The 72,089-nt window shown below is 34.9% G+C and overlaps 1 protein-coding gene across 5 annotated transcripts; it reads right to left on the bottom strand.

Annotated features, from left to right (window-relative positions):
* Positions 1 to 44,275: 44,275 nt before the first annotated feature.
* LOC126977183 (uncharacterized) lies at positions 44,276 to 71,319 on the bottom strand. 5 transcript variants are annotated; one of them, XM_050825899.1, is made up of 13 exons: positions 71,223 to 71,319; positions 69,274 to 69,322; positions 67,663 to 67,722; positions 65,639 to 65,761; positions 59,348 to 59,386; positions 58,106 to 58,117; positions 56,785 to 56,847; positions 54,438 to 54,545; positions 51,425 to 51,466; positions 50,484 to 50,495; positions 49,758 to 49,811; positions 47,213 to 47,245; positions 44,276 to 44,376 (listed from the first exon to the last, which is right to left on the bottom strand). In XM_050825899.1, the coding sequence occupies exons 1-13, from the start codon at positions 71,247 to 71,249 to the stop codon at positions 44,327 to 44,329; spliced, it is 672 nt and encodes a 223-aa protein (XP_050681856.1). In that variant the 5' UTR covers positions 71,250 to 71,319; the 3' UTR covers positions 44,276 to 44,326. The 5 variants fall into 5 exon arrangements, with proteins under 5 accessions (XP_050681856.1, XP_050681858.1, XP_050681857.1 ...); XM_050825901.1 differs by lacking the exon at positions 51,425 to 51,466; XM_050825900.1 differs by lacking the exon at positions 58,106 to 58,117.
* Between the last annotated feature and the right edge of the window lie 770 nt (positions 71,320 to 72,089).

Below are 72,089 nucleotides of genomic sequence, written 5' to 3'. Positions count from 1 at the left end.
TATTCACTATTAATCTGAATAAATGAACCTACACAAAAAAGTACAACCTATAAGTATAATTTTTCTGAGAGAAGTACCAAAAAACTGCGTCACGCCATGCCAAAAAACTTGTTTAACTTCAAAGAAAAGTGGTAGTTCAAAAAGGCTCGGCAGTGTTAACTATAACCAACAGCAAGCATGAGCAACCTACAAATAAGACTTAAAGATATGTGTAACAGGATTAAGTAGTGTTCATAGCTCGAAATGCTATACTTTCACCACAAAACTTGTCTAAAAACATCATGTTTGCGTGTTTTCTGCTTACTCTTCGCCTTAAGTGTTCGTAACTATTCTAAACTATTATGTTGCTATCCGTAAGGACCTTTGATTGGCTTTTTGTCACTATTCAATTTTATTAAAAACTATTGTACGCTGTTGGTCCTATATGAAATAAATAAATTATTTAATTAAAAGTGTAAATTTGCTGATATTAGAGTTGATCAGGGTATCTTCTGTAAAGTAGACCCTGTAGAAAGTTTAACAAACGATGTACATATAGAATGGTTGGCTAGCGGCCGTTCCCAATATACTATCTACATATAGAGATAAATTACTACCTTCTACTGTCAGTAATTAGCTGTCAACGATCTGAAGCTGTCCCAATATACCCGATAAGTCATTCTTATCCCCTTATATTGGGACGCGTGAATTGCAATTTTCATACAAACTACTATCTATAAGGTGAGTTACCGTCGATAAGTTTATTGGGACAGAAAAGTCAACGATAGTTACGATTTTTATCTCAAGTAGGCCACAACCAGAGATAGACTGAATATTGGGAACGGCCGTTAGATTAAATATAAAAAAACTTACAATGCAGTATTTAGCGTTCGGTGGGCAAAGGTCTAGCTTAGTCGCGCTCCTGTTGTTACACGGGGTAATCGAACCCACACCGTCGCTGTACTGGCCGCATTGCCAACATCTGAGCCCACTGGCTACCATAACCACCGTCGAAAGTACCACCAACTTTACCAGAGAAGACATCTGAAATGAGATAGAATCAGTTAATGTAATTACTTATAGTCCAGATATAAAACTATGTACTTTTAAATACTCTTGATGGTATAAGATTCTGTTTTTATTTTTCAGTAGGTAATTTTATGTTTTTTGAAGTTATACTAATTCTTTAGGCGCGCTATGAAAAAATTATGAGAGTGAAATTTTAAGATGCGCGTAACACAAAAGAAAAAGGGTGAAGCTGGTTTCTAAAATTTTCTCACGCTTGCGATATTTTTTTTTTACTTAATTTATAGAGTTATATTTTTTTTTTGTTACTTCGTTCAGTATTAGGATAGGCAAAGGGTTCAAGCCCATACAGCCGTATTCGTTATTTAATAATTAATTGTCAAAGTCATCGTTGCAAGATTTTTACAATATTGTTCTTTCTACAAACATAGAATAGCACGAGGAATAAACTATTTTAAGGATTTTTGTTTTGTTCGATTAAAGAAGTATAAATTCTTGCGTGCATACATAAGTACAAACATACTTTTTGTTTTTTATGTTACACCGAAAATTCGCAAGTCATAAAATTGGATAATTATCAGTGTAAGGGATTCTGGACTATATGTCTTATTCACTAGGTCGAGTACCTTAAACTAATAGATAAAATCCTCGTGTCGCGGTGTTTGTAGTTAAACTCCTCCGAAACAGGTTGATCGATTCTCATGAAATTTTGTGTGCATATTGGGTAGGTTTGAGAATCGAACAACATTTATTTTTCATCCCCCTAAATGTTAAACCCTTAACTACTACCCAGTCCACCCCATTTTTTTTTACATATTTTCTTTAATTTTATTTTATTATGATTCAGCATTTAAAAAAAGATACAACTTCAAATTTTTGCTCTTCTACGATCTACAGCTATTTTTGTATCGCGATTTTTATATTATTCTGTTCCATCCACAAATCCGCTATAGGGTTGCAAGATGGCAAATTTTTCGTACTACAATAATATTGTAGTACGATAAATTTGGTAGGTTTGAGAACTTTTTATATCCCAAAATTTTATTAATGACTTTATATGGCAATACAACGTTTGCTGGGTCACCTAGTATAATATATATTTCTTTAATGCGTCTGTTGTAACTGAACTCGTCTTAAACGGCTGGACCGATTTTAATGAAACCTTCTGTGTGTCTTCAGGTGGATTCGAGAATGGTTTACATTCACAATTGAACTACCTCGTAAACGGTTGGACCGATTTTGATGATTTTTTGTGTGTTCCAGTGAATTTGAGATTGGTTTAGATTCTCAATTCCGTCCATATAATATAATTCTCCTGCTCATGTGTATGTTAGTGAACTACTCCTAAAGGCTAGATCTATTTTTCAAATTTAAGACGTGGACAACGTCTGTCAGGTCAACTAGTTATTATATAAAAGTTTTGTTGACAACTAGCGGCTACTTGTTTCTTGTTGGTTGCTTACTATTATTAGAACTTTTCGACATCATTCGAGAATAATCCTTATGGGTTATATAGAGGCATGCTGATTCATTAGTAACTGAGCGATTTAATGAACGTTCAGTGCGATCTAAAAAGCGGTACAATTTCTAGTGTAATCTTATTTAGATAATCTGCAGTTGGTAAGATTTAGTGCAGAACAATTTTTAGGGTTCCGTAGCCACTTTTTTCCGAAACTATAAGAACTATACTGTTGAAACTTGGTAAGTAGATGTATTCTGTGAGCCGCATTAAGATTTTCACATAAAAATAGACAAAAATAATAAATTTTGGGGTTCCCCATACTTAGAACTGAAACTCAAAAGCTTTTTTTCATAAAACCCATACTACCCATATCTATGGATAGGTCTTCAAAATGATATTGAGGTCTCTAATATAATTTTTTTCCACACTGAATAGTTTGCACGAGAGATACTTTCAAAGTGGTAAAATGTGTAACTTCTGAAATAAGGGAATGATAGAACTAAAAAAAATATAAGATGTACATTACCATGCAAACTTACACCGACAAAAGTATTTTTTTGTTAAAAAAAATACACTATTATTAAAACATCTATCAAAATTACAACGAACTACAAGAACTTTTATATTATGTTACTTGCTGCTACGGAACCCTTCATGGGCAAGTCCGACTCGCACTTGGCCGCTTTTTTTAATTGTACGTTTTAATTTATTTAGAGACAAAGGCTGAATATATGATGGGAATTTAGTATGAAAGTGTATGCAATTGCAAATATTTGAGGAAATCAGACGACCCGGCATACAATGTGTCATTATTTACACTTTCGCAATATCAGCTGGCTTAGCTTTTGCACTTTATGAAATATAGACGGAGTCCGCTGATACTCTTAAGTAAACTAATTTATTAAATACCTATTCTAAACTATACACTTTCAAATGAATACTAAAAATAATTCTCAAAATCAGTTTATATTTTAAATCTTCCTCATCTTTGAATTCAGTTGAAATTTTTGAAATGAAAATTTCTTTAGCATCGATGCGATTTGAAAGCCGGTGAAACGAAAAAGCGAGGCAAATAAGACAGATACCTAAATTCGTAAGTTTAACATGGGAAAAAATGAAAAGGAACCATTATTCAGTGTTTTGGTACCAGGCGATCATAGTTAAAGAAGAGATTGTCTTATGTATGACGCGAGTATACCTTAATACATTCAGACGTCATGTGCATGACGTATTACTTTATAGATGCCAGGAGGACATAAATATAGTAGCGGTGATAGAAATGTTTTTCATAGGGGTTGAAATCATGTGTTATCCTAGCAAACAAGTACAGACAAAACCTGTATGAAACAGAGACAGAGTCCGCCAACAGACTAAACTAAACTAATTCATTAAATACCTATTTCAAAGTAAACACTTTCAAATGAATAAAAAAAAATCTAAATCAGTTTATATTTGAAAAATTCCTCCTCTTTCAATTCAGTTGAAATTTTTGAAGTGATAACTTCTTTTACATCGATGTGATTTGAAAGTCGATGAAACGAAAAAGCGAGGCAAATAAGACAGACACCTAAATTCGTGAGATTTAACGTGGGAATAAATAAGAAAGGAAGCATTATTCAGTGATTTGGTACCAGGCGATCATAGTTGAAGAAGAGACGCGAGTATACCTTAGTACTTACTATATAGACACCAGGAGAACATAAAAAGCGGTGATAGTAAGGTTTTTCATACCGGTTGAAATCATGTGTCATCCTAGCAAAATGTACAGGCAAAACCTGTATGAAACAGAGACAGAGTCGACAGACTAAACTAAACTATATAAGAATTCACAAAAATCTAAGAATTAAAGAACACCCCGAATTCTGCACACCATTGTGTCCCGGAGAAAAACAAACACAACACTGTGCTATTGTTTATGACACTCGTAGAAAAACAACGACACACGAAGGTTCTAGAATAACGGCGAAGATTGAAAGCGACAGTTGCTTTGTCATACTCGAAACTGAGCTATTGCGGGAAATGTGAAAACGTTGTTTATGCGTTTGATACTAGAATTTATTAATAAAATAAGTTAGCTAGAGTTTAGGGCTCCTTGATACTTAATTTTACAATAAAATATCAGACAGTATACTACGACTCACTGATAATAAATTCAAGAAATATATTTTAGGCGCCTATTTCTGCCGTGAATTGAATATGTGAGCATTATTTCGGTCTGAAGGGCGCCGTACCTAGTGAAATTGCTGGGCAAATAAGACTTAAGGCGACACTAAATGCCAGCGACCTTGAAGCGATATGAGTTGACGCCAAGCGTATAGTTTCAAAATTCTTGCGTGGAAAACGTAAAATTTTAACAAGCGCAAGCTGTTATATGCTTACAATTCTCATTATTGATTACTAAACTGAATAAATGTACCTACACAAAAAAAAGTACAAGCTATAAGAATAACTTGTCTGAGAGTAGTACAAAACAAATGGGTCATGCCGAGAAAAAACTTGTTTAACTCTATTGAAAAGTGGTAGTTCAAAATAGCTCTGGAGTATTAACTATAACCAACAGCAAACATTAGCAGCCTACAAATAAGACTTAAGGGTATGTGTAACATGATAAAGTAGTGTTCATAGCTCCAAATGCTATATTTTCACCACTAAAGTTGTCTAAAACCACCTTGTTTGCGTGTTTTATGCTTACCCTTCGCCTTAACATCTTATGTCTCAAGGTGACGAGCGCATTTGTAGAGCCCCTGATATTTTTGGATTTTTCAAGAATCCTGAGTGGCACTGCATTGTAATGGGCAGGGAGTTACAACTACCACCAGGTGAACTTCCTGCTCGTCTTGTCCCTTATTGTCATAAAAATAAATATTAATGCTTCTATGACAAAGAAGGCTTACTATAGTAGATTATATAGAGGATAATAATGCTTAGTTTGTGTCTGGTTCTGTGCAGGACCCTTATGATTCAGCATTAAAAATATATACAACTTCATATTTCACCCGTCTTCGATCTACAGCTATTTTATTAGCTTTTTGTATCACGATTTTATCATTATTCTATTCCATCCACAGATACGCAATAGAGTTGCAAGATGGCAATCGAATATAATGATTATTGTAGTACGAAATATTTTATCTACACTTCTATACTAATATTATAAAGAGGAAATATTTGATTATTTGTTTGCATTGAATAGGTAAACAACCTACACACAGAGTTTACACGCCAGAGCTATTGAACTGATATTGATGAAATTTGGTACAGCAATAGACTAGAGCTTGGGAAGGCATATAGGCTTTTTGACATTTTATCCCGAAAAAGCCATGGTTCCCCCTGAAATTCACGGCGACGAGCTCAAACTATACCAATAGTAGGTTTAGTTTGCTATAGCACTCTTTCTCGAAATAAGATTCATATAATATGTTGGGGACGGAAGCGAAAACGGGAACCGGAACTGGAATAAGACATGAGATAATCATCAATCCCAAACTTGCTTATTATTTTTAAAACCCTTTATCTACGCGGACGAAGTCGCGGGCATCAGCTAGTGTACGATATACTTGGTAGGTCTGAGAATCGGTCGTTATCAATTTTTTATGCCTCCAAAAATTTGTATTATTGAATTTTTTTTATTTTACTTTATATGGCAATACAACGTTTGCTGGGTCAGCTAGTAAAATATAGATAAGATGAAGCACCGAACAACATTTTTTATTACGTGATAAAATGAATCAATAACTATTTATAATATAAGCCTTCATTCAGATAGTAGATTTCACGTATATATTTACATACAGTCGCGTAGCATCGCTTCGACGTATATGACGAGAGCTCAGCGGAAAAGTGTTTACTTTACACGCTGTAGACCCGGGTTCGATACACCTACCAGTGTATGTCGTTAATGGAAATTTCTAGTAAGTTCAGGATCAAATCGAACAAAAAAAAGGGATGGAAAATGTGTAAGCAGGATAAATATAGTTAGAATTTTCTAGTCCAATTTAAATTCAAAGATGGAATGGGAGAATCATTTTGAAAATAGAACAGATCCGGGAATATATAAGCCGTAGTAAGCGTGGCCTACGGCAGTTCTAGTTCTGACTCGAAAGTCTAAGGAAGAAGAAGAAGAAAAGAAGAAGTAGTGAAAAGTGGAAGTGTTCCATGAAGACGAAGATAAAAGAGACTTAGTGTTCGGTGCGGTGTGACGCGTTAAAGGTGCCGCCGCCAACAAGAGGAACAGCGGCAGACCGACGAAGTGCATGTTCAGAAAAGTGATCTATATTTCTATTGACAAAGTCCTCTTCCAATTTCTTCTACTCTTTTCTATCTTTAGCTATCTTAGACCACGTCTTGCCTGCTATCGTCCTTAGTTCGTCTGACCATTTCCCGTATTTTCTCCCCGTTTCCTTTTTCGGATCCTGGGATAATAGTCTGTGATATATTTGCACCATTTGTCTATACCCCGAAGGATGTGTCCCGTCTAGCGACATTTAAGTTTTCTTATTTATATAATATTTAAGTTTTCTGTCTAAAATCAACGTTTAGAACTTTTTGTATTTTATTAATATTCAACATGCTCATCTCCATGGCTCTTTGACAAGTCTCTATTTTTTAATCTGTTTTTGCGTAGGCGACCAAGTCTGATAACCGTATGTCAATACACCAAGCACACAAGTATTATAAAGTTTTCTTATGTTTATTTTAATATCCTTGCTTTTCATTACTTATTTGAGTACCCAGTAAGTATTAAGGTAATTTCTTGTTTTCTGAAGATCTCCCACAATACAGTACAAGTCTACAAATTTAGTGCTGGGACGTATCCCGAGAGGTGCGGGTTCAAATCCCGTATAGTCCATAAATTTTGTTACATTTTTAATTTGCATATCAAAGATATTTATCTGTGCTATACATTATAATTGAATCTCATTCTTTTTACTTTAATATATCCCTAATATTACCACGGATCTGATTCCACCATCTATTTCAATTCATTGTTATTTACCTGTGTGGTCTTCCCCGTGTTTCGTTCTTCAAATAAAAGTTTCCATCACAAAAGCGTTTAAACCAAAATCGCACGGTGCGTTCATTAGCAGTCCCCTCTCCAAACGCAACAATGATATTGCGAGCTGTTTCTGCCGCGTTAGTTCCGCGTCGGAACTCGTATTCAAAAATCACTCGAATTTCCGAAGTATCCATCTTTCTTGTCTAAGCTGAATAAAATAAACAACTGAAAGTCCAGAATCGAATGTTGCATATTTTTTAAAAGAAGAAGAACATTGGTACCATGTGAAAAAAGTTTCACTCAAAAATCTCAAACCATAAAGGTTCTATGTCCATTCGAAATACCTCTTACAATAAAACGGCAATTTTATACTTTAACCCCAACTATTATCTTAATAACGTGAATATTATTGGATATCAGATGACATTTTCAAATTACCGGTAAAATAGTTGAAAACCTTGAACAATCTCAAGGTTTAGGTAAACTTTTTCAAATGCTTTAGCAACCCACAGTTCAAGCGAATCAAATGGAACTTGCAATCGATAGCATAAGAGGTTCTCAATCAAAGTTGGTCATCTGAAATTCGTTTTATTTTTGTCGCAATGCCAATTTTGACTGTTTGACTATTGGAACTAACAAAGTACTAAAATAGTAGAATGGAGCAAGAGGAAATACCTGATGGTGAATATTTTAGTACCGCGGCATGTGGCGCGGCATGTGAATCGCAATCGCGAATTGCGCGATTTTGACTCACTTTAAACGGCCAGATTTTGTTGAAACTTCGTAGATTTATCGACGACCGATGACAATACATTAATATTATGATAAAATTATTCCTTTTTTCAAATTGCAAAATAAGTTTTTTTTATATAATTTTCATATTTAAGGCAGGAATTGATGTTAATTTTTAATTTCAATATAAATTTTCTATTTTTGAAGTTCTTTAAGCGCGTTATGAAAAAATGATGAGAGTGAAATTTTAATTTTCTGACGTTTGCGACATTCGTTATTGTTTTTTTTGGTTTCTTCGTCCATTATTAGGACAGGCAAAGGTTTCAAGCCCATACAGCCGTATAATAGCAGGTGGAATAAATAATTTTAATTATTTTTGCTTTGTTACACCAAAGAAGTATACCTATGTACTTGCGTGCATACATAAGTAGACACACTTTTTTTAGTTCGGTATTCTACAAAACGTGTGTTTTTCAGTTCGTCTTAACTAATCTTTATTTATTTCTTCTTCAATATATAAAAAAATCTAAAACGACGTAGTTTTTACTAACATAAAATTCTGTACATTCTGGTTTATTTTCTCAAAACATTTGAGTTTGAATAATGATTGGATATGATTGATTATTCAGTTTGTAACAATCTTTTGTGATTCACAAAAATAGGTTGAGAATTCTCGTAACTATGGCGTCTAGTGGGACCATTTATATGTCATTATGGCAGTATACAATTCATGAAACGAATAGTTGGTATAAAAGACATTAAGGGACAATGCGAAGTAGTTGCCAAGATGCATTTAGAATTTTAGAATTTGATTGAGTTTAGAAAATTCAAATTCAAATATTTTTATGCAAAAATCTATCTATATATATAAAAATGAATTGCTGTTCGTTAGTCTCGCTAAAACTCGAGAACGGCTGGACCGATTTGGCTAATTTGATGGTGGGTAAGGCGAATAAAAATGAAGTGCTCGAAATGAAATAAAAACAACAATTTTGTTTTTCCTTTGATTTTACCCCCGTCGTTGAGAAATTAAATTGAAAGAATAGTTTAAAATGAATAACTAATTAGAATTTTTATGTCTTTCTTATTTTCTCAGGAAGTAAGAAATAAACTTAATTTTAGCTAATTATAGTTGTAGTTGGTAGAATTAACCACTGTTGCTAACTATCTATCAGATTATTTTTATGTAGATTGATAAATATTAAGTTTTCTCACAAAATAAATTTCTGAACCTAACCATAATTCCTACGTCGATCGATACCTTAGAGCGCATCCTTCTATCTTTGTGAATTTTTTTTTATAAGAGGGGGCAAACGGGCAAGAGGCTCACGGGATGGGGAGAGGTGAGGCAACCGCCCATGGACATCCGCAACAACAGTTGTGAGTATGCTTTTTTCTTGAAGGTCTCCAAGTCGTATCTGTTCGGGAAAACCGCAGCCGGTAATTGATTCTACAAAGCGGCTGTGCGAGGCAAGAAATTTCTAACGAAACGCGCGGTTGTGGAATGCCGGACGTCTACGTGGTGCGGGTGGTACTTTGCACGTAATGTCCGGTGGTGGAATTCGGCCGCTGGAATCAACCTGAACAGCTCCTCTGAGCACTCCCCGTGATAAATGCGGTAGAAGATGCAGAGAGAACCCACATCTCTACGCAATGCCAAAGAATCAAGCCGATCGGATATGGCTTGATCGTCGATGATTCGAACCGCTCTTCGTTGTATGCGATCAAATGGAAGAAGCTGGTACTGGGGAGAACCCGCCCAGAGGTGAGAACAGTACTCCATGTGAGGCCGAATTTGCGCCTTATAAAGTTGCAGGCGGTGGCTTTTAGTGAAGTACTGTCTCGCCTTACTGAGTACACTAAGATTTTTAGAGGCCAGTTTGGCCTTCTCTTCCAAGTGACCACGGAACTGAACGAAAGTCATTTATGTTATCAAGCGTATTATGTTAGTAAGCGTTTTTAACAATTATTTTGTAATTCGTAATAAATTTGTTGTACATACATATTCCTATACTAATTATTGTCTTAGCTGACAAATTCATTAACACCACCCATATGGTTTTTGTCTGCTAGACACGAAATGGTTTTAGGATTTTAGAATTTGATTAAGCTTAATGGAAAAATAATTCTCTACTAATTCTCTTAAACCGCATAAAAGGTGAATCGATGAGATTGGTTCGAAAAAGGAAGGAATCGAAGTGAATAGAGATGGCCTTTACCCCACTGGTATCCATTTGAAAATAAGAAAAATATTAATTAAACTAACATAGTTTATACGGAAAATTATTACAACTCAAATAGAAAATTATTGTAACATATACATAAAAACCGTTACCAGTGGGAGCCTCATTTGCACCGGATTGCGGCTAGATTATGGGTACCACAACGGCCCCTATTTCCGGCGTAAAGCAGTAATGTGTAAAGCATTACTGTGTTTTGGTCTGAAGGGCGCCGTAGCTAGTGAAATTACTGGGCAAAGGAAACTTGACATATTATGTCTCAAGGTGACGAGCGTAGTTGTCGTGCCAATCAAATTTTTTGAGTTTTGCAATAATCCTGAGCGGCTCTGCATTGTAATGTTTCTTCTATACATAATTACTGCTTTACGGCAGAAATAGGCACCGTTGTGGTACGCTGTGGTGATAATCTAGCCGGCATAATGTGCAAAGGAGCCAACCACTGGTGCTTAAAGTGACATCAAAAAGAATTGTTAAGGAATCAATTTTTAAGAAAATACATGCCTTTTATGCCTTCAACTATTTATTATATTATCAAATCGGTTCATGAACAATGAAGATATCTTGATAACAGATTTAGTTAAGTGGGTTAAAAACGCATTTCCATACAGTCTCTGAATTTTTCATTGTATTCAGTTCATGTATATTTTCGTACGGTTCGTCAATGTCGGTTTTCTGATACATCCATCACGGAAGCGCCAAACGATCTCTCACGACAGAATATTCGCGACACAACTGACAAATATTTACCGTGAAAATTGAACAAACATGACCCGAAATAGAGCTATTGACACAATTTTAGCGGAAATTATTATGAAAGCGACACTTATTTCGATGGGATTTTCATTTAAGGTGCTTACAGCGTCAAAATGAGGAGTTATATCTATGTTCACAAATTATTCTTTTTGAAGATGTTATCTTTTGTGAATTTTTTGTGCCCACGACCTGCCCGTACGAGGAAATGAGTCAAGATAGTATTTGACAGACATAGTTGTCATTATTAAGTTTAGCGCCATTTATTGCCTCGCATTAATCGCTTAAAAAGTGTTTCATTCAAATCTTATATTAAACCCTGGCGTTGTGCGCATGAACGTAACTTTTTTTTATGGAATAGGTGGAGAAACGAGCGTACGTGTCACCTGGTGTTAAGTAATCACCGCCGCCCACATTATCTTGCAACACCAGAGGAATCACACAAGCGTTGCTCGCCTTTCAGGAAGGTGTACGCGCTTTTTTTTGAAGGTACCCATGTCGTATCGTCCCGGAAACACCGCACATGGAAGCTCATTCCACAACAATGTAGTACGTGGAAGAAAGCTCCTTGAAAACCGCACTGTGGAGGACCGCCACACATCTGGTGGGGATGATATCCTAACTTGTGGCGGGTCGTGCAAAGGTGGAATTCGGCGGCAGGAATCAGGTTAAACAGCTCTTCGGAACACTCCCCGTGATAAATGCGGTAGAAGACACACAATGAAGCCATGGCTCTACGGAACGCCAAGTAATCAGCCTTCACAGAGCTCTGACAATTCGAGCTGCTCTGCGTTGCAGGCGGTCAAGTTGATCGAGATTCGAACTGCTATAACTATACCAATAGTAGATTTAGTTTGCCATAGCAATCTTCTTCGAAATAAGATTCATATAATATGTTGGGAACGGGAGCGAAAACGGGAACCAGAACTGGAATAGGATATGAGATAATCTTAGTTCTTGAGAGAATTTATACTTCTTTTTGCGCGGTGGAGAAAAATGATGAGAGTGAATTTTTACGATGCACGCGCACACCGACACCTGAATTCTATATCGTGAAGTTAGTTCTAGGTGGCATGAAAGTCGATAACTATGTTCAAGTTGTATATTCTAGTATTTTTATATTTGGAACACGTGTTTTGTAACACTAACATTAAACAGTGTGAATAAATAAATATTATTATGGTGTTTTTATTAAATCAATTTCATATACGACGGTGATAGTATTTTCAAATAATTTATTAGTATATCTATATATATTGAATATTAGTGATAAAACTGATTTGAATAAACTGTTTTGAGTGCATGTATAGATTTGAGGTTAATTGTCGGTATGTATAATTTATTTACATCGTTAATTAATAATTTATTTCAGGTATATTGACAAATTTTATGTATAAATAAAAAAAAATCTATACTTGTTTATATTAACCTTAAAAGCTGAGTGTTTATACTATCTTTGATCTTCACTGTTTGTTAAAATTTGATTTATTTTTCCATACGCCAAAGAAGTATAACTTCTAACGCGTGTACATAAGTACACACACTCTTTTTTATTTTATAAAACCCCTTTTTTACGAACGAAGTCGCGGGCATCAGCTAGTAATATATTAAAGATACGACAAGAATATCTCCAATATTGCATCCACGTTTCACCATCAGACGAAAGCCTTTATGAAGTTTGGCAACCCATTAAATTTTGCTACCCTATCGCTTGCGTTCAATTTGGCCCATTGCCAAATCCTTTGTGACGAAATTGTCGTCTCTACTTGAATTGTTTTAAGAGCGATTTTAGTTTCTTAAAACTAAGAATGATTGGTTGAAGTGACTGTCCTTTGTCGTTACTGAAATAGAAGTAGTTAAGCTCTTTAGATTATCTGTTCGCAGTTTTTATTAGACTAGCTGGATATATAATGAAAAGTGCAGTACAAATGCAACTAACTGACCAGCCTAGCGAAACTCTCTAAGAAATAAGTAATAGTTTAAAAAAAACTAAAAAAATACGCTTTAATAGAAAATCCCACTAAAAAATAGAAAATAAATCTTAACAAATTTGAATTTTTTTACAATAAAATTTTTTTACATTTTTTCTTACACTATTTTTAGGTTTTTTTTATATTGAATTGTAATCGGTCCTTAATAAGTATGCCAAATTTCGTGTTAATCCGACGTTATGAAGGGGGTCAAAATCATGTTCAAAGATTACAGACTAACATACGTATGAAGATAATAAAAACGTATTAAAAAGTGATTCACTCGATTGCATGAATCGTGCTGTCATTGATAGATATATATATATATATATATATATATATATATATATATATATATATATATATATATATAATATCTATATAATATCTATATAATATCTATATATATATATATATATATATATATATATATATATATATATATATATATATATATATATATATATATATATATATAGATATTGATAGCTATAATCTTATAATAAACAAAGATAGCCGAAATCCACTACGTTTTAAGCAACTGTTTGCTTTCAAACTTAGCCGGATTATACTTCGTCGCCCAATTGAAAGTACTATTTCAATGTTATGTCGAATCTCACTGTACGTTTCATACAAAACTAAATTTAAATTTTTACTTAGACAGCCCGCCTCTTATTAGGTAGTATTTACACCCTCTTTGAAAAAGACCCGAAAGTATGGACTTCGTTAGTAGTGTATCTCGTAAGTTAGAGAATCAAAGACCAAAACGAAATAGGCGCCAAGTGGACAGATTGATGTACTATTAGTGTCAAGTGTCAATGTGTCAAGAGTTTGTCGCCGCCTCCGCAGTTCCGCCGTGACCACGATCCATGCAATTGGATCGTAGTATGGACATCAAAGTAATAAAAATGTGTCGTGAATAACCGCCATAATAACTAAGTAACTAAGATAAAAAAAATACAGGTTGCACTCGGTGAGTGACGGCGGAGGTGAAAACTTAAACATTAACGTTGTGCATTTTTGAATATTGTGAAATAGTTTGGGAATAATTTCGCACGAATTGCTTTATTTATCAATATAAAAGTACTAGCATTTATGTGGTTAAATACAATATTCATTTATTGCGCTATCGCGATCGTACACAGAAATGACAATTTATTTTTGTATTAAATAAAAAATTTAACACTTCAGATTTATTACAATTATTTTACATTAAAAGTTTGTCTCTCAGAATGATCAACCTTCATCCATAATAAACTATAAACATATTTCACGGCTGAGATTCGATCCCTAGACCTCGCGGTGTTTCGGCTTCGCAATCACAATGATTCAACCACTGATCCAATGACCGTATGATCATAAATTGAAAGAGCCGAACTATAATTAGTTAGAAGTATAAATCTTTCATCCATAATTTTAACAACTGTCTTACGAATTTTCGAACCAGGCTTAGGAACTACCCCACTTAAGCCCCCTGAGGATTCTGCGCCTGTTAAAGGTATAGGTCTATGCAAGGAAAACTTCAATATCTAAATTAACGCCGGAGCTTCTGAACCGATTTTGATGACATTTGGTACAGCGATAGACAAGAGCTTTGGAAAGGACATAGGCTACATTTTATCCCGGAAAAAAATTGATTCCCGCGGGATTTGTGAAAAACTGAAATTCACGTCGATGAGCTATAACTACCAATAGTAGGTTTAGTTTGCTATAGCATACTTCCTCGATATAAGATTCATGTAATATGTTGGGAACCGGAACTGGAATAGGACATGAGATAATCTTCAATTCCAAACTTGCTTTTTATTTTTAAGAACCCTTTATCTACGAGGACGAACTCGCGGGCATCAGCTAGTATTTTATGTAAGCTTAAAGCTAGCCTTGTGAAACTCACGTACGAGTGTCTAAGTCAATAACCCTAATAAGACATGAACGTTCTACAAAGTTTGAGAAAACTTTTGGAAAGTTTCTCAGAAAGAGTTGTATTGAATAAATTATTACTTTGAGTTTGTTCTTGATGTACTATTTTTTCAAATAATTGATAGTTATTATTTTTTTCATCGAATTTGTCCTGCAATTTATCAATTACTTTATTACAATATTTATCAGTATAAAAGTACTAACATTTATGTGGTTAAATATTCATTTATCATACACAAAAATAACAATTTATATTACATAAAAAATTTAACACTTCAGAACTATTACAGTTATTTTACATTATAAAGTTTATCTCTCAGAAAAATCAACTTTCCTCCATAATTCCACTGTATTACGAATTTTTGATCAGGCCACGTGTCCTGACGCGAGTTTAACATTCTATACACATTCCAGGAAAAGTGCTCAACGCCGCTAAAGAAGTTTTCACTTCAAAAACAGTTAATAAAGAATAGTATAACTACGTGAAAAATTCTTTTTCACATTCAATTTTTTTTCCCCAAGGATCTAAGGACGAGGAATATTTCGCGATACAGTCGGTTTAATGACTATATTGTCTTTAGTTAAATTGTTTAAGAAAATGTATGACAGTTGTTTTCTTATTTCAATAAAGACAATTATTATTTAAAATAAAGTGTGCGTGTACAGACTTATGTATGCACGCAGGAAGTTATACTTGTTTGGCCTAACGAAGTGAAAATCATTAAAATGATTTATTCCTCGTGCTATTCCTTTGCATCCTACGTTTTTAGAATGAAAAATTTTGTAAAAATCTTGCAAAGATGGCTTTGACAATTAGTTATTAACTAATTACTAATAACTAATGAATACGGCTGTATTGGCTTGAACCCTTTGCCTGTCCTAATAATGGACGAAGAAACCAAAAAAAAATAACGCATTACTCAAACGTCAAAAAATTTTAGGAACCAAATTCAATCTGTTATGTGATGGGCGCGCATCTTAAAAATTTCGCTCTCATCATTGTTTCATAACGCGTCTAAAGAAGTATAACTTCAAAAAAATTAATTACCCCCGAGAATTGACAAGATTCTGCGCAAACGAATCCGGGAAACATTTCTGCAAATGTGCTAGATTAATTCAGAGAAATTTCAATTTACTACAACATGTTAAATTTTGGCTCTAAATTGGCCCGCTGTGTGCCCCCATACAACTTGTGTTCGCTGCGGTTTTAATTAAGCGTATTCCTCAATTGAATACGTTTAACTACGTAACGAGGGAATTGCAATTAAATATCGTACGTAGATCTTTAATCGCTAACAGCATGTATATAATCTGCGATTCTCTTGTTGGTTGACAGATACGCTTAATATTGCAACAATTCGAAACAACAGTAACGGATAAGTATAAAAACAAGTATAATAATTCTTTTTTTTTACAGCTGGTGCTTTCCGTGTGATCCCATTGTAATTTGGTCAAGATCTGACAGTGGCATCCATGAGAAAGCCATAAAAGTCTCATCCAATTTGCTATACATACGTCTAGCAAAGTGGATGATAAATTTACGAGTAACTCAATATCGCGCCAACCGATTTCGATGATTCTTTTTTTATTGGAAAGGATATACTTCAAAGATAGTTTGGTGAGAGTTTGGTTAGGTTCTGGTTACGGAATCCATGATAAAGTAACGGAACTCTTCAATTCTTAGGAGCAAATTATGGATACCCGGCCGAATCTTTTTTATAGTGTTTAAGTCATCTACCATTACATAGTTATGTCCAAGTAATTGTCGTAGTCGAATATGATGATCAATGGGACTCCTTAACCACTTACAGAAAGGGTGCGATCTGTGGCAGAATTTCTTACTGTCTGTAATTCAATTGCAAAGCGCTTACGTTCATTGCTGTATTGATAAATTTAGTATATATACACATATTTAGCCAAATTAATAGTTAGTGTACTTCAGATTCACTAAATAAAAAAAATTAACAAAAAACCTAAAATTAACTTTAAATTAACTAAGTTTAACTAAATAATCGTAACTAGAATTAAATTAAATAATTAGATTGTATAAAAATACGCAATTATTTTTATAATTTTTAGTGCACATTATATCTATTGTTTTGGAATAGTGTTTTATAAGTCAGTTGTTTTATTGTTAAAAATTTTTTTATTGCTCAACAAAAAAAACAAAAGAAGATATAAATGTATAAATAATAAATTAAACATATTTATTGAAAAAACAGAGAAACTACTTATTAACCGACTTCAGAAAGAAGGAAGCTCTCAATTTGATTGGTAATTTTTTAATTAACGCTCAGATGTATGATCCGATTTACGTGATTCTTCTTTAGTTTGATGTGGAATAGTTGCCATTGGGTCCCATAAAATTTTCACATAGTTTGTTTCACACACCCAAACTCATTCATTCACACTGGGCCAAATTCATTCATTTTATGAAAAATTTTCTGAACATTCATGTTTACGTGGACGATGGTAATTTTATTTTATGTATCTACAGCTTTTTTAGGAGTTTTCATTTAGGTTGATGATATAATATTACCCGTAAACGTTACACGGTGTGTCATTCATAGCTAACAAACGTTCTCACAAGAACGTGAAATAGACTTTCGAACAGCATTTTTTCGGAGTCGATTTATTTTTGCGTTCCCGTTTATTGGAATCTTTATTGTTAAAGGCACGTGGCACCTTTCATAGGCCTTCCTATACCAACTTAAAAATTACTATTTAGTGTAACATGACAAAATAAAGCAAAAAATTATAATCGTTTACCTGATGTAATAGAGAAAAAACCCACTGCAGTTTACATAACAACCTATTACATACACTAAAAACTAAAAAAAAACCTACGTTTAAAAAAACCGACTTCAAAAACTAAAAAGTATCAAATATTAATAGAATAAAATTATTGGAATGTGCCACATATTGATAAGTTTGAAGTCGTGTAAAAAAAATTCATCTTGTAAGAATTTCTAAGGCAGCAGGGCAGCGTTGGAAAGTGTGAATATATCGTCATCATAATCAACATCATCAGTCGGAAGACGTCCATTGCTGGACAAAGGCCTCATCCAAAGATTTCCACGACGATCGGTCCTGCGCTGCCCTCATCCAATATATTCTGGCGATCTTGACCAGATCGTCGGTCCATTTTGTGGAGGGCCTACCACCACTACGTCTTCCGGTACGTGGTCGCCATTCGAGGACTTTACTTCCCCAACGGCCAACTGTCCGTCGAACTATGTGCCCTGCCCACTGCCATTTCAGTTTGCAATCATTTGGACTATGTCGGTAACTTTGGTTCTCCTACGGAACTCCTCGTTTCTGATTCGATCTCGCAGGGAATCTCCGAGCATAGCCCTCTCCATTGCCCTTTGATTGACCATGAGCTTTCTCATAAGGCCCATAGTTAGCGACCACGTCTTCGTTTGTGGTAGCCACACCCGGGAATTCTTAGCACCCACTGTCCCGTCGCTTATGTGGCTGCGACCGTGGCCACCACGAGCGGGGCCGCCGTAGACTGGGAGCCGGGGCCTTATGTTGTCTGTCATGTTTTAGGGGGGTTTTCTATAGAAAAAACATCTAAATCTATCAAGGAAACTGGATGTATGTCTATACATTCAAAAAACTGTAATTCCAAAGTAACGCTCTTAAGGAATCTTAAAATTAGTAGCAAGAAAATTTTGTGCATTAGCTCCGAGATAAAATTTTAAAACAAAGGAAATACATTCATTAATATTAATTTCTAGAAGTACTTTTAAAACTCCATTAACGTCATCATTATGCAATTCATTATTAAGAAACTCTTAATGATACAGCCTTTATTCAAAGTAGCGCTGACACAGCCTTATCTTGTCAATCTTAATAATTCATCTATTGTAGGTTAAAATTCTCTTTGGGAGTACATTTAGGATTTTATTAATAACTAGCCGTTCCCGCCTGCTTCTCTGGGCGAATTTTAAAAGGAAGGAACGTTGGAATTCAAAAAATAAGTACCTAAAACCATCTAGTATAAATTTCGCATCGAATAGTGGTAGTTTCATGTCGATCCGATCAGTGGTTTAGGCTTGAAAGAGCCTCAAACAAAGACAATCTTCATTATATATATATATTATATAGACAAGCAATGCCCCGCGGTTTCACTCGCATAGATACCCATCTTGTTGTAGTGGAAAGTCCACCAAGTCGGACTATAGATTTATTTTTGTTAAAATATTTATCTCACTTTGTTGTAATTGCATTATTTTCTTTAGATTAACATTTTTTAATTCGTTTTATCTTTAGAATGGAATGTCTGATTTTAACAGATATTGAATCTTTCATAAAATTTCAGATTTTAAAAAAACAGATTCATTTATGACTAAATTTTTCACAACTTGAGTTAAATGATTGAATTTTTATTAGGGATACCTATTTTTTTTTAAATGAAATGTAGCCTATGTCACTCAGTAAAGATGCAGCTTTCTATTGGTGAAAGAATTTATGAAATCGGACCAGTAGTATTTGTGTGAAAACATTACAAACATACATACAAAACACAAATGTTTCCTCTTTATAATATTAGTTCAGACTAACGGTGCTGTTAAGCTAAGCACACCATTTGTTGTTTTCATAGTAAAGTCGTTATTTTACATTTTAATGCTCTATTTTGACTTACGTACATCAGAGTTACGTAAAGTGTGTACGGTTTCGGCACAAATTGGCCGAAATCCAAGAATATTTTAACATATATTAAAGCCTAAAGTTAAGTCGTGAAGCACGGATCACTCGTTCTGGATTTCGCTTGGATTTACTAATGCACAAAGTTGGAGTTAAATTTGACTACTTCTTGGAGGCCTTGAAGTAATAGACAAATTTCAAAACAACTTATACATATTTCGTAGGTTCTGTTGAGATTTCTTGAAGTTTTACTACTTAGAGCACTTTATGAAAAAATGAGAGTGAAATTTTAAGATGCGCGCGCATCACTGTAAGACAAAATGAACAGGGTGAAGTTGGTTCCTAAAATTTTCTGACGTTTGCAACATTTTCTGACGTTTTTTTTTGGTTTCTTCGTCCATTAGGATAGGCAAAGGGTTCAAGCCCGTACAGCCGTATTCGTTGTTTAATAATTGATTGTCAAAGCCATCGTTTCGAGATTTTTACAATATTGTTCTTTCTCCAAACGTAGAATAGCACGAGGAATAAATAATTTTAAGGATTTTTGCTTTGTTAGGCCAAAGAAGTATGACTTCTCACGTGCATACATAAGTACACACACACTTTTTTTACAAAGCCATCATTCTACATGATTTATAAGGCTTTGGGGTTACGCTGCCACCACTTCGTAGAGCTGCCTATTTTGGGTAAAACAAGATTAAGAATTGATTTCTTAAAATATTAGTAAACATCGGGAACTGTAACGGTTTGAAAATTCGTCCATCTCACCGTGTTTGACTGTCAATGGACTTTTATAGCCGATTTCAAAAAAGGAGGAGATTCTCAATTCATCGGTTTTTATTCCAAAACAATAGATATAATGTGCACTAAAAAGTTTTAAAATAATTGCGTATTTTTATACAATCTAATTAATAAATCTAATTCTAGCTACGATTAGTTATAGGTGAGATGTGCTTAAGTCGTGAAGAGGCGAGAGAGATTCCAAAAATTACAATAATCGTAACTAGAATTAGATTTATTAATTAGATTGTATAAAAATACGCAATTATTTTAATATTTCTAGTGCACATTATATTATCTATTGTTTTGGAATATTGTTTTTGAAGTCGGTTGTTTTTTTCTTATTGTATGATTGCAGTACCGCTTAGGATTTTTTAAAAACGCAAAAATTCCGAGCGGCACTACAATTGCGCTCGTCACTTTTAGACATAAGATGCTAAGTCTTATTTGCCCAGTACTTTCACGAGCTACGGCGTCCTTCCAGCCCGAAACACAATAATGCTCTCACATTTCTCCTTCACGGCAGAAATAGGTGCCGTTGTGGTACCCATAATCTAGCCGGCATCCTTTGCAAAGGAGCTTCCCACTGTACCTTGCTAACTACAATAGTTAGACAACAGGGATGTTTTTAGAAACTATATTACTATTACCGATGTTAAAGCCAATAGTATAAAGTAATTTAAAACTAACATTACGGGGAAGTTTACCTAGAATACTGGCAGCATTTCCGCGTTGAATGAAGGCTGATCCGTTGACCGAAATAGCTGCAAGCGCTTGGGTTTCCAGTAGCCCTATTGAGGTGTATAGACAATTCTTTGTACATTCTTTGCGCATTTGGGCCCCACGGTATCAAGTGTTTCGACACCAAACAGGATTATCCAAATGATTTGAATTTTAGACTGCAGTCTCGTGCCAGATTTTGGCGAGACAACACGTCCTGAGGATGCGTCGTGTAGAGGCGAAACACGTGTCGAATTGTTTAATGACAAATATTGGCGGAATTATGACTAAAGAAAACTCAAATCATTTGGATAATTATGGATTTCGGCAAAATAACACCTTCAATAAATTTACCAAACAGGATATAATAGGATGAAAAAAAATCCCTACTAATATTATTAATGTGAATGTAAGTTTGTTTGTTAGGTTTTTACGCCCGAGCTACTAAACCCATTTTTATGAAATTACTGGGCAAATGAGACTTAACATCTTATCTCTCAAGGTGACGAGCGCAATTAATGGGTTGGGAGTATCAATTACCATCAGCTGTACGTACTGCTCGTCTCGTCCCGTATTTTCATAAAAAAAACGGTACAGCGATAGTATAGAACTTGGGAAGAAACTATTTACAAAAAAAAATGCAAATAGCCAGGTTTTCACAGTTTCCTGGATCCCCCCCCCCCCCCCCACAAACCAAAAATGTATTAGTTTTTAAGCATAATAAAGTTTTATCCCTCAATACGTAGATAGGGTTGTAGAAATAAGTTTTCTGATACCTACATATATAAGGCTTCATTGTAAATTGCTTTAATAAGTAGATTTAAGTAATTTTGTATATATACTTTAAGATCAAATATAGAAATTTGGAATTTGATTGTTTTTTTTTACAAAAAAAATTGTGTAGGTACTTTATGACGTTGATTCTTGAAGCATAAATAACACGGAAAACGACAGAAATTAATTGCAAAATGCAAAAATACTTGCTAATATAATAATAATACGTTTCTTCGCAGCCATTTGTATTATACGTCAAAATTAGTTCTCCGGACGCTCGCGAATGGCGCTTCAAATAGGCTCAAAAAATTTGCTGTCAAACATATGGAACAGCTTGTCCAGTGAAATTTATACAGGTCAGTGGTCGCAGGTATATTGTCAAGGCCAATTTTATAATTAACCGATAGATTGTCAATCGACTTCATTTCTTACAATTTAGTCGGCCTGGTTTTAGTGACATTGTAATGTCACGGGTACACTATAGTGATATTGTAATAAATCAAGATATATTACAAATGAAGTTAGCAGTGTCAGATGTCGAGGGTTCTGATTGGCCAAAGTTTTTTCATACGCAATTTGCAACACAATAATAGTAATCATTGGAGCGTCTATACAATTAAGGCATTTTCTCAAAATTGATTCCTAGTATAATTCTTTTAGATGTCATTTCTTACTCTACTACCGCTTCAAAAAACAAACATTCTGAGAGAGAGAAGAAAATTCTAGGTGTCTATGTGGAAAAAAATCAATCTAAATTTAATTTAATGGTTAATACTATGGGGAAACTCCACTAATATTTCAATTGTTTTTCGGGCAAAAAAAAATGTATAAGAGCTTTATGCAATGTCAGTCCTGTTGACCGTGTAGACCATTATTCAAAAAGCACCGTCTGTTAACGCTTACTGGTCTATATATATTAGAAATTTTTATGTTCATTAAAAAACATGGTGAACTTTTTAAACCAGCAAAGGACTATTACATATTAGGATTAAGAGATCCAACTCGCCTTCTGATGCCATACTGTAGAACAGCGCTTCATCAAAATAACGCAAATGTTATGAGTATTAGGGTCTTTAGCCACCTTCCAAAGAATATTAGAGAGATGCCTAAAACACTAATGCATAAAAAATTAAAATTATGGCTAATAGATAAATGCTTTTATAGTTTAAAAGAATTCTTTAGCCAAAAATAATAGTATTAAATGTAATTTTTTGAGAGGTACCTACAAACTAATGTTTATTCAATGTTATATTATAATTAAAACTATGTAATGTTTATTAGTGACGTATTAATATAAAAATTCCAATATTGACAATCAAATATTTGTATGCCGATATATTGGCGAATTGTGGTGTACACCAATGAATTGTTAACAACTATGTTACCACGATTCATACAAATAAATAATTTCATTTCTAAAATCACGCATTAAATAGGTTTTATTTTATTTAAAATTTAATTAATTAATTTATACTTACACTTTAATTCTGGTCTAACCCCTTCTATCGTTATTTTGACAAGCTCTATACTAAAACTGTACAAAAATATTCGCAAATTGTTGGCTTTACAGACCACAAAGAGTGAACCTTTTGATGTGATGCCGATGCGTACAAACTTTTACCTATCCCTTCTGAAATATGTGAAACAGGCTTTTGTTATGAAATTCATTTAAATTTTATTAAATCACTAGTATCTGGCTGTGACTTCGCTCGTAACACGTTTGATTTTGATTGATACGAGCTCAAGGACCTCAATTTTCCGTTAGAGTTGTGCCGTTTTTTTCTTCTATAGCTTCACCGTGATTGATATTAGATCTGGTGTACTTACTGCACACGATAGTGTACCGTAAAGACGAGGCAAAGGAAGCAGGGTACAGGGTAGGGGGTGTACTATATTCCTTTTCTGAAAGAGTTTTATCGTATTTCCGAATCGGGTTCCCGCTGGATCTGGGCTATGATATTCGAAGCAGGGTAGGTGCCTTCTATCGAATTTAACCCGGGGAGTGTTCTGAAGAGATCTTTTACCTGATCCTATCGTCGAATTCCACCTTCGCACGACACGCCACAAATAAGAATATCATCCCCACCATCTGGATGTGTGGCGGTCATCCACAGTGTTGTTTTTAAGGAGCTTTCTTCCACGTAATACAAAGCTGTGGAATGAGCTTCCTTGTGCGGTATTTCCGGGACGATACGACATGGGTACCTTCAAAAGTGCGTACACCTTCATTAAAGGCCGGCAACACTCCCGTGATTTATATGGTGATGCAAGATGGGACGGCGGTGATCAATTAACACCAGGTGACCCGTACGTTCATTTGTTCTCATTTTAGCATATAGGATCTTAGGCTATTAATGTATATGCCGAAAATACGTATACCGGGTCAGCATATTATATGCATAAAATCAATATTATAATGATTTGAGTTTTTTATAGTGTTAATTCCGCCAATATTTGTCTTTAATCAATTCGACACGTATTTCGCCTCTACACGAGGCATCCGCAGGACGTGTTGTCTCGCCAAAATCTGGCACGAGACTGTCTCGAAACACGTGTCGAATTGTTTAAAGACAAATATTGGCGGTATTAACACTAAAGAAATCTCAAATCATTTTAATAATTATGGATTTCCGCAAAGTAACGCCTATTTCAATAAATTTTCATAAAATCAATTCAAATCAACATATCGTCTAAAGGTGTTTTAATGATAATTTACTGAAGCTCTTCGAGTAAAGAAAGGCATTCAAGTATTTTGCTCTGGCAGCCAACTATTCAATATTGTAGTTCAGCGAATTAGGTAGAACAGTGGAACACTTTGCCAAAATTCCGTAATAAATTTAAGCGGACAATACCGTTAAGTTTTGGCAAGTCATTTCTGAAATAGCCCCTAATTATGATAACAGCTAATGCAGTGTTGGATAGATTCATGGAAAGCAAACATATTTGTTCTTATAATTGAAATTAAAACATCGTTAGTCGTGCTAGCTTGTTGTATCGTGGTTATTGAATGACACTGAGCCGTCACGTTTTAGCTCAGTAACATAATAATTATTGAGTTCGACTTAATGAAACTTTCACTTTGGTCGGGTGGTTTTAAGCATACATGTTTTTTTAAGGTTCGGTACCTCAAAAGAAAATAACAAAACCTTAATAGTATCTCTTTGGTATCTGCATGTCTACACCCTTTCCTCTCTCTCGCATAACCCGCACAAGTATCGAGTTGAAATTATAACGATATACTCAGTATATATACTCGATATACTCGGCTTACAGTCTCTTGAAGCTGTGTCCAACTTCCAAATTCACGCAAAAAAAGAGATGGCCATTTATGCAGCACAAATGTATATCTCAACACTCAAGAAAATCAAAATTTATGAAGTCCATTGAACTAAAACTATAAACTTTTGACAAGTAATACCATCTTATACTACAATCAAAGGGAATATTTTGAAATGAATTTTTGAATTATTATTAAATAAAGTGGAAGGCTCCTTCGCACAGGATGCCAGCTAGATTATGGATACCTTACTGGGCAAATGAGACTTAACATCTTATGCAGCTTGTTAAACTTAAAAGAAATTGTGTGAATAAGTTTGCATCTTACACAATATTAAAATCAAAAAAAAAATAACAAAAAAAAACCGACTTCAAAAACACTATTCCAAAACAATAGATATAATATGCACTAAAAAGTATACAAATAGTTGGGTATTTTTATACAATCTAATTAATTAATCTAATTCTATTTACGCTTATTGTTATTTTTGAAATCGGTGTCCTTCCGCCGCGACCTGCTCTCGCCTCTCACTTCCTCACGACTCAAGCACATCTCACCTATAACTATGTATGTAGTAACAAATCTATCTTGGATGACAACGACTCCAAAAATTACAATAATCGTAACTAGAATTAGATTAATTAATTAGATAGTATAAAAATACGCAATTTTTATACTTTTAGTGCATATTATATCTATCGTTTTGGAATAGTGTTTTTGAAGGCTGTATTTTTTTGTTTATTTTATTTTTAGTGAATTTGAAGTACACTAACCAACAATTTGTCTAAATATGTGTAGATACACTACATTTTTCTATGCAGCAATAAAAAATCTAAAAATAAATGTAAATTTATCATCCACATACGTATAGAAAATAAAAGACTTTTATGGTTTTCTCGTGGATGCCACTATCAAATTTGGACAAATTACAATGGGACCACACGGGAAGCACAAGCTTTCAAATAAAAAAGAATTAACAAAAAAAATACCGACGAATTGAGAACCTCCTCCTTTTTTGAAGTCGGTTAGTTAAATTCTACATAAACATTTATCAAAATTTTTTAATTCAAGGTAAAAGTCCGACAAAAGCCGGACATGACGGATGGCGTTGGAAATTTATTCCTCAATAACCACCAGAAGTAGAGACCCCCATAACATCCTCACGTATATAACGGTTAGAAAGGCCTTGATGAGAAAAGCTCAGAATTGTTAACATTTCCCAAAGAGTTACTATTGAAAATCAGGGTTGTTCGCTAGAACTCAAAATATTGGCTACAGGAAATCGTTAATCTGCGTAGTTATCACCTACCATGGTGTGACACTTATATTATATGCTCTTTTGCACTCTTCATATCATATAAAAAAATAAGGTTACACTTCGGCAGTGCCGGCAGAAATTTTCAACTTGAGCATTAACGTTGTGCATTTTTGAATATTTTGGAATGGTTAAGAAATAAAATCGCACGAATTGCTTTATTTATCTGCGTAAAAGTATTAGCATTTGTGTGGTTAAATACAATATTCATTTATCGTACACAAAAATGACAATTTATATTACAAAATAATTTAACATTTCAATTATTATTTTACATTAAAAAGTTTACCTCTCAGAAAAATCAACTTCATCCATAACCAACTGTAAAAATATTTCACAGCTGAGAATTAGATTCCTCGACCTCGCGGTGGAAACACCGAAGCCGAAAGGCTTCGTCATCACAATGATTCAACCACTGGTCCAATAACCGTATGATCATTAAGTTGAAATAGCCGAACTATAATTAGAAATATAAATTTTTCATCCATTATTTCAACGACTGTCTTACGAATTTTCGATCAGGCCACGTGTCCTGACGCGAGTTTAACATTTTATACCCATCCCAAGAAAAGTGAAAAACTTAATTCATCTCTTTTTAATATGTCGCATGCATAAATTTATGAGATTATTACAGCAGGTTTTACGCCATACCGAATGGCGTAATAACCACAAATTATGGCTCGTGAAATAAATCATATTTATTGTTTTAATTAATTTAGAAGGTCTTTTTTATGTCAGCCGTTAAAGTACGTTCATAACTTCATTGGTAGTTGTTCTGTGTATGTTTGTATGTTGGTTTAGATATGTTTTTTGTTCAATTCCAAAACGGACTGACCAATTTTGATGATCTATTTATTGCTTTTTGGCAAGCTGAATAATAAAATAATAATAAATCTTTTATTTCAGGTATTTCACCCATAAAACTACAAACATTCTATTACTTAAAATACACCACATAATTGAGTTTACATTTATTTTAATGAAATCACAGATAATTTTTTTTATGACAGTAAGAGACGAGACGGGCAGTACGTTCAGCTGAAGGTAATGGATACGCCCTGCCCATAGCAATGCAGTACCGCTCAGGGATCTTGAAAAATCCAAAAATTCTGAGCAGCACTGTTTCTATTTGGTAAGTATGTTTTTTTTATATTTTTAAGTCGTTTTATTTAATTAAATACGTATATAAAGTAACTGTTTATAATCTGTTAAACAAGATGGCCAACATATTTTTTTAAAGTTGATATTTCTATGAGAAGATTTTTCTTTTGACTGATTACAATTAAAAGAGTGATATTTTTCTTAATAAAAGAATTTCTTTATTCAGGAAATACCTTAAGGTGCCCGTCTTACCCCACCATCCCCTACATAATTATAGTAGTGTGAATATTTTTTTGTTAATATTTAACACGGCTTCTAACGATTCAATTAAAATATGTATGAAAGTTAAAAGATAGATGACTTAGATATGGGCGAGGGATCGAAACGTTTCCTGGAAATGCTCTTTCCTTGACTATAAATGCAAATATCTTTAAAAGGCGTTTTCCTTATGTTTGACCCGGCATAATAAAATCATACAAAATTATACAAAATGTCCGAACAAATTCGCTTGTAAAATCACAATAGTTATTGCATTAATACAGTCACAAAAGCAAACAGCGCAATGTAATTAAACAATTTAAATTATCATAACATGAATTCCATTATTTAAATTAGGAAAACATTAATTTTATATGCACTAACCACAAATTTACATTTATGTTCAAACTATTGGTTTTCATTATTAATTACTTATTTAAACAAAACACATACTTTTTCTTACGGTGTTTACTTACTGATGCTTTTGTCCACCTGTACTTGTGATGGAAACATAATTTGACTATTTACAGTTAAAACTTTTGTGAGTTTACGTACATGAACATAATAAAAAATTGTGCAATTCAAGTAGAAGTGAAACCTTAAACAATTTTGGCTTCAAGATAATGCAACGAATGTAAAATTTCGGGAATAGAATTATTGTAGGTTTTAGTATTGATCATAGTGACACAATGTTTGATAATTATTTTACATTTTATTCGTATATTACATCTTCGATGAATGATACAAGAGGCCTATGGTAACTAAAAAATAAAACTCAGTCGATAAAATCGCTGTGTGAAAAAACATTATAAAGGCGTTCAAAATTTGAAGTTAATTAATTATAACTAAAAAGGTAATTAATAAATTATAATCAACAAGATAATTATTAAAAATTAATAAGTTCTGTCGATATTTATGGCCAGATTAGTAACTGATGTAATTAAATACAGTTTTATTTTGGTATTTTTAAATTGTGTATGTTATATCTTCGTCTTAAAGATTATATTAGCCTCTATTTAGACTACATTTGATGGAAGACAGACTATTTATATATATGTTATGTATTAAGTAAGTATATATTTTGTTAACTCTTTTCAAAGTACTCTCCATCAGCCTCTGTTGAAAGTCTCATGCGTCTAAACCAGTTAACGAAACACTTTTTCCAGTCTGCCGCAGACACCTCTTCTACAGCCTTCTCGAACGCTATGCACATCTTCCGGAGACAAAGACTGGATCCCTTTTACTTGATTTTTACACGCTTTTTATTAGCTTCACCTGTATGTATGTTTTTTAAACGGCCAGATTTCGTTAAAACTTCGTAGATTTATCGAGGACCGATGACAATAAATTAATTTGATAAAATTATTCCTATTTCAATTGCAAAATAAAATTTTTGTTAATTTTTTTATCTTTCGTCGATAAGGCAGGAATTGAGGTTCGTTTTAAATTTCAATCATTATCTATTCAACCAAAGCGTGTTTTTAGTGTTTTTAAACTATTTTTATTTATAAAAAAAAAAGTCACACTACATCGTGACTTTGACCGGCACGGTTGTCGTGGTGAAGCAATAGCCCTCGACACACTATACACGATAAGTCATACTACCTCCAAAAAAACGGACGGATCTTTGAAATTCGAACAGTGATATTTTTACTGGTAAATAATCATATATTCCTAAATAGTTATAACCAACCATAGCTTCATACATTAAAGATACGATATGCTAATATCATTTATACGCCTAGATAGAGTCTCTTGCTGTTAGACAATCGATTAAAATAATCCAGGTTTAATACTTTAGTGTGCGTGACAAGCTACGTCTTACACTCGCCATTTGTATGATACTTTGTGTTAGTGTGCGTGCATTGCTCAAAATTGACGTTAATTCAGAACTCAATTTTTTTGGCATTTTCATAGATGTCATAGTGTATCTAGACATATAAATAATAAAAACTATATTTCGCATAAAATTCTGAATGGCCTGGTATTTATCAGAATCTTAGAAGGTGATTACAAAACCTTCGAATAACTTGAAAATTTGCTCAATATATAGACCAATGTCAGTACAATAATATTAAATTGATTACTTAATACTTTGCATATGTATAAGTGGAAAAACAAATATTTAAAAATTTAACAAGAAATATTATATTAAAAAAACGCTTCAAAACGTATAAAATAATTTGAAATTAAGAGTTCGTTCTATAGCATATTAAATCTCTCTCACATAGTTAATTATAATTATTAAAAAAATCTCAATGGACTTAATAACATCGCTAAAGAACAACTAATCTTATTACGTACGTATTTCTATTGGGTCCGGGTAAATTTTATTTAATTGTGCTGTCACCTTTAAATAAAACTTTATTATAATATAACTTAAATGGATTAAAGTATGATACAAATATACACAAAATAACACTCACCATGAAAAATATTCTTCACGCCTTAAATATTTTTCAAGCACGAATAAAAACGAAACTTAACAAAGTTACGTAAAAGATACCGATGCAAAACTTCCGTCTGCTCGCGACAAACACCAAAACGCTACTGAAGTGTGGTTTCAGAAAGTGCTGAAACAGCAAACTACGGCATATGTGTTGCAGCTAAACATTGTTTCTGGTTAGAACTCGATTCGCCCAGTCAGAACCGGGTCTAACTTGTTTAAGTAGAACCAGTCAAAGCTTATTAGTATTTCGTAGGCTAATCATATTTTACTTAAAATATGTCACATTTTTATAATACAGCTCATTCGGAAGGCAGATTTCCTTAGAGACAAACGAGCAAAAAACTCTGAGGTCGCTCTTTTCAAAACATATTATTAAAAGTTTTTATTCAACTATAATTACATTTATCAATCTGAGACAGACATATTGTAACAGCCAAGCAACTCAGTCTCAAGAGTTGTTTAGATCTAAATATTCAGATATTTTGTATAATTCAATTCGTAACTTTCAAATCACTCACTCACTTATTCACTTACATTACTCTTATAGTAATGTGTGATCTTGATTCAACCTTAATAGTCGATGGCCTTTGGGAACAGCACGCATTGAGCGGAAGTTCCTTAGTCTGTCATTGATTTAAATATATGTATGTAAAAAAATAAGACTAAATTATTATTATTACAGTAATAACGCGTCATTAATCCAATCACTCTACTGATACAATTCAAGTTTTTTATATATATTAATAAACGTACTAGCTTCCTGGCTCAATCAATAAAAAGGCTTGCAAATGAAAGAACAAAAAAATATTAACAATTCTTGGTGTTTCTTTCTTGATGTATGGATTTCGTTAGAAAAAAAAATATTTACAATAAGGAGGGACAATAACATAATATGCCTAAGACCAAGTTTGCATGCTATTGGTAATGGCTAAATAGGAGGTACTTTAAGCTATTGTAAGACCAAATTTATACCACCCTATTTAATAGCAAATAAATAAAAATGAATGAATGAGTACATTGCACAACACTTGGTAAACTACAATCTACATCAGTTGGTAAAGGGGCTTTGACATGGGGAGAAAAGTAAGGGCATTCTACGGTTTATTCCACTTTTTTTTTAATTTAAGTATTAGTCCACCGTTTGGTTGATGTTTCAACTATTGCCGCATGGCAAGCACAAATAGGGAATCATAACTTTCCTGCTAAAAACCTACCAAATGTCTCGTCGTTCCATTTACACAAAATATGCAAGAGTTATTCCAAAAACTTCTTAAAATATGTATCGTAAATAGCCATTTACGATACAGTTGAAAGTAATATTCGTGTACGTGGTACGCTTTACGAGTACAAATCTTTTTTTTTTATGCAATAGGAGGACAAACGAGCGTACGGGTCACCTGGTGCTAAGTGCTTTTTTTGAAGGTTATGTCGTATCGTCCCGGAAACATCGCACAAGGAAGCTCATTCCACAGCTTAGTAGTACGAGGAAGAAAGCTCCTTGAAAACCGCACTGTGGAGGACCGCCACACATCCAGATGGTGGGGATGATATCCTAATTTGTGGCGTGTCGTGCGAAGGTGGAATTCGGCGGCAGTAATAAGGTTAAACAGCTCTTCAGAACACTCCCCGTGATAAATGCGGTAGAAGACACACAATGAAGCAACGTCTCTACGCAACGCCAAGTGACCCAGCCGTTCACAGAGCACTGGGTCCCCGACAATTCGAGCTGCTCTGCGTTGCACGCAGTCAAATGGATCGAGCAGATACTGGGGTGCGCCAGACTAGAGATGACAGCAATACTCCATGTGTGGCCGGACCTGCGCTTTGTAGAGTCCTTGAATGTAGGCCGGCTTGAAGTATTGCCGTGCTCTATTAATGACCCCCAGCTTCTTCGAAGCCAATTTGGCTTTGCCCTCCAGATGGCCACGAAATTGGCAATCGCTCGAGATTTCGAGACCCAGTATTCTGATACTAGGCGAGGCTTCAATGGAATAAGCCGGCACAACAGCAAACGACACCGTTGCACTGTCTTGCAGTAAGGCACTATTTGAATTTATAACACATGCCTACTAATGGTAAAAAAAAAACAACCAAAATTATAAAAATTTATTATTACAGAGGAAACCACCTGTTTTTTTTCTCCTCTAGGGAACATAATAATAAAATTATTATAGTGTTGCCCTACTTATATTAAAATCTTGTCTCAACTTAGGCTTATAAGTGCTTAAACTGCTAGATTAAAACAAGAATGTGTCCATTAACACTTTTCTTAATGTCTCTATTAAGGGGAAGTCACTTTATTCTTGTGTCTTTTATAAAAGTAAATGAATAAAATTGAACACGAATGGAAAGCTACAGTAAGCAAGCTGAATATTTTGTGTTTTTAAAATTATTTGAATTCCATTAATGTTGTTTTTAAAGTTACATTTCAAGTTAGTTAGTCAACATTTCAATAGCTGTTTATTATTTTGTAACGAGACTTTCTCATTGAAAAAGATGGTACAGTGGTCGAGACTTTTAACACCTCACTAATTAATTTAATTTAAACAGCAAACGAAAATGTTTATATGATTTAGATTTAGTTCTTAATTTACTCTAATAATTATAATATATTTGAGCCTGAAGCACTTATTATTAAGATCATGAATCCAAGACAGTCTTCTTTTTTATAAAATAAGGGACGAGACGAGCAGGACGTTCAGCTGATGGTAATTTATTTATTTATTTATAAAGGCTTACCAACTAAATACAATTTATTAACTTATGCACTAAGAATTGAACAATTATAATAAAATAGTTTAAATGTACTTAAATTTTAGGTAGGCACAACATTTCTATACGAAATACATGTGATATTTTAAAATCTAAAATCTATAAATTTTGGAGAGCAATATAAATTTGTTTTTTAAAATTAAGAAAGTTTGAAAAGAAGATATCAGTGTTTTCATCTAAATTAAAAATACAATTATATAATTGTAACATTAGCTGTAGAGGAGAGTTTAAGCCATAATTACTGTGGTGGAATTGAATGTGCATTGGGGAAAAAGTACTAAGCCGACAATTGAAGGCAGGCACATGCAAACCGATTTGTGATAAAAGCGAAGGACAGTCCATATTACATATACATAATTTAAACGCCTTGCCCATTACAATGCGAATAAACCAAGAATATGAATAATGTTAACAAATAGATATTTAGCTTATGATTGGTTTATTCGGACGTATAATGTTTTCTATATTTATTTGCACGGCTGTTTGACATTTGGAAAACTTTAAAATTATCATTATTATTAATATTATATTAACAATGTTGTTAGCGATATAGTCAACATTTTGCATATTCTCTGTAAGGTATAAATTAATAGCATGTTTATTTTTGTAAGGACGTGAGTGTTTAAACTAGGTTTGTCGCGTTTTGACCACATGCCAATATGACTGTAACATATGGATTGAGCCCCAATTAGTATAAGGCCAATATTCGTTGTTCCTACCTATATACCAATTTTCTTTTAGAAGCTATATTTAATAATATTTGGACTGGAAGAACTGTTTATTCATGTCGGTTTGAATTGCATTGAATTTATGGCTTTATATTTTTATCGAATAGAATTACTGCACTAAGGCAGTATTTCTTTAAGTAAGCAAAATCTGTTTTAAAATATGTTTTTTCATCGAGAAAATTTTAATCGTGAATGTGTGAATAAATTTTACATGTTCACTTATCCGCGAATAATGTCGAACTCTATATAATATTATGTTAAGTACCTGGTCGACCGTGCCTTGGTTGGATTTTTAAGAAGGTACAAAACTTGAACAAAAAATATCCAATAGGACATCTGGATTCAAACCAGGGTCTTCAGCTTTCTGGATCACCCAATGACCAATCTGAGCAATTATAGTGTTGTATCTATATACATGGCGAAATTTACCTTTGTATTCTTATGTTATTGTAGCAGTTTCTCATTAAAACAAGGATAAAACTACATTTTTTAAAATTGAATCGATTTTTTGCCCTTGAAACTACCTGTATACTAAATTTCATTAAAATCGTTGGAGCCAGTGCCGAGATTTAGATTATATATTATTTAATTAAGAAATAAGATCAGAAAGGGTTTTTTTTTATATAAAGTGACAAATTTTAATACCACCTACTAAAATTAACTTTTAAATGAAATAGATCATTTTGTTTAAGCTTCTAAGAATAAATTTCAAACAACACAATGAATAATATTATAGACGTCTTCACCCTGTCCACCTGTCACTGTCAACACAATTTAAATAATTACTCACTAAAAACAATCAATACGAAAACGGGCAGAAATTCGGTGAGATGTTCACAGTCCGACGACAAACGAAGTAATGGTCACCACACACGTGATGTCATCCCCCACGCGCCCGAAGGGCGCGTGGGGGATGATGATCGAGGCGATAGCCTCCTGCATCAGGTATCAGCGCTGGACATGACTATGTCCAGGTCATTGGGGCGGGGTTCTTACGTCCCCCATGACGTTTTTCCTTCCGTTTTTCATCTTTACTTCCTTCATTTGGCTTCTTGGTTGGAGCCCCCGCTTGTCCCGAGCGATCGAGCCCCGTAGGAAGAATACACGGGGCGATCAGCTGGTCGGCGAGGATTTTCGGCTTCAAGACTTCCGGGACTAAGTGTTCTAGTTGGAATGTTTTTATGAAGGAGCCCAACATTCCAAATACCTCGTAGACTCGGCAGCTTGTGTTGCTTGCCGGGTGGGGTCCACCGCCAGCTAGATTATGGATGCCACAACGGCATCTTTTTCTGACGAGATGAAGTAATGTGTAAAAATTATTGTGTTTCGGTCTGAAGGGCGCCGCACCTAGTGAAATAACTGGGCAAACGAGACTTAACATCTTATGTTATCTCATTATTATAACACTAGAAATAAGGAATTGCTGGTAACTAATTCTAGTAGGCTTCATAAGATGCATAATAGCTTTAATGGTAAATTTATACACTTCTATAATAAAGTCCCAGCCACTGTTCAGGCATTATATATAAATAAATTTAAATGTTTTATAAAAAAAATGGCTCTGGCGTAAATCCTTTTACTCCACTGCTGAATATCTAAATGATCGGACAGCCTGGGACTAGATTGTGATTATTTTATAGCGATAGAAATGACAGTACAATATTGTATATTTTTATTGAAAAGAGCGCAAAAAAAGAATGCTGGGAGAGTTTCTTGCGCCGCTTCTTCTCTCTCAGAGCGCCATTTGTTTTCGAAGCGGTAGTAATATCTAGTAGTTATGAAATTACATCAAAAAGAATTCTAAAGGAATCAATTTTGAGAAAATAATTGCCTTTTATGCCTTTTATGTCTCAAGGTGACGAGCGCAATTATAGTGCCGCTCAGAACTTTTGTGTTTTACAGGAATCCTGAGCGGCACTGCATTGCAATAGGCAGGGCGCATCAAATTCCATCAGCTGATCGTCCTGCTCGTCTCGTCTCTTACTGCCATGGAATATGACATTGTCATAAATATATAATTAAAAGAGATCAATGGATATAAAAATATAATACAAGTGATTTTCAAATCCAAATCTGTGCAAGTGGTAATTACTCCCTAATTCGATTTTATCATTACTGAACTGATAAAATCTTCACATAAAAGAAATCCCGTCTCTCCTGCGTGTCTTATCATAAATTTCCCAAATGAGATCCAACACTGTTTTTCTAATAGAAATGTTAACGAACGGAGACCCGAACTTTATCCTCCTTAAATTGAAATATCCCTCAACCTTAGTAATTGGGATGTAAAAAGATAATAAATTATGGCCAAGACAAATTTAAAGCCTTTGTATTTTTTTTAACATTAACATTTTTATATATAAATTACGTGACACGTTGTTTGTTCGTGGAGGTGGTCAACTTCATAGAGTGCAGTTTAGTCCAACTTGAGAGATAGGATAGTTTTTATTTCGATTTAGCACCTATAATTATTTTTATTTTCAATATTAATTGTTTTGTATGCACATATTTTCTCTGAGAAAATTTATTGACGCACGGTTTGACAGTTCCGCTGTGAAACAATTTCATTATAACAACAGGGAGATTATTTTACGAAATAATTCTTGATGTTATGAAAAACGGTTTAATATTTATTACTAGCTGACCCAGCAAACGTTGTATTGCCATATAAAGTAAAAAGAAAAAAATCAAGAATTAAAAATTTTGGGATATAAAAAAAAGATGACGACCGATTCTCAGACCTAACAAATATTAAATCGTACATAAAATCTACCAACTATAAGTAGCTAAAATTAAGTTTGTTTTCCTGAGAAAGACAGAAAGATATAAAGATTCTAATTAGTTATTCATTTTAAACTATTCTTTCAATTTTATTTCTAAACGACGTTTTTATTTGATTCCGAGCATTTTCATATTATTATTCACCTTTTAAACTTTCTCTGGACTTCCAACAAATCATTCAAGACTAAAATTAGCCAAATCGGTCCCGCCGTTCTCGAGTTTTAGCGAGACTAACGAACAGCAATTCATTATAAGGAGCCTCCCACTGGCTCTTTTAAATTATTGAATTCACCATGTTTGTAAAAGTTGAGCTCGTGATCATACAAGAAACTCAACGGCCACTCTTTTCAATCGAATTGTGTATTTTACAATGGCTGTAATTTCACTATAAAATCAAGAAAATGTTCCACTACCATAATGAACTTCCTTGTGCGGTGTTTCCGGGACGATACGACATGGGTACCTTCAAAAAAAGTGCGTACACCTTCCTTTAAGGCCGGCAACGCTCCTGTGATTCCTCTGGTGTTGCAAGAGATTGTGGGCGGCGGTGACCACTTAACAACAGGTGACCCGTATGCTCGTTTGTCCTCCTATTCCATAAAAAAAAATCTGCTTTGTTAAGATAACATTAACAAGCCACAATTGAAAGTTGCCGGCCCCGAAGTAATAGTATTCTGTGGTCAGAGAAGTAAATTTCAGTAACAAATGTCATTTTAATAGTTATAGACAAAAATTAGAATGAACGAAGAATGAACGAAATCGGTGTTGCAACGTTAGAATACCATTTATTCTTCATTCATCCTTGTTAAACGGCAACATCGGTTTGTCTACGCAAGGCCAAGTCTTCGACGAGAATTTTGTCACTCGTAGTGTGCATTTTAGGGTAAACGAGAAATTAACCGATGTCGACAACTTTTGTCTCTCGCGTCGCGACATATGTCGCGTTGTGCATCTTAGCCCGGCTGGGATTTATTATACAATTTTAACTTGTACCAAAATACATGGACAATGCGGGACTTGCACCCGCAAACCGTTACGTAAGACGTAACAATAGAACAAGCGGGTTTTCGGAGTGCAAAGTGACAGCACCTCTTCTTCGCAGTGGTCGGACGCGGACTCTCGACTCGTCTCTGTGTCGCTCGCACAAGTCGGTGGGCGTTGACAGCTGTCACTTCGACAAGATGAGGGTACTTGGAAAATATAACTTTGGCGGTCATTTCCATCCACCACCGTCATTTGCACATTGATCGAACACTGTTATTATTAATACTGCTATTATACTAACCATAACACTTATTTATTTTAGAAATAGGTAATATTATTAAATAGATATGACCGTATATCGTGTACTGGTTTAGCGCCAATAACTTATTGTGAAATAGTCATAAAACCAAATATATTAAATTTACCGCTCCAAATGTCAAAAATGTAGATGCGAATATTTTATTAAATGGAGAGGTGGTAAGACCAGTGGAATCTGCTGTATTTCTTGGCATTACTCTTGATTCCAAATTGCAGTGGAGCCCCCATATTGAAGGATTGGCGAATAGACTTAGTTCTGCAGCATATGCGGTTAAGCAAATCAGACGGTTAACTGACATAGATACGGCGAGATTAGTATACTTTAGTTATTTTCATAGTATTATGTCCTATGGTATATTGTTATGGGGCAGTGCGGCCGATATTAATACCATCTCTGTGCTGCAGAAGAGGGCTATTCGCGCGTTTGATAACCTAGGACCTAAAAATCATTAAGAGAAAAATTTAATGAAATAAACATTTTGACTGTTGCTTCGCAATACATTTTTGATAAAGTTCTGTATGTTCATAAGCACATTGAAGAATTTTCTAGAAACTGTGACATTCATAATGTTAACACGAGGAACAAACATAAACTTGTTATGCCTACTACTCGGTTGGGTCGAGTTAGTAAGTCTTTTGTTGGGCGATGTATATGCTTCTGCAATATGATTCCAGAAAATGTACAAAACAAATGTGGTACAAAATTTATAAGATTTTTTTAAAAACATTTGTGTGGGAAAGGTTACTATAGCATAAACGATTTTCTTAATGACACCACGGACTGAGAATAAAGCGAACACCCTAAGGCTCTTTAATTATAAATGTTTATTGTACGATATCACATTGTAATCAATATTTTACATTTAAAAAAAAGCCCGCTGAGTTTCTTGCGCCCATTCTTCTCAGGTCTGAGGCAGTCTCTTTTGAATGGGTGGTAGTTTTTGAGGTTCAATAAGTGATTTTAAATCCTATTTTCAATAAAAATATTTGAATTTAACTTCAGCTTCTTCTATAATGGTTTTTGTGTAAGAGACAGAAATAAAGTAGTTTCACCTGCTATATACTCAAAACTAAAGTAGTTAGGCCTGGATACTATATTATATATGGTAGGGTTAGCAACTCTATTAAAGTGTATCGCTGATCTCCTCAATTATGATTCGAGAGAGACTCCAAGCCAACTGCAACTGCCCGTTGAGTAACCTTGACCTTTCTAATGTGAAACTTATTCTAATATCGCATGCACGTCTTCGTTCAGAAGTGCCATTTAAATTTTAAAATTATACTTCTTTAGGCAATTACGCTTTATGAAAAAATGAAAGAAATGAGATGAAATTTTAAGATGCGCGCATCACTGTAAAACAAAAATAACAGGTTGTAGATGATTCCTAAAATTTTCTGACGTTTGCGTCTTTCGTTATTTGTTTTGGTTTATTCGTCCATTATTAGGACAGGCAAAGGGTTCAAGCCCATACAGCCGTATTCATTATTTAATAATTAACTGTCAAAGCCAGCTTTGCAAGATTTTTACAAAATTGTTCTTTCTAAAAACGTAGAATAGCACGAGTAATGAATCATTTCAATGATTTTTGCTTCATTAGTCCAAAGAAATATAACTTCTTGCGTACACATAAACTTTTTTAAGATGCTTCAATTTCTATAATTCAACGAAAAAGAATAATTTGTATCAGAAATTAAGATAATGGAAACAATGCATAATTATGATCAATGGCGTGGTAGTGTCATTACTACGTGAGCATGGTTTATGGTTGTGAAATGAAATGATTTATTTGTATGAATCGTGTTAACATAGTTTTTAACAATTGATAGGTGTACAGCACAATTCGCCAATATATCGACATACAAATATTTGATTGTGAATATTGGAATTTTTATATTTATACGTCATTAATACAAATTACTTCGCTTTAATTCACTAATATAATATAAAATAAACATTAGTTTGTAGGTAACTCTCAAAATAACATTTAAATACTATTAATTTTGGCTAAAGAATTCTTTTAAACGATAAAAGCATTTATCTATTAGCCATAATTTTAATTTTTTGTGCAATGTTGTTTTAGTCATCTCTCTAATATTCTTTGGAAGGTGGTTAAAGACCCTAATACACATAACATTTGCGTTATTTTGATGAAGCGCTGTTCTACAGTATGGCATCAGAAGGCGGGTTGGATCTCTTAATCCTAATATGGAATAGTCCTTTGCTGGTTTAAAAAGTTCACCATGTTTTTTAATGAACATACAAATTTCTAATATATATAGACCAGTTAGCGTTAACAGACGGTGCTTTTTGAATAATGGTCTACACGATTCTAGAGGACTGCTCTAGGCTTCTTTTCTTCAAAACAAACGTAGTATGGCTTTACTACCCTGATTGACAGTGTACTTTTAAAATTAAAAGTATAATTTATTTGTCTCATTATTATCTAGCCTGAGGATAGGATGGAGGATGAGAGGATGAAGATAAAAAATGTGTAAAGCATTCAGGGAGAATGAAAACAGTATTTTATCACAAATCACTATAATACAGATTTTTTAAAATAAAACTTTTAACTTTCAATTATATACTGTCGTAAATAATTTAACAACACTAACACTACAGAATAATTAATTTAATCTCTAGCAAGACATTATATACCCTTCGCCGCCCCTCACCTTTCCTCACCCCGGCTCCTTTCCTCTTCTCGCCCCCTCCTCGTCTCGCCCCCTCCTCGTCTCACCCCCTCCTCTACTCGCCTCATACTTCACACCGCCACACTAGCGCCACCTCTCAGACACTCGCTGCTCACTTCGCTTGACTCGTTACAAATGTGTTGAAAGTTATAGGCGTCGAAACTTCCATATTTCAAAAGTAATTTTAACGAAACTTTGGCCGTGAATAAACAACTTATGGAGTTCGAAAATGGCGAAATTGCCACCATACAGGGATAGATAAGTTACTTAAAAATTGAAATAATTTTATTTTGAACAGGTACAATCATAAGTTTTTTTTAAATATACATACGACCAATGGCCTGTTTAGAATATTTTACGTGCTCGTTTTCATTATAAATTATCGTCACTCAATCATTAATTATACCAGGGTGTATGTGCCTGCGCGTACAAGCTTCTTTCTGCTCTTTACAGCGTGTATCATTTTCCTATATTTTTTTTATGAAAATAAGGGACAAGACGAGCAGGACGTTCAGCTGATGGTAATTGGTACGCCCTACCCACTACAATGCAGTGTCGCTCAGAATTATTGAAAAATCCCAAGAATTCTGAATGGCATCACAACTGCGCTCGTCACCTTGAGACGTAAGATGTTAAGTCTTATTTGCCCAGTAATTTCACTAGCTACGGCGCCCTTCAGACTGAAACACAGTAATGCTAACACATTAAGCCTTCACGGTAGAAATAGGCGCCGTTGTGGTACCCATAATTTAGCCGGCATCCTAAGGAGCAAAGGAGCCTGGTAATATATGTTGTATGAGGAAAGCATGCATTTTAGCAACACCAAATAACGAGTTAATAAATTCCGTAGCTCATCATTGGTCGAAAGCGTTTATCGGATGCAAACGACTTTATTCATTTATTTTTGCAAGTCGTACTGCAGAATTTAATGAAAGTTAATTCATACTATGTTTAACAAAAGCATTACTTGGTGGAGAAGACAAGGTTCCGGTTGGGGGTCGAAAAGTTGACGCGTCACGCAGTAGACTTCAACTCTTTTGTTTTTCGCGTCCCGACAGAACATATACCTTACCTACCTTCCTGGACGTGCAGCTGTGGCCGAAGGGGGTCGTGTTCCGCAAGTATCGCGGACGTCGCCACCGCCGGAAGCTACCGAACCCGCGCCTCAAATCGCCGCGAAAAAGTGACGTAGATTTAATTTATATATGATATGTATGTTAGACTATAAGGTATTTATTTTATGCCCCATGTAGCCTGAAATAAAGGAATTATTATTATTATTAATCACATCCGCATCTTTTTCTGCTATCAGTCCAAACTTCTTAGCGACACTAACGCAGCGATAGAGCGACAGTATTATACAGTAACTAGTGAACCCGACAGACTTTGTCCTGTACACACGTCTTAAATTTGAAAAATCGGTCCAGCCGTTAGGAGGAGTTCACTAACATACACATGAGCAGGAGAATTATATTACATGGATGGAATTGAGAATCTAAACCACTCTCAAATTCACTGGAACACACAAAAAAATCATCAAAATCGGTCCAGCCAAAACTTATAAAATTTTGTACTGAGATAAGCTGGAGCTTGAAAAAGGGACATCGGCTACCTTTTATTTTTGAAGTTTGTATGGAAATTCGTCACAATCGAAAATAAAACCATGAAAAAAGTTTCAAAAATGTATACAAAGGTATGTAGGCACTTGGTAAGAAATAATTTATAAATACTTGTTCGAGCGTTTATGAAACTTTGACCTACATGAGGATCAAATAGTTGATTAAAGTTCACAGGAAAATACTAATGATACTGTCAACAACGGCAAGGGATAAAAGGCATAAAAGGGCAAAAAGGCATTTATTTTCCCAAAATTGATTCCTTTAGAATTATTTTTGATGTCATTTCTAATAACTACTAGATACTACTACCGCTTCGGAAACAAATGGCGCTCTGAGAGAAGAAGCGGCGCAAGAAACTTTCCCAGCATTCTTTTTTTTGCGCTCTTTTCAATAAAAATATACAATATTGTACAGTCGCTATAAAATAATCACAATCTAGTCCCAGGCTGTCCGATCATTTAGATATTCAGCAGTGGAGTAATAGGATTTACGACAGAGCCATTTTTAATAAAACATTTAAATTTATTTATAGATAATGCCTGAAAAGTGGCTGGGACTTTATTATAGAAGTGTATACATTTACCCTTAAAGCTATTATGTATCTTATGAAGCCTACTAAAATTAGTTACAAGCAATCCCTTATTTCTAGTGTCATAATAATTAAAAAACTATTATGAGCAAAAAGGTGACGATTTTTGTTAACGTATATTATATTTTCATAAATGTACTGAGAATGATCAGTCATAATATTTATGTCTTTAAATTTTTCTTTGAGAGACTGTGTATAACCATGCTGATATATAGGACGGACAGCTCTCTTTTGCAGAGCAAATACTATATCAATGTCAGCAGCATGACCCCATTGTAAAATACCGTACGTCATGATGCTGTGAAAATAACTGAGGTACACTAATCTAGCGGTCGCAACATTCGTGTACTCTCTAATCTTTCTAACTGCATATGCCGCAGAGCTGAGTCTATCTGCTAGATGGGCAATATGTGGACCCCACTGAAGCTTTTTATCTAACGTGATACCCATGAAGACCGTTGTGTCCACAAGTTCCAATCCCTGGTCATTTATAAGTAAGTTGGTTTGTACCTCCGCTGTGTTTGGTACACCAAACCTTACAATGAACCGTAAACACTTTGTTTTTTACTGTTTAAGTGCACATTATTCGTCTCAAACCAACGCACTATCTTTGAGAGTGCACTGTTTACTTCGTCATCAATATCTGCACCTCGCTTCACTTTAAAAATAAGTGAAATATCATCAGTAAACAATACAATCTCATGGCTATCATCTACCACAAACGGTAGATCGGTAATATATATAAGAAACAAGAAAGGACCGAGAATAGAACCCTGTGGAACACCTATTCCAACAGGCAATTAAAGCCGTGTTATTAATAATTTATTGAATTATTAATATCACACATATCAATATAATTTTGTTATTGAATATTAACGAATATGGCTCTATGGGCTCGTACCTTTTGTCTGTCCGATGGACGAAGAAAAATTAACGAATGTCGCAAACGTCAGACTGAGAACTTTTATTTATTTTTTATTACAAAGTAGTCATAAATGAACAAGTACACTTGGAGATTTTCAGAAAATAGTACTGAGCAATTTGAAACAATTTTTTAAACCCAAAATTATAATGGTTAAAAATTGTTGACTTCAAAATATTCTGAGTTACCCCCAAGTCACGCCTAAAAAAGTTTTACTTCAATATCGAACATATTTAAAGCGTTACTCTGACAAAATCTACATCAGCAATCATCTATTCAAATAAGCTCGATCGACGCTTTCACGAATTCTTTCTTACACAAAAATAGCGCCATTTTATCTAAATGGCTCAAATACTTCAGTTTATTCTCGAAGGTGAAAGTAACTGCAATGGAAGCAATCATATGGTTTATGGGTCGTTGTATATCATACAAAGGAAAGCCATTGTTCAAGTTATCGCCGAGAAGTAAAATATTTTTTAAAATATTTATATTTCACATGTAATATTGCTGTTTCTACTGTTTAGGAACTGTTTGAACCGGATTTGTCTTCGTCGGAGCTGTATGTTGGCCCTGCAAAATTAATTAAAGAGTTAATCAATTCAATACCTATAAACACTGGCATTTCGGAGTAGGTATATATGTCGTACGCACAGACTAATAAAAAATAAGGACTCCGTGTCACCTTACATACCAGTGTAGCACCAAAACAAGCCGATTATCGTGTAAATACAAAAACCCACGCAAACATTTACACTACTACAGGCGGATAGGCGGCCATTATGAGAATGGTCATCGTCTGTGACGGATTAGTTTGCGTCTCAATAAAATATTTTAAAAATGCCGTCCTGCGTTATGAAAAAGTGTAAAAACGATACTATATAAGTATTTGTGGCCATATATAATTATTTAAGGGAGAAAAAATTGTGTAACTAGTATCCCCCGTCACGGCGCGGAGGCCTTCTTTTTTTACTCGTCCGTGGTCGCTGGTATATTATCAAAGCCGTGATATTACAATTTCACTAGTGTTATTATAATTTACCGGTTGATTTTCAATCGACTTCATTTCTTACAATTTAACGGCCTGGTTTTAGTGACATTGTAATGTCACGGGTGCACTTAGTATAGACGTTAGTATATACCGAGATAGACGAACCCTGCGTGAAAGCGAGATAACTATCCTTACATAAAAACCTAGGTGTGAGTAAAGGACGGTATAGATGGAACCGTGTTGAAACAATTTAGTCTCCATTAGTCTCCTGTCAAATTGGAACTATTATGTAAAAATTTAAAATATTATGTCGCGTTCTGCATTAGATTGTGTTGTTACATAAACTTTATATATATTCATTTACATTAACTTTTTTGACTTACTCGTGTAAGGCATTACTTTTAAGTATTTGACGATTGAGTAGTTTGTTGCGTCACTTTACATATTATATTGCAATTCAAATGAGTAGTTTTTGATTTGATTTACTAAAAGATGTAACGGGAGGAAGTGGTAATTTTTACGAATGGCAACACCATTACATTCTGAGGAAAGAATGCGCCTCATGACAATTCTAATAAGCCTATGTCTGGGACATAGTTCTATAAAACAGTTCCAATGCGTTTCAAGTCCGATAGATAGATATCTACGAGGATATTACCATTGGTTAAAATTACTTTGTGAAAAGGGGTGCACTTAGGGGTTGATATCTATATTGGTTTTATGGTCAAAGTATTTATTTACTTAAGATACTAAATTAATCTATGACACTTGCTAAATAACTATAATTATTGGTTCTACTTGTGAGTACGCGGATCTCTACTATTAATTGGTTAAAATTGTTTTAACCAGTCCTGTAATGGTTATAGACAAATGGTTAATGGTAACTAGGCCCGGACCGATCAATGGTTACTCGCGTACTGCCTTACTCTTTAACACATGGTTATAAGTAATTAATAATATTATCTATTAAGCAATATTTGTAATATAATTCTGTTCGATGGATTTACTTCGAACACTTGGTTATTAGCTTAACTATTTTGTCGCCACATATAATATAATTATCTTCAAAAAGTTCAAACTGCCATAGAAATAGTTCTACGACTACTTTGGACCGTGTTTTCACGGGTACGAATCGGATTTGGATCTAAGAGCAAGACGGAAAGAAATCGGATGACGAAAGCCGGATCTAGGGCGTAAACTACCATAGAAATAGTTCTACGACTACTTCAGACCGTCTTTTCACGGGTACGGATCGGATTCGGATCGGACGTAGTGCGAGAGTCAACACGCAAACATGGTGTTTTTAGACAAGTTTCGTGGTGAAAGTATAGCATTTCGAGCTATGAACACTACTTAATCCTGTTACACATATCCTTAAGTCTTATTTGTAGGTTGCTAATGCTTGCTGTTGGTTGTAGTTAACACTGCCGAGCCTTTTTGAACTACCACTTTTCTTTGAAGTTAAACAAGTTTTTTGGCATAGCGTGACGCATTTTTTTGAAAAGTTATTCTTATAGCTTGTACTTTTTTGTGTAGGTTGATTTATTCAGATAAGTAGTGAATGACGAGGATTGTAAGCATATAAAATGTTTTCCACCCAAGAATTTCGAAAATATTGGCTTTGTTACATAGATGGCGGGCCGGCAGCCGTGAACTCATATCGCTCAAGGTCGCTGGCATTTAGTGTCGCCTTAAGTAAACTTTGCATGCTAATTTAAACTAGAGGAAGAGAAGGAACTACCATTAATGTAAGATCTAGAATTTATACCTTATTCGAAGTAATCAATAATATTCATTTCGTTACGATCGAGCCAAGAGAATGATTTAGCGACCAATAGGTCGCGAAAATAAAATTAGGGCGCGTGCACGCTATTAACAAATCTTAGTCTTATTTGTCCCTTGTGCGATATGGACGTGCTTTCCGTTTTCTCAACCTATATTTTACATGTTTGATCTAAACGAACCCGCCTTTTTTTACTGCAGCACATCAATTAATGCTACAGATTGAGAATGCTTTGGTTTGAAGTAAACACAGTTAATCAATTTGTAATGTTTTAAAGTGATAACCCTCACTTCTGGGATAAATGAACAAAGCACATAAGAATTTATCAACGATCCGTCACTCGAACGGTTGGCTCAATTAGTAAGAGCGCTCGCACGGACTGCGAGAGGTCGCGGGTTCGAGCCCCGTATCTTTCATAAAATTTTGTTTGAAGACATTTCATATTTTTTTCGATTTTTTATAAAAAATTATTAGTGGTTCAAATTAAAGTACTTAATGGCTTTTAATGATGATGATAGATACAATAATTATACAAAACAGATTAACTGAACACATACTAGGAGACAGAAGACGTGGAATAAAGATTGTCGTTTAGCATAAATTTATATTATTATTATTATTAAAAATTTACTTACTTTTTGTTTTATGGTGTCTACTTTTCGATTTCACTGGAAAATAATTTGATTGGTAAATTATTGAATAAAAGACAAGTCGACCAGTGAACGAGTGCTGCTTGTGGCGGGTGGACCTGTTATCCCTACTAATATTATAAATGTTAATGTAATGTTTGTTTGTTACGCTTTTACGCCGCAGCTACTATACAAATTTTGATGAAATTAATTGGTACAGTGATAGACGAGAGCTTGGGAAAGGACATACTACTTTTATCCCGAAAAACTCCATGGATCCCGTGGGATTTGTGAAAAACTGAAATTCACGTCGAGGAGCTGTAGCTATAGCAATAGTATGTTTAGTTTGCCATAGCAATCTTCCTCGAAATAAGATTCATATAATATGTTGGAAACGGGAGCGAAAACGGGAACCAGAACTGGAATAGGACATGAGATAATCCAAATAATTCCAAACTTACTTATTATTTTTAAAAACCCTTTATCTTCGCGGACGAAGTCGCGGGCATCAGCTAGCAGTTTATAAATATAAATACGCTTCTAAAATATTTTGATAAACATTCGCTTTTACAATTTAATTATATAAATTTTGAAATTGATCCCCAAAAAATTCAATTATTTTTTTACACATTGCCCATAGATTTATTTTAACGTATTTTAGAAAAAAATACTCATTAAAATCAAGTATATTTTGAGTTCATTGCAACTTTGTATTTATACACACAAACTTTCCCAAAATACCACATTTCAGACTGTGTGCCAATGCAGTCCATTCCATTCCAGTCAGACCATTGGTTGACTCTTACCAACATGTTTTATATGAAAGTATCGCGCAAATATTGCACTCATGTGTCCAGTATTTAAATTTTAAATACAGTTCGTAGTTTCGGCGTGAACATTCCAAAATAGCAGCGACAGGAATACAAAATGTGAGCAGTGGGAGTCATTGCTTGAATATTTTATTATATTTAAACCGCGCAGTAAATAGTGAATTAAGTAATTTTGTTTATCTACACCAATACTTTAAATCCTCTATTAAAGATTCTAAAACAGTTAGCTTGCCCTAATATCCAAACGGATGATGTAATGTTGTACTGAATTTCATAACAACCATCCTTTGTTTTTTTTTTCGATCCCTTCATGCGCAAAGAGTTTCAACAGACAGCCACATTCTTATTGCTCGAAGCGTGGTATCTGCATGAACATTTTCGTTTACGCGCGTTCCACACTACAACGTCGCGCGCCGTAAAAAAAGTAGGTTATTCGAATCCCCGCCATTTTTCTTCGATATTTTTATTTTTTACAAAAAATTTGTGATTCAAGTTTCGACAGCATACCGCCAGATATTGCAGTAATAATTGCACTATACAAAATGTAAATTACTACTAAAATAAATTATTCTGTCATTAATACTTAGTTTATTTGTATATAATCAGTAATGGATGATATTAGGTTACTACTAGGACTGGCTGTTTTAATGTTAGCAGTAAGCTTACTGTTTCAGAATCTTTTATAGAGGATTCATAATATTATGGGTGTACATAAAGTCTTGTATGCAACTCTTGATAATTAAGTATTAAAACACTCATGTGATACTATTATCAACCTCCATTCGTTTTTTAATACCCCTTATTACACAACAGTTGCATAAATAACTATAACTAACTAAATCACTAAAAATTTCGATTGGTTGTATTTACAAAACGTAAGAAAAGCATTGCCCATGCTTTCGTCTCACTCCCACACAAGCACTTAACGCCGTTTTACGACTGATATTTTCGACAAAGTTAATTTAAGTTACGTTACCCCAACATTACTTGGAGATCCGTAATTTTGCCCAACCACAACCCAACCCTTCCTTAACCTTAAATTATTGAGTAGTTGCGGAATAAATTAAAACTGAAATTTTGTAATTTCACGTTGGGGCTTTTATTTTTATTAAAGTTAATATAAGGATTACTTTCAATAATATGTTACTACTAGCTGCCCCAACAGACGCTATTCTATTTTTATGAATTTATCAATAATATATCAAAACATTTCGATAAATATGCTCCCTGTTGTTATAATGAAATTATTTTACAGCAGAACTGTCAAACCGTGCGTCAATAATTTCTCTCATAGAAAATAATATGTGCATACAAAACAAATATTGGAAATAAAAATAGTTATGGGTCCCAAATCGAAATAAAAGATATCTCAAGTTGGACTAAACTACTCTCCATGAAGTAATCCCCATTAAAATCCGTTCATTAGTTTAGGAGTCCATCGCGGACAAACAACGTGACACGTAATTTATATATTTTAAGAAGATATATCATTGCTTCTTACTACGTAGAACTATCGGGATTGTCTAAAATACTTGAAAAACAGCAAATATTTCGGAACAGTGACACGAAAAAAATTATTGTTTTTTTTTCTATTTTGATTCTCGACTCGTCGAATCACTAACCCTATTTTCTTTAGAGGTTTAATTACTAACATTGAAAGACGATACATTTCGAGCTATTCAAGTTGCAATAGGTCTTACAATAATTAAGTAGTAACTTACCCCTTTCAGCTCTTTTTGGACTTTTGAGTTCCTCGTAGTGTACGATAGGTTTACCTAAAGAATTACATTATTAACACATAATAAAATTAGTTAATAAAGAACATACAATTTTTTCTGTTTCCTTACTACGTACGGCTCAGACGCGGTTGGAGCGTGTGGTTATTACGAATGACTGGGAAAGAGGGAATGCTCGTCACGTGACACGTCCCTTGGCATCATGCGTCATGCACCAGCGGCTTCCTGGTTGCTTGCTCGACCTCGTATGATAGGTAGGTGATGTGATGTATTTTTATGATAGGAACGAGATGAACAGGACGTTCAGCTGAAGGTAATTGATACGCCCTGCCCATTACAGTGCAGGGCCGCTCAGGATTCTTGAAAAAACCCAAAAATTCTGAGTGGCACTACAATTGCGCTCGTCTCCTTGAGACATAAGATGTTAAGTCTCATTTGACGAGTAACTTCACTAGCTACGGCGCCCCTCAGATCGAAACACAGTAATGTTTACACATTACGTCAGAAAGAAGTCGGTTTTTTTAAACGTTGTTTTTTGTTATGTATTATACTGTGTTTATATTAGTGAATATCTTGTTGGCGGAATTTAATAAATAAATATAGGCCTGACCGCCCTTAAAGTTTATTCTCTGTTTTTTATAATTACATCTAACTTTTGGCAGCTCAATATGACTGGAACTTTGAGCCACAATACTGGTTCACCCTACTTACCATTGTTATCAACTGAAAAGAAAAGGCAAGTGTGAGATTTAGATACTTAATGAATAATTTAAAATAAACTCATTAACTTTGATGGCTTTGTAACGACAAGAGTTATCACCAATCATCAATTGAGAGGTCTGATTCAGTCGCACCTTCTGTTCAAATATATCTGTCACGGGTAATTGAAAGATATTTGTCAATCGTAAGTTTATGAAAATCGTGAAAGACAAATTCTAATTCGTTCTTAGAGCATTATAACAAAATAAATGTTTATATTATCTCGCCTGGATTGCTAGAAATTTTCATTAAAATTATATACCAGTGGGAGGTACCTTTGCACAGAAAGTCGGCTAGATTGTGGGTACCAAAACGGCGCCTATTTCTGTCGTGAAGCAGTAATGTGTAATGTTAGGTAGTCTAGTTATAACACCTATATATTTGCAATACAAATAATTTAGTCAATGATATTTCATAACATGAGACAAATCATACATTGAGTGGGCGCGAGGTGTTTTATTTATGTGCTCCAAAAACCTATTTTTTTTTATGTAAATAAGAGACGAGGCGATCAAGACGTTCAGCTGATGGTAATAATTGAAATGTCCTACCCATTACAATGCAGTGCCGCTTAGGATTCTTGAAAAACCCAAAAATTCGAGTAGCACTTCAATTGCGCTCGTCACCTTGAGACATAAGATGTGGGGTCTCATTTTCCCAGTAATTTCACTAACTGCGGCGCCATTCAGACCGCAACACAGTAATGCTTACACATTACTGCTTCACGGCATAAATAGGAGCCGTTGTGGTACCTATAATGTAGCCGGCATCCTGTGGAACCTCCTACTGGTAAATATATACATACTGGTCATTCTCAAGATTCACGTAGTTAGTCTCAGATTTTACTAATAATGTAACACGTCATATAGCATAACCATAATAATATTACCTACCATCAACGTCTAAAATTTTTACGTCATATCGCATCTCGATAGCTGAAACAATGAACAAAAATTGAACAAAATAAAAGTACATTATTGTAAAGGCCGGGAAATAGACTTTTTTTTTATGGAATAGGAGGACAAACGAGCGTACGGGTCACCTGTTGTTAAGTGATCACCGCCGCCCACAATCTCTTGCAACACCAGAGGAATCACAGGAGCGTTGCAAGGTGAACGCGCTTTTTTTGAAGGTACCCATGTCGTATCGTCCCGGAAACACCGCACAAGGAAGCTCATTCCACAGCTTTGTAGTACGTGGAAGAAAGCTCCTTGAAAACCGCACTGTGGAGGACCGCCACACATCCAGATGGTGGGGATGATATCCTAACTTGTGGCGTGTCGTGCGAAGGTGGTATTCGGCGGCAGGAATCAGGTGAAACAGCTCTTCGGAACACTCCCCGTGATAAATGCGGTAGAAGACACACAATGAAGCGACGTCTCTACGCAACGCCAAGTGATCCAGCCGTTCACAGAGCACTGTGTCCCCGACAATTCGAGCTGCTCTGCGTTGCACGCGGTCAAATGGATCGAGCTGATACTGGGGTGCACCAGACCAGAGATGACAGCAATACTCCATGTGTGGCCGGACCTGCGCTTTGTAGAGCGCTAGTATGTGGGCCGGCTTGAAGTATTGCCGTGCTCTATTAATGACGCCCAGTTTCTTTGAAGCCAATTTGGCTTTGCCTTCCAGATGACCATGAAATTGGCAATCGCTCGAGATTTCGGGACCCAGTATTCCGATACTAGGCAAGGCTTTGAGGGAAGTGTTGTCGAAGAGCGGTGATACGACAAATGGGGTTTTTTTAGTGGTAAACGCGCAAACTTGAGTCTTTTGGGGGTTAAATTGGACAAGGTTCAATAGACTTCACTAAATACGAGATAGGCAATTGCCATTTCCCGCCGAGGCATATATAGTGCTTTTCTCAAAAGAATGCAGGGAAATAAAACACACTTTTTATATTATACATTAAATTTAATTTACCTTTGTCGCTAAATATATCATCTGGAGCTTTAATTAAAAATTGCTTCATGTTTTCGCCAGTAAAAATTTTCGATTTCTTGCTTTTGAATCCGTTCGACAGTCGTTTAAGAAAAGGAGTTAAATTCCTATAATTTTTCAAGTTAATGCCGTTTGTATGTATGTAACGGTGGATAAAGAAGAAGTGAAGGTAGATGACGCGAATACGAAACAACCTCTTGTGCGGTATTTCCGGGACAATACGACATGGCTACCTTAAAAAAAGCGCGTGCACCTTTATTGATAATTGAATCCAAATTATATCGATAGACTATCGATAGTATCGATATTTTCGATACACAGCAATACTATAGTATAATTGAACCTAAATATTCAATGTTATATCGATAGCCCTATAGATATTATAGATGATTTCCGCGCTTATAATAAATCTTATATCGATAGTTCGACAACAGCAGCCCGCACACACCACGCTACGATGGCCCAGTAGCACATTGCAGCGCGGCCGCGCGGCCTGTTGCGTGAAAAATAGCGGGAGCCCGGTAGGTGCGGCGAAAATATCTCGCTCCACCCAGACAATCAAGGCCGTTGGTAGATACAGCACCCTTAACCTCTGATATGCCTACACGTCGCGCGCGCCCGCAGAAGCCACCTTCTGAGTTGTTTTGGCGCCAAACCCGGCGCCGGCCACTTGTGACGCTATATCCACTTGTGTTTACATAGTCGAGGTATCCGTATATGGTATATGTTACGGGTTGCTAGATAAAGAAGCTTGGTTATTGTAATTGCAAAAACGTGATTTATGATAGATTCGTGCTGTGATATCGCCGCTCTTTCAGAGTTGTACGAGAAATTGTGATTATTTTGCTAAACGTGTTAAAATAAAAATTAACAACAGGTACGCTCGTTTGTCCTCCTTTTCCATCAAAAAGTAAATAAAGTAAAACTGAAAGGAAGGAAAAGGAAAAAAGGGAAGGAAGAGCTCACAACGTCACAGAATCTTTATCCCTACTTTGTGATGAAATTTTTGGATTAGTTGAGCCCAAATTCAATACTCAATTCTATTTGTGTATTTGGATTAGTACGAATTTCATTTTTTATCCCTTATTTATGAAAATAAGGGACGTTCAGCTGATGGTAATTGATAACCCCAAAAATTCTGAGCGGCACTACAGTTGCGCTCGCCGCCTGCAGAAATAAGATTTCATTAGCTACGGCGCCCTTCAGACCGAAACACAATATATTTACACACTATTGCTTCATTAAAGAAATAGAAATAGGCGCTGTTGTCGTACCCATAATCTAGCCTGCATCCTGTGCAAGGGAGTCCCCATTGGTTTTTACCATAAAAAAAAAAAGACTTTTGTCTTTTTTTTTATGATAATAAGGGACGAGACGAGCAGGACGTTCAGCTGATGGTAATTGAAACGCCATGCCCATTAAAATGCAGTGCCGCTCAGGATTCTCAAAAAACCCATAAATTCTGAGCGGCACTACAGTTGCGCTCGTTACCTTGAGACATAAGATGTTAAGCCTCATTTGCCCAGTAATTTCAGTAGCTACGGCACCCTTCAGACCGAAACACAGTAATGCTTACACATTACTGCTTCACGGCAGAAATAGGCGCCGTTGTGGTACCCATAATCTAGCCGGCTTCCTGTGCAAAGGAGCCACCCACTGGTATAATTATAGTCATTTAAAATATTCTTAGTTTCGAGCTCGGAAAATATACCTGACTAGCGAGTCAATTACAGAATTCGGATTCGAAAAAAAATATTTGGTCTCGCAAAATTCACTATTCTCAGATTTAGTGACCTACCGCACACTTTTAGAAATTTCTATTCGGTTATTTGCTACCTCCAAAGGGGATCTTCGTTTTAGATACATTCAATTCGATTCAATTCCGCACTTAAAAATATCATACAAGTCGTAAAAAATACCAATTTGTAAAATTAAGTTAAATAACGATATATGCACCAATCTTACAACTGATAACTGGATGTAACAGTGTGTATAGTTGATGTGTCCCAAAAGTGTCCACCAGGAGCATTATAAAGTTTTTTAATTCCGCCAACCAGCGTGGGTCGGCACTTTCTGAAAAAAAAATCAAACTTCAGTTACTCTAATAAAAACAAATCTTACAAGTAGGTATATTTAGAATACTATGATTACATTAAATTAAAACTATCATTCAGGGGACGTGTACCAAGAATACTGGCAGCATTTCCGCGTTGGATAGCTAGGCTGATCCGTTGAGCGAAATAGCTGTCACCGCTTGGGTTTCCAGTAGCCTTATTGAGGCATGAAGATAGTACCTACCTTGTACATTCTCCGCGCCTCTGGGCCCCACGGGCCAAGTGTCTCGGCGCCTAACAGTACAAAGATGTAAGACTAAGATATAAGAAAAATATAAGAATAAAGAAAGATATATAAGATTTGCTGCCAGTATTCTTGTTACACTTCCCCGTATTGACAGTTTTCTTTATGGATTAGGAAGACAAACCAGCGTACGGGTCACCTGGTGTTAAGTGATCACCGCCGCCCACAATCTCTTCCAACACCACAGGAGCGTTGCCGGCCTTTAAGGAAGGTGTAAGCGCTTTTTTTGAGGGTACCTATGTCGTATCGTCCCGTAAACATCGCGCAAGGAAGCTCATTCCACAGCTTTGTAGAACCAGGAAGAAAGCTCCTTGAAAACCGCACTGTGGAGGACCGCCACACATCCAGATGGTGGGGATGATATCTTAACTTGTGGCGTGTCGTGCGAAGGTGGAATTCGGCGGCACGAATCAGGTTAAACATCTCGTCGGAACACTCCCCGTGATAAATGCGGTACAAGACACACAATCTCTACGCAACGTCAAGTGATCCAGCCTTTCACAGAGCACTGGCACCCAACAATTCGAGCTGCTCTACGGTGCACGCGGTCAAATGGATCGAGCTGATACTGAGGTGCGCCTGACCAGAGATGACAGCAATACTCCATGTGTGGCCGGACCTGCGCTTTTTAGAGCGCTAATTTCAGCTGTTTTCACAGCATAATGGCTTATGGTTTTCTTCTCTTGGACAACTAGGCAGACATTAATACCATTTAATTTTACAAGACAGGGCTGTAAGAGCTATATATATAGATACAAACTCGGACCTTGAGCATCCCTAAGAGAGAAATTCAAAGAAATTGGAACTCTTAATAGATCTAGTGTATCGTCACAATTTTTATGAGAAAACCTATTTTATTGTATGAGTATGTTTGTGTGTGTGTGTATAATGTAATATAAACACCAGACAAACACATAATCTTGTGTTGCAACAAATCGCCTCCACAAAATTAGTCATTCTTTTATGGGACGATGTATAACGTTTTTATACTAAATTCCCAAATGTTTAGACTCGCCAAACTCTGGCACGAGACTAATTGAGTCTCTGACATCATCTCCTGAGGATGTCTCGTGTAGAGGTGAAACACGATTTGTTTAAAGACAAATATTGGTATTATTACTTTAATTAAATTTTAATTACGAAATTAACACTTAAGAAAACTCAAAACATTTGGATGATTATGGATTTCCGCAAAGTAACGACTACTTCAATAAATTTTAATAAATTCCCATTTTATATAAAACAATTCTCAATCACTGAGTTTAAAACAATTGCAAAAGCCTGGAATTAAGTCGAAATAGTATATAAGTAAAGCGATGATATTTCCAAATAAATTTATTAGTTTTTACGGCAATATAACATTTTTTGATTTGATTAGATTAGATTTGCATTGACAAGAATCTTCATAGATGTACGAAGCTAATTCGATTTCTTTAAAACAGCTTGCGAATTTCTCTAACCCCAATACTCTCGTAAATTTTCTCTGCAATAGGCTATTCTTCAATTAAATTCTAAAATATATTCTAAAATGATCGTAAAGATTCCAATACTGACATTTTTATTTCTTCAAAATAATTCCACTTTATGCTAAGAAAAATTGTATTAAATTTAAATGATAAATAGTCGAGCCAAAAAGGGAGCCGCCATGATCGTGACGTCATAATAGCATAAACATAGAAACGACAAATGTGCGGTGCAATTCTTATTTTTCTAAAATAAAATAACTTTCCATAGTCCGTATCATTGGTGTGTTGTTAAAATCAAATTGTCTCTGCTATAGTGAGTTTCTTTGAAAATATAAATAATTTTTATAAGTTTTTATAGTAAATTATTATTGTATTCGTATTTGTAATGGCAAAAACACTATAAATAACATACTTTCAAAATTAAATTTTGAAAAATGAAACTGACCTATTGAGGAAAAACTCATTTAAGAATATTTGCCGCAACTTACTGTCGTTTGATGAGATAGCTCGGATTATCGGATTATTTTCTTCGTGTTCAACTTCTGCGTGACCTGAATAAAATGCGCTGATTATAAATATTAGCTTAGATAATTTATACGTTTAGCAAGACTGTGAACACGTCGAAAAAAATAGAGGTGAACTGTTGGCCTCTATTTTCAGCGAGTGTAGGACGAAGTTGTCATGCACACTAAAGTAACGCACCTGGCCTGTTGCTATTTACTGCCGTATAAATTGTCAATGAATGTTAGTTTATAACAATTTTCATAATGCAAGTAAATCTCATACAGTTCTCTTAAAACTGGAAACATTCTGATATCAAAAGTTGTAGTGAAGCATCATTAGTTACTCATCACTGAAATAAATAACCCACCGACAAACATATTTTATTACAAATAAATAATTTAAACATGGCTCAGACACGTGTTTTGTAAGACAGTGATCTAACTATAACAACGTCAGTGACCTAACAATAACGATATCTAAAATGGAGTTCATCTTGTTCTATTACACAACAGTGTTTGGCTTGTGTTTAACTAAAACGTCGTTAAGCACAGCATAAAACTTAAGTGTACAGGAACAATTAAAGGAATGGAACGCAATATTTGACAGCTGTCATCTATCTGTCATCATATAGCTGTCATCCTATCTGTCATCATAATATAATCTAAATCTTCCTTGTGAATATGATCTATCCGTTAGACACACCTTAGACAAGCTTCGACTCTTGTTTAAATATAAGCAATGTCTAAAGATTGATGAACGCTAAACAACAGAAATTGAATTGAATTGAAAAACCAACACGTATTTGTATTAAGTAGAACATTATTAAAACAACTGTTCAACACATTTTTAACTTTTTGAAGTTATACTTCTTTAGGCGCGTAACACAAAAATAACAGGTTGAATTTGGTTCCTAAAGTTTTCTGACGTTTACGTCATTCGTTATTTTTTTTGGTTTCTTCGTGTATTTTTAGGACAGGCAAACGGTGCAAGCCCATACAGCCATATTCATTATTTAATAATTAATTGTCAAAGTTATCTTTGCAAGATTTTTAAAATTTTGTTCTTTCCAAAAACGTAAAATAGCACGAGGAATAAATCATTTTAATGATTTTTGCTTCGTTAGGCCAAAGAAGTATAGCTTCTTGCGTGCATACATAAGCACAAACACTATTTCTTATAAAAATAAATATTTTATTAAAATTGCAATTAGTTTTGAATATGTGTGGTTCAGGTAGTATCTTATCCCCAGGAAAGAGGGGATGGGAGAGTGTGATCCCTATGTCAATGTGTGAACATACTACTTACCCAGTTTGTTAACTGTATCGGAAATTAAGACAAAATATAAGTTACAGATCCTTAATATTTCCAATATTATATTTTTTAAATATTGTATTTTTTATTTTCAATATTTATAGTTTTTTAAGTAGGTTGTAGTAACCAATCCCTGATAGTTATCACGGACGAGTAAAAAAAGAAGGACTTCGCGCCGTGATATTAGCAAGTGAAGCACCGTTATGCTAGTGTGTGTGCGGTTACGGGGGATACTAGTTACACAATTTTTTCGCCCTTAAATAATCATATGTGGCCACAAATACTTATATAGTATCGTTTTTACACTTTTTCACATCGTACGATGGTATTTTTAAAATATTTTATTGAGACGCAAACTGAACTGTCACAGCCGATGACAATTCTCATAATGGCCGCCAATCGGCCTGTAGTAGTGTAAGTGTGTGCGTGGGACTATGCATTCACATTTTACACGTTAATCGGCTTGTTTCGGTGCTACACTGTTATGTAAGGTGACACGGAGTCCTTATTTTTTTACTAGTCCGTGATAACTATAACCATAGTTTATAATAGTCCTATTTTGGGGGCTCCGTACAGTAAAGCTAAAACACGCAAAGCCCAAGACCGTCCGTTATCTTTCTGTCAAAAGCTATATTATTAAACTATACACTAAAACCTTTCTTTTGCAAAATTATTTCAAAAGTATATGGTGTGATAGCTTGTATAACGGTGCAAAACCCTTCTGTCTGGATGAATGGAAAGTATGGCTACAGGTTTTATTTCTTGTTTTATGACTATGGGCCTCATGGCCACCAATGGAGAGAGCTTTGTTCGGAGTGTACCAACGAGATCGAATTTGAAATGGAACCAAAGTTACTAGCAGCTAGCAGGCACATAGACCTAAAGACAGATGGCTGTTGGGGCAGTAAAGTCCTCAAATAGCGACCACGTACCGTAAGACGTCGTATTGGTAGGCACCCCACAATATGGAGGTTGGATGAGGCCAGCGCAGGACCGATCGTTATGGAGATCTTTGGGGATGGCCTTGATCCTTTTGAAGTGAGTGAAATGAAGGTTGTATAACAATATCATTAGATTGAGTAGCTTAAATAGCTTTTTTTAGCAAAAATTTTTACAGCTTTTAAGAAGGTAAGTGTCCTTTATAGGCTGTAAGCGCGACGGATAGATTACACTATATTATGTGGACTACCACTGCCTACTAAGGCAGCAAGAATATACGTATGGTTTATAACTCACCCTTAACACGCAGCCTTAAGTTGTGTTGTTTTTCAATATCTGCAAAGTTAATTTCAGAATTAATTTGTGATCAGCTCCTGAGCACACGATATGGGTTGGGGTGGAACTCTAATAGAACAGGTGAAAAACATTATTAATATTCTCATAAACTGAAATATTTCGTCACGTAATAAGTGATAAAGTACAAAGCTACCAAGGTTTAACATTTTATGTCTCGTTTTGAAGAAGGAAAAATTAAGTTTACACGTTGTGTTTGAAATTAAGATAAAAATATACCTCAATCTCAAGGATGTCTCCACTTAATTCGTAAAACACACGAAATTATACGAGCTTTCGCAACAGAGAGTCCTCTGTTGCGAAAGCGATAATAGATAGAAAACAGTCGTTTTACATAATCTATTTTGATGATGAAAATACGATGTTCACCAAAGAAATTATTATATATTTAATAAAAATAGTTCAAAAAAACTAAAAAACACGCTTTGGTTCAAATATAATGGTTGAAAATTAAAATGAACATCAATTCCTGCCTTAACGACGATAGATGAAAAAATTATATAAAAATTATCAAAAATCTTATTTTGTGAACTGAAAAATGGAATAATTTTATCAAATTAATATATTGTCGTCGGTCCTCGATAAATCTACGAAGTTTTAACAAAATCTGGCCGTTAAAAGTGGATCAAAATCTCGCCCAAATAAGTCGGTTACAAACAAACATACATACAGGTGAAGCTAATAAAAAGCGTGTAAAAAGAAGCATATAATAGGCTGTATTCTTAGATTATTTATACGTCTAGATAGACTATGACAGCTGTGAAAACGTCGTAAAATATAAAATTCAGAACTAACTTCTATTTAGAGCAATTCACGCACACTAACACAAAGTGTCATACAAATCGCGAGTGTAAGACGTAGCTTGTCACGCACACTAAACTAATATTCCTGGCCTGTTTTTATCGGTTGTCTAACAGCAAACGGCTCTATCTAGACGCATGAATTACCTAAGGCTGTAATACTGGCAACACCAGATTAAAGAATAATCATCGAGTGAAACTTTAACGGCCTTACAAATAAACTTGGTATAAAGTTATACCTGAGAATAAACCTAGAATATGCAAAATGTTGACTATATCCCTGAAAACACCGTCAATACAATGAAAACACTGAAGTTTTCCGAATGTCAAACAGCCTTGCAAATACACGCGGGAAACGTTATAATACGTCCTTATAAGCCAATCGCAAAATGCCTATTTGTAAACATTTAGCATATTCTTTGTTTATGCTCAGGTATAACTTTATGACGATTTTATTTATAAGGCCCTTAACATTATGCTGCCTGCTTACATACCATTTATTTAATTTAATTTAATATTGACACACACATATTATCTTGCCCCAAACTAGGCATAGCCTGTACTATGGGTACAAGACAACGATATATTTAATACAATATACGTACTTAAACATACATAAATACATATAAACATCCATGACTCGGAAACAAACAGAAGGCATGTGGGTACACCCCCCTTCACCATAGTCTCAACCAAATAAGACGTCCCAGGCACGTCACGGTAGATCCTGATGACGACATCACCATCGCGAACGCGGCACACACACAAACACCGACACAGACACGCACACACCGCCTTCGCAGGCGTAGGCGCGGTCAACCGCCGCAAACCACTGGCACTCGTCACTCTGACGATGGCCAGCGGCCCGCAACCTAGACACACCACACATTCTTTTGATACCCGACGAGGCGTTAGACCTCGTCCTTTAAGCGTTTGACTCCACTCACTCTCACTCACGGACTGACTGACGGACTGACATACACCACCTACACAATCACAAACACACTCCACAAACATACATGCACACAAACATTTACACTACTTACATACATACAAATATAACAGAACACACTCGCCGGCGAGTTGTTGTTGCGTAGTCTTTGCGGCCTCCACGGCCCATGTCCTATGTCGCTGTAAAAGAATGGCTAATAGCATAGAGGAGGTTTTAGTCGGTATGGGGTGTCCGCTTACGCGGACACTCGAGTCCGACATATTACGCCCCGTTTCGGGGCGTAAATACGTAACTGCATTTCCTCCTCCCAAAAAAAAAAAAAAACCTACCGGGATTCGAACCCGGGACCTTCAGCTAGTAGTCAGGGTCACTAACCATTCGGCTATATGGGTCGTCGTATATATGATTTGTTTGTTTGAAAATTAAACAAGTTTTCACTACAAAAAATAGTACTAAGCTAATGACACAAAATTTTAAGGTTAATCGAAGTACTGTATTGTAGATGAATGCTTGTACTCTTTATAATAACTTTAGTAATGAAACTTCTAGCCGACACATAAAATTTGGTCTCGAAACAAAATGGCGGCTAATATTTATGAAAGAACTATCCGACATTTTGTATTCTTAAAACGGCTGTAAAATTTAGTGTCGAAACAAAATGGCGGTTAATATTTACTAATGAAAGTACTAGCCGACATTTTATATTATTAAAACAACTGTAAAATTTAGTATCGAAACAAAATGGCGGCGAATATTTTCTAATGAAAGAACTAGGTGACATTTTGTATTCTTAAAACATCTGTAAAATTTGGTGTCGAATCAAAATGGCGGCTTATATTTTTACAAAGCTAAAACTGAATTGTGTACAAAATGTTTGTCCAATTTATTCCAGTGAGAAATAGTACCAATTTCAAGCTTTTATACCACTACGTTTTCGTTACAATGGTTAAACAAAGTCATTTGGGTTTTCACGCTATCTGAATAAAATTCGACAGTGTTCGTGTTTGTTGGAGAATCGAGTTTAAATTTTCATATTTTATCATAATATTAGGTAAGTATGAAATTGTCGATTTTTACTGAAAAAAATAAATTCGTTTTTTTTTAATTTAGCATAATATGTATTTAATCAAAATAATTATCATTATTATCTATATATTGCTGCCATCTAAACGAAAGGTCATTTATGCCTTTGCGATAGAATTGTGGTGATGTAGATTCGACAAACTGTGTGAAAGTATTTTCAGCAGCCTCCTGATAAGAAACCTTTTTATCACGTAGAAAATTGTCCAAATTACGAAAAAAAATGGTAATCCGTTGGAGCAAGGTCTGGCGAATACGGAGGGTGACGAATGGATTCTAATTGCAGTTCCTGTAGAGTTAAAACGGTTGAGATATTAGATTAATTCTATTTATTATACTCTCCGCCAGACCAGAGATGACAGCGATACTCCATATGTGGCCAGACCTGCGCTTTGTAGAACGTTAGAATGTGGGCCGGATTGATGTACTGCAGTGATCTATTATGCCGCCCAGCTTCTTCAAAGCCAGTTTGACTTTGCTTTCCAAATGACTATAATATAATGATATATTATAGTATATATAATATAGACTATAATATATAATGATAAACTATATATATAACTATAATATATAAATGATATATTATAGTATATATAATATAGACTATAAATATCATGTTATATTCATTGTGAAAAGAAATATAGACCCGCATTCAAAACCTCGTAGTTAACAGTATTTCATTCATTTAATCTTTATCCATATAATTGGTAGTTTACTTTACCAACTCAAACGTTTGGAATTTGTTTTCTATAGAAAAGAGCTGGCGAGAAACGTTGGAAAAGTGTAGAGGTAAATGGATAGCACTTTTAAAATACGCTTTTGAGCCAAAGCATTTAATCTTGGCGCATCTTCCTTTAAATGCTATTTGACTGAGTATGTATTATACGCAAAACATGAAAGCGCATTCTTATCTTTAAGCATGATATATTAAATACGATAAGCTACGTAATTATATTATTTTTAACCATCCCTATTAATGGAGTGTTCACTTCAAATATACTTACTAGGGATTATTTTTAATTTATTAGTGGAGAAAGAAAGAGCGACAAATTTCAGAATGTACAGAATTTATTAATTACATTCTCAGAATTAGTTTCACACAGCAATATTTAAAATTTTGAATTTTTGAATAAGTTAGGTTAAATATTTTAAAAAGTTGGGTCCTAGCCGGTTATTCGGTGGCAACACTTAGGAAATAAAAGCATAATGTTCTTTGACAAATAAGTAACGTAAATTATATTCAATACTTTAATAAAATGGATTGGAATTGTGCTACTAATAGATGAAACGTGATCGCATTCGACTTCTTCGTATGTCCGGTAGCATTCTTGCAAGTGGAAACGAAAAGCGACGGTATAATTATATAAAAACTGACAACGGCAACTATAGGCACACCGTTTATCTAAGTCCTCGCCTGCGGGGTACAGGGGCGCGGGGGTAGGACGACAAAGGGGACTGAGACAGGTGCGGGCGGCGGGCGAATTTTTGTAATCGCTAATTTCACCAAGCGCCCCCGCCGCCAGAACAGAACAGTAAACAGTAAACAGAACGCGTGTCGGCGATTGCCTAATTGATATGTTAACGAACCACGCTGACTGCGCGTGGTTTACACCCCCTCAACTTTGAGCGCAATGACGGCTTCTGGTTTGTTCTGTATTCTGAGGTCTAGGGTTGGTACATACAAAACGATCGTGATTGCGCGGTGCAGCTAATACTCGGACAGCGACCAGTCTCGGCGGCGTACGGCGTGGCACTCAATAGTTTTAATAATAATAATAATAAATCATTTTATTTAAGGCTACCTTGTCTTCTCCACCGGGTACTGAACAATGTCGGACGCCTTGGTGGTGTGGTGAAAGCGACATACGTAGATATACGTCGCTGGGATTACGGGACGCAGTAGCTGGTTCTGTCCTATCGGTGCTGTGCCACATTGATTATGACTAGGAGGCCTCCTCTTCTTCCGCTCCACCTTAATGAAGCCATCCATCCACCAGCAACCTGGTGACGTTGACATGGTCGAAAGTTACGGGTGGTAACTTGTTCAAGTTCCTTGCCACGAAAGACGGCCCGTCGTCAGGATCAGTCATTTCAGGAGATTTATCATATCCTGAAGACTTCTCTCTCCCCTTTCATCCCTCCTGCGGGACGGGATATGGTCTGATTTTATCAAAACCTCGTACAGGAGCGACTTTGTGTTAATGATCTCCTCGCTCTTAAAATTTGATGCACAGATCTGAATGATACTGATTTTGTCCATAGTATGAATTGCGTGCTGAAGGAATGCCAACAATTCATTGGCATTTCATATGAGTTTTTCGGAACTCATAGTCATAATAGCGTGCAGATCGCGAATATAAATTATATTCGTAAGTTCAGTGAGCATGTACGTTACCGAGCGCGCTCGGAACTGAACTACTACTGTTTTGTCTTCCCAAGATTGCTTAGCGGCCGTGTAAATCGTTTATATGTGTGCATGCGCCGATTCGGACGCTCTCATAAGATAAATAATAGCTTTAAGGGTAAATGTATACACTTTTATAATAAAGTTCTAGCCACTGTTCAGGCATTATCTATAAATAAATTTAATGTTTTATTAAATAATGGCTCTGTCGTAAATCCTATTACTCCACAGCTGAATATCTAATTGACCGGACTAGATTATGATTATTTTATAGCAATAGCAATGACAGTACAATATTTAACATTTCTTTAAAAAAAGAGCGCAAAAAAAACTGGTAGAGTTTCTTGCGCCGCTTCTTCTCTCTCAGAGCGCAATTTGCTTCCGAAGCGGTAGTGGTGTTAGAAATGACATCAAAAAAATTCTAAAGGAATCAATTTTGAGAAAATATATACCTTTTATGCCTAGTATGGAGTTAAAGTTCTATTACTGTGGTGGTGGCGGTCACTTCATCATCACCATCGTTTATTACAAGAAAAATATAATGTGACCCCAATGTTGGTCTCAATTCGACATCGGCTTATGAATAGTTGCAATCACGGACTAGTAAAAAATTAAGGACTCCGTGTCACCTTACATAACAGTGTAGCACCAAGATAAGCTGATTAACGTGTAAATACATAGCCCCACGCACACACTTACACTACTACAGGCCGATAGGCGGCCATTAGGAGAATTGTCATCGTCTGTGACAGATCAGTTTGCGTCTCAATAAAATATTTTAAAAATGCCATCGTGCGTTGTGAAAAAGTGTAAAAACGATACTATATAAGTATTTGTGGCCATATATGATTATTTAAGCGAGAAAAAATTGTGTAACTAGTATCCCCCGTAACCGCACACATACTAGCATAACGATGCTTCACTTGCTAATATCACGGCGCGGAGTCCTTCTTATTTTACTCGTCCGTGAGTTGCAAATATATAAAACTCGAAATTACCTTCCACATATTTTTCTATGAAAGGTTTCGCTTCTTTAAATCCTTGTTCACTCACTGCATTCGCTATTTGTTTCTTCAAACCAGACACCCATAGTGGCACGTCGGTAGATAAGTTGTTCTTCACTATTGAACAAAGAATATATATAAGTATTATAAGAAATAATTAATTGTTTTGACTTCGTTTTGTCGCTGATCTCTAAACTATCAGGGCTTATAGGTTACTAATAATTGTACTTGGAATCGAGTTTTGACTTTAGAGCGCTTGACTCTGTCACTCGAAATCAAAACAGTGTAAAACAATAAAATAAAGACATTCAAACTATAATTGGAACGAAGTTCTTTATCGCGCGTTTCGAAAGGGGGCTAGGCGGAAAAAATTAAGACCAAAAGTTTTAAGTAACGACACTTTTTGCTAAAATTGTAAGCCGTGCGGCGTTATTAAATATATTATAATAATTATTACTTATGGGATATAAATAATTATATATATAGGTATATTAATACAATGTATTAATACTAAAGCTTTCATCATTAATATTACTATAATAATTTCACTTATAAATAATATTATATATTTAGATTTAGTTAATATTAACTAAATATAAACATATACAAAAATATATTATAAAATTATCACACGAACTAGTAAAAAAATAAGGACTCCGTGTCACCTTACATAACAGTGTAGCACCAAAACAAGCCGATTAACGTGTAAATACATAGACCCACGCACACACTTACACTACTACAAGCCGATAGGCGGCCATTATGAGAATTGTCATCGTCTGTGACAGATCAGTTTGCGTCGTCGTTTTATTCGTCTGTGCATTATCATAGTATTTAATTACAATAATTCTTGTATATAAGTAATTTTTATTGTTTTATTATAATTAATTATTATTAATGATTGTTTATAATATAGGTGCCCTATAATTTATATAATATTAAATATATATTACAATTCCTTCACTAATTAATCGAAAGGAACTTCAGTCCATCCGGGTGTCCCTTGACACCTCTCAAGTTTTTGTTATTCTTCTATGGAAGAGGACTTCATACGGCCTCTAATATGCTTTAATGACACAAATAACTATAACACATATTATTATTATATAATTACACACATAAATATTAGGGTTCCGTAGCCAATTGGCAAAAAACGGAACCCTTATAGATTCGTCATATCTGTCTGTCTGTCCGTGTATGTCACGGCCACCTTTTTCCAAAACTATACTGTTGAAACTTGGTAAGTAGATGTATTCTGTGAACTGCATTAACATTTTCACATAAAAATAGAAAATATACAATAAATTATGGGGTTCCTCATACTTAGAACTGAAACTCACAATTTTTTTTTTCATCAAACCCATATGTGTCTGATAGCTATGGATAGGTCTTCAAAAATGATGATTCTAATAACATTTTTTTCTAAACTGAATAGTTTGCGCGAGAGACACTTCCAAAGTAGTAAAATGTGCGTAGTAAATTTTGTCTGTTTCTCCGTTTACCTTTTCGGACGTCCGAGCAAATCGCAAAAGTACTATACTATCCCTATTAATATTACAAATGTGAATGTAAGTTTGTTTGTTACGCTTTTACGCCGGAGCTACTGAAACGATTTTGATGGCATGATGAAAGGACATAGGCTTCATTTTATCCCGCAGGAATTGTGAAAAACTGTAATTCTCGTCGATTTGCTATAACTATACCAATAGAAGGTTTACTTTGCCATAGAATATATTATCTTACTCGAAATAAGATTCATATAATATGTTGGGAACGGGAGCGGAAATTGGAACCGGAACTGGAATAAGACATGAGATAATATTCATATCTGAACTTGCTTATTATTTTTAAAAACCCTTTATCTACGCGGACAAAGTCGCGGGCATCAGCTAGTATTTAATATAGATTACATCTTATCATGCTAGCAGTAATTGTATTATTACTGCTACGTCCAAAGTCGCGGGCTGGAACTAGTTTGAAATAATAATATTTAATACTTAATAATATAAGAATCTTACGATTGCTTGGACTTTCTTCATCTTGGGTTCTCAGAATCTGCTTAGTGGTATTATTTATACCTGTAAAAAAATTACGGGTTGAACTTTTTCATACCACGACGTCTATCGATTTTAGGTTGACGTCAAATCAAGTCGGAAATTGAATCGCAAACTCTTTTAGTTCGTATATTCATTCGTACCATGAGGTAATATTTCAACCTAAACTATAGCTTATGTGTCAAAGTGAGCGATTCAAAAAAGTTGCTACTTGCTTAGCGGAATGTAAATAGAATAGAATCGATGAAAGGAGAATAATTTTGGACTTTTTTGTAAAACAAAATACTGAAAATAAATACCGAAAATGAAATTACTAAAGATGAGGCAGTAAGGCCCCTGGCTATAGCCTGTCCGCAAGAACGAATTAAAAAATATCCATATTGTTTAAATCATAAATTTACACGGCGGCCATGTTGGATTAAACAATGATCCCAAATTCGTTCTCTGCACCCTCAAGAACTTCGGATACGATAGCCATAATGTTGAAATCATAATCTTGCGCGGCGGCCATCTTGGATTTAAAAAAAAATACGTTTACAAGACGTAATGCGACAGAATTGACATCTAAACGAATACATCAACCAATAGCGTGTAATTTCTCTCGATCTCCCTTACTGTCTCTCTCAATCTTCCCACCTCGCGCCCCATGGCACTGTGCATGATGCGGCATTCGCTCTATCCCACTCTCTCGATATTTCTCAATCGCTTGCTTCCTAGTCTCGCTGCATGCCTATGTGCTTATTGCTTCGTTCGCCCTTTCTCACTCTGTCTCGATCGGTCTCTTGTTTTTTTTTAATTTTACCGTCATGCGCCTAAAGAAGTTTCACTTCAAAAATGTACTCTGTGCTCCTGTCAAATCAAACATTATTGGGGGTGCGTTCATAACTTGTTTAATGAGATTATTTTTAGGAAAACCTAAGCAAACTTTAATTTTAATTTGTGATTCAAAGAACTATATATATTTATATTACTATTATTTAATAAGTACTTAAAAGGGTGTTATGGTGTATAGTTTGACGCTATAAAGTGCCACACCACAGACAATTATTTATTTCGTTCATTCTCCATAAGCGATTCAAACGCCGTTCAGTTATAGGCACTTCATGGTACGAATCTTAGCGATTCAGTTTAGACACCTAAACCGAACTGCATCGGAATTGAATCGCTAATTAAAAGTTGATGGTAAGCCTTCTTATCTGCGACCCCCCCCCCCCCCCTCTTATATGTATATATTATAATATGTGTGTATTTATTTACTTTAGTTTTAAGTTTAGATTAAATTCTAGTCATAGAAATAAGTTTCTGAGACTTACATATATACGGCTTAATTGTGAATTTCTATAATAAGTAGATAAGTAATTTTGTACACATTCTAATAGCAAATACAGAAATTTGATTTTTTTAACATTTATTTTTGGTAAATCAAATAGGTAGAAACTCGGGCCAAATATAGTTATATCAAGAAGTGTACATAATTTAAATACCTAACCGTACCTCGTTTTATACTTGTTTATAAATTTGTTTTGTTTATAAGTTTGAATGAATGTAGTTAAAAATATTTTCTTGTTTACTCACCTGAAGTATTGTGTGTGTACCCAAAAACACCACCCAGAGTAAGAAATCCCTATAAGACAAAAAAATAATATTCTCTTTAGACATTCGATATTATAATTTAAAATTATTAGCTGATTTGATAGATATTGATTATTCAGATAACCACACTTGTTCAAAATGCGATTCTCACCCTTCATTTGAGAGTGAGCTCATTTAGTTTGTTTCATACAAAACTTTCTAGACCAATCATTGTATAATTTGTTATTTGCAAGAAAGTTCTTTGGAAAGGGCATTTGGTGTGATAATATCTTGATTTGGGGGATAGTAGAATCTGTCAAATCGAGCTAAATACAGGTGGTACTCTCAAATTGCCAACTGCCTCTTATGAATAATAATTATAATATCTGGATGACCGAGCCTTGCTCGGATTTTTAAGAATGTACGAAACTTGAACAAAATAAAGCTAATAGGACATCTGGATTCGAACTGGGGTCTTCTGCTTTCCGGATCTCACGATGTCCCATCTGAGCTATGATGAAGAGTCTTCTATTCTAGTGGCAAAATTTACCTTTGACTTCTAATGTTATTGTAGCTGTTTCTCATCAAAACACGAATAAAACGACATTTTTTTAAAATTGAAACCTATATGGAGTTATCGCCCCCAAAACTACCTGTATACTAAATTTCATTAAAATCGTTGGAGCCGTTTCCGCGATTCAGATTATATATATACAAGAATTGCCCGTTTTAAGGAATAAGACACCTTTCCTTCATTCCTTTTACAATTCTTGCATAGACATAGTATCTTTTTAAATACGCCAGTAATCTTCTTAATACGACTAAATCATTTTTTGTATAATTTAATTATTTAACATAAAGCTTTAAAAACAAATAAAAACCAACCAAAAAAGAGTTCTCAAAAGGATAGAATTTATTTATTTTTAACCGACTTCAAAAAGCAGGGGGTTATCAATTCGATCGGATTTTTTTTTAATGTATGTACACCGATTACTCTGAGATTTATGATCCGATTTTTATTACTTCGATGCAGAATAGATAAAAATTTTACATAGTTTGGCCCAATAGTTTTCATTTAATGAACATTTTTGTGTTCCTCGATGATATAATTGTTTTTTGTGTACGGCTTTTTAAGGAGTTTTCATTCAGGTTGATTATATATTGCTATAAATATTAACTGACACTAAAATGTAAAAAATAAAAAAAAACTACGTTTAACAAAACCGACTTCAAAAACTGAAAAGTATCAAATAACTAAAAAAAAAATTTAATACACCTTTACCTTTAATATTAATAAAATACTATTATTTGTATGTGCTACATATTGATAGCTTTGAATTCGGTGCCAAGCCAAATATAATATAACAGTAAGTACCTACACTCGCCACGCGTGACTTTGAGCGGGATAGCTTTGTCTAGAACAAAATAACCCAAGCGGACAGACACGCGTTGCCAGACAACCTTAATAATTACAGTAAGTAAGCTATTAATAATATTAAGTTTTATTTAGTTTAGGGCTTGGCACCGACTTAAAACCTATCAATACGTAGCACATATAGGTTTTATTAATATTAAAGGTAGGATGAATTAAATTAATTTATTAGTTATTTGATACTTTTCAGTATTTGAAGTCGGTTTTTTTAAACGTATTTTTTTTTATTTCTTTTACAAAATATTTACAAATTGCGAGGACACGAAATCCTTCGTGTCCCAGACCGACTAGATCTTCCCCGGTTCTTGAATAACCCGCCAATTTTATAAAGACCTAATAATTAAACCAGCATTCCTCCTAAAGCAGTGAGCATCAGTGACTTTTTCCAACATTCAGATTAAAAGCGACAGTACTTCATTTTGGTTATGTTAACCTGTTATTGAATGGACAACATGCTTTTCTGCCTAGGCTGAATTTTGCACAAATAAATACCTAAAATATAAATTATTAACGTGCTTACCGTTATAAACAAGTTTCGACAAAACATTTTAATTTCTGATTATAATTTCACAAGCAATTACGTTCGGATTAATTTTTAATAGGTTGTTGCTCGTAGCGAGAGCGCGATGATAAAGTAATTTTATATTTAAATTATTTCTTGGATTAAAAATGGATTCTTTTGTGAATTGTAACTCCTTAATTATTATTTAGCAGATATAATGAATAACTATAAGATATTAGGAGTTAAAGTATGAAACTGCCGTTTTATTGTAATAGGTACTTCAAACTGACATAGAAGTTTCATGGTTTGAGATTTTTAAGTGAAACTTTTTTTACATGGCACCTATGTAGTTCTTTAAAAAAATGTGTTACATTCGATTAAGATTGATGCTTCGAAAATTCGAGTGATTTTAGAATACGAGCTCCGACGCGGAACTAACGCAGCAGAAATAGCTCGCAATATCAATGTTTCGTTTGGAGAGAGGACTGATGATGAGATAATAATATTATTATCTCATTCTAATACTAACACTATTTTTTTTTTTTTATGGAATAGGAGGACAAACGAGCGTACGGGTCACCTGGTGTTAAGTGATCACCGCCGCCCACACTCTCCTGCAACACCAGAGGAATCACAAGAGCGTTGCCGGCCTTTAAGGAAGGTGTACGCGCTTTTCTTGAAGGTACCTATGTCGTATCGTCCCGGAAACACCGCACAAGGAAGCTCATTCCACAGCTTCGTGGTACGAGGAAGAAAGCTCCTTGAAAACCGCACTGTGGAGGACCGCCACACATCCAGATGGTGGGGATGATATCGTAACTTGTGGCGTGTCGTGCGAAGGTGAAATTCGGCGGCAGGAATCAGGTTGAACAGCTCTTCGGAACA

This window comes from Leptidea sinapis, chromosome 44 (genome assembly GCF_905404315.1).
Source record: "Leptidea sinapis chromosome 44, ilLepSina1.1, whole genome shotgun sequence".
NCBI lineage: Eukaryota > Metazoa > Arthropoda > Insecta > Lepidoptera > Pieridae > Leptidea > Leptidea sinapis.
This window is presented reverse-complemented; position numbering and strand designations above follow the sequence as displayed.

Bases quoted from the DNA above. Each gene is read 5' to 3' on its own strand.
- LOC126977183 (XM_050825899.1), bottom strand. From the start codon at position 71,249: ATGTTTTGTCGAAACTTGTTTATAACG. The intron at 65,762-67,662 runs GTAAGATTCTTA...TTTGTTCAATAG, and splicing joins TGAAGAAAGTCCAAGCAATC to TGAAGAACAACTTATCTACC. The intron at 59,387-65,638 runs GTAATTTCGAGT...TTAACTTTGCAG, and splicing joins CATAGAAAAATATGTGGAAG to ATATTGAAAAACAACACAAC.